Here is a 66961-nt window from a genome sequence, read left to right as displayed (position 1 = left end):
CGGTCGTTTTGCATATGAATGGCGCAGTCCGCTCCTAAATTCGACCGACACCCGAAACGAAAACCGTATCATAACTCCGTGTTTGCGTAACCGGGTAAGTCCAAATACATTATTCAGAAGGGCCTGGATGCATTCATCTAGGCAGGACGCGGCCAGTTCCTATGTTAGACCATGTAACACATAGACAGGCCCTTTGGTCAGAACGCTGTAGCTAACATAAATTATGGTTTGACGTCACTTTAGGGCAATGTTGACGACATTTGTTTTAATTTCAAATTATGGACTCCTAGACTTTTGCATTGTACGTTATTTTGCATTTACAGAGTGTTTCAAAAAACATGTGCCTCGTGGGAAGATTCTCCATGACAAAATAAGATTTATTTTTTATATCAATATATATCCGATTCTGCTTTGTTTCTTAGTTACTGGGGTATAAAATCTTATTTTTTTTTCGATTTATAGTCCAAGAAAATAGGCCCTCAAATACGAATGTTTGGAAAAAACTTGAATTTTTGATATAAGTTACTTTGACAGATCTAAAAACGAACTGAAAAAGATTTTTTTAAATTCACCCACAAGAAGGGAGTGAAAATAGTTCTTTTTGTATCTAGTGCGCGAAGTGCCATTTTGATCGATACTTGAATTTTTTATCGAGGTGTAGCCGAGTTGAAAAATCGAGATCACCAAAGTAGTTCGCGCACGAGTTGCAAACAACATTTTTTCTACAAACATTAAAATCGGGATATTCCTAAAAATTATAATTATCTATCAACAATAAAATTCAAATATCAAATAAAATTTTAGAGTGCCAAATACCGGGATCAAGTACCTCTACATCAAAATTGGATAGTGTCTCAAGTCCCAAAACCCCCATATCTCAATCAAGCAAAATCAGAACTATCTAGTTTGGGATTAAATGTTGGTTTGTGTACTGGTTTGAGGTGTAGTGTTAAATAATTAGTTATGATTTAGTCTTCATTTTCCAAAAATCAAACTTCCAAAAACCCATATAATTTACATGCAGTGTGCGAAATAGGCATTTCGCGCACTGTCTCATGGTAACGTAGGAATATGAAAACAAGTGTCACTTCGTACATTGCTATCAATTCGCGAACCTTGTCATTTTTTGACGTTTGTAGAAAAAAGTATTTTTTTTCGCAATTTCGGAGAAACGGTAAGGACTAGAAAAAAAAGTTCAAATTAAAGTTGTAGAGCGTCAGATTTTACATAAAAATGATCTCTATACTTTTTTGCTCAAATCAAAATTAACCGAGATAGGGTGGCTAGAAGCTAGAGGATCATAGTAGAAATTTAAAAGTCATAAGTTGCTGAAAAATTCAGATGTTTAACATTTTCTTTCAATTTGCTGGAAAATTATAAACTTCAATTCAGATTGTTTTAAATTCACCACAGGGAAGGGGTAAAAAATTATGGAAAAAAGGAATGAAGACATTCTCAGAAGAGCTGGTCTAGAAGACCGTGAACTCTTCGAAATCATCAACGAGAGAAAAATAGCCGATTTGGGACACATACTACGTCGAGAACGCTATCACTTTCAGCGGCTGATTCTCCTGAGTAAAATAGAGGGGGGCAAAAGGGGTATAGGTCGAATCCTGGCTGAGAAATATTCGTCATTGGACAGGCACTCCAAGTCGCTGCATTTAATAGAACCATCTGATGAGGAAGAAAAATATGAACGCCTACGCAGGAATCTGCACGGCACCTTAAGAAGAAGAAGACTAGGATTAGTAAGAAAAAATCAAATAAAAGTTATAGAGCGTCAAATTCTCAATTCAGATACTTTTACATTCACCCTCGGGAAGGGGTGAAAAATGGCTTTTTTTTAAATTTTGGGAAAGTGACCAGGATTAGAAAGAAAAAAATCAAATAAAAGTTGTAGAGCGTCAAATTCTCCATTAAAATATCTATACTTTTTTTGCTAAAATCAGAATTAACCGAGGTAGGGAGATTAGAATATAATCGATAATAGCAGAAATTTCTAAAGATCTAATTTATAAAATAAGTTGGCAGAAACATTAATATATATAATATTTTTTATTTAATTAAAAGAACATTATAAACTTTAATTGTAGCGATAAATTGGTGGGGGGCGGATGTTAATTGTTTATAACACAGGTATAATAACTTAAAAATTTAATTTTAAAACTGAAACAGGTTTGGTCGATAAAATTATTTTTTTACGAACTCTGTAATTATTTCAAAGGAGTTTGTTTACATGTCATTTCCAAATAGGGGTATAAAATAATGGAAAATATTTTTTGAGGGGACAAGGTTGCAATTAATTTTAAGTAAGGTACCTTTCGGACATGCGCCAATCTGTCCAATGGGCTTCTTTTTTTACACAATTTTTGTAAAAAGAGAAAAGACTGCCAGAGAGGTGCACATGTATTTTTTAGAAAAATATTCCAATGATAACCCATATAAACGTACTTGTTTATATGGGTTATCATTGGAATATTTTTAAAATATGTAGCACTTATAGTAACTTTTACTCTCCAAATTTCATTCGAATCACTAAAATCACTATGAAAAAAATTATAATAAATCTAAAAAAATGAAGAAAAAAAAAGAGATTAACCTCCTGTAGCTACGAAACAAAGCAGAATCAGACCTATGTTATTATAAAAATTAAATCTTATCTTTAAGTGAGGAATCGCCCCATCCTCTATTATGCATTTGATAGCATATGCATCGCAAGAGCTTCAAAATTTTCAAAAAGTTGTTTATTTATTGAATATACCTCATTATTTTTATAATTTAGTTTTCATTTTGGTGGAAATAATATTTGAGTATTTAAACTACAAATTTAAGACTCCATAGATGTACTATTTTTCAGTTCTTTTAAAGTCAGTGTCTAGCTAATATAATATACATGGTCTAAATATTCTTACTACCACTATTGAAACGACTACTGACAGACAAGTGACAGTCGACAGCTGCCGGTCGGCAGTCGAGTGTTTTCTCTGCTTAAGTCCGGCCCACTTTGATAGAAATGCATTTTTGATGGTGCGCTTAGACGCCGTAATGAGTTCATTGTGAGGGGAATGTTCGGGCTGGCTGTCGATTGCGGCGCAGCTGTTGTTGTCATTGTGGTGCAAGAGTCGCGGTTTCGTTCAATTCGGTTAAGAAGGATGGGCCTCTCAAGTGCCTATTAAATGTGAAGTGAATTAAAAATTATAACGATGATTTTTTTGGGGACAAGTTGTTGTTGGTAGGTTTATGAAATACCCGTATATTAATAAGTTAGATATTACCAATTTGTGTGGCGAAGATTGTTATTAGTGATAGATAAGATTAGATTTTACGAGCTGGTAATATCCTATTCCACTTCGAGCTTTAGATATGGTGGTTCTCTTCTTATTTCTAAAGTCAGATACAAAAAAAAACGCAACCGATATACTTTTTATATTTTTATATTGTGCAAGTGTTATACTTTTTAAATTTTTAGCCCTATTTTCATTATTTTTTTAGGTATTATTATCACTAACTAAATCAGCATCATCAGCAGGTGATTAAGTAAAGCAATCTAATAATCAAATCTAATCATTTGCTGATGACGCTAACTTAGTTAGCTAAATATGTCTCGATGGTTTAAAATTAAATGTTTTGGTGTATTGTGGTAAATTAGACTTGAGTCTAGGATTAGAAGAAAATATTAATAATAATATTATTTTATTATTATTAATTAGACAAAGAAAATAAAGTCCTCCTATTCTGGATCCCCGCTCACCCAGGGATAGAAAACAATGGAAAAGCAAACGATCTGGCTAGAAAAGGAGCTAACACTCCACTATCTGGACCAGAACCGTTTTGCTTTCCAAGCGGAAACAAGCTTGAAGCGGAAATGAAGAACCTGGAGGACTCCATCCGTAACCTCGAATGGGAATTCTTCAAGGTCTAAGACACTCGAAAAAGTTCCTCAAAACTTACGACCGAGAAAAATCAAAGATTTGCCTTTATTTGAGTAAGAACAATCCTCGGACTGTCACGGGGTTTCCAACAGGAGACTCTCCACAACGGACACCTCAGTAGATTGAAACTGAGAAACAACGGCGAATTCAGATTCTGTGGGGAAAATGGATAAACACCAGAACACCTTATCACTGAGGCGTGCCGAGACAAAACCGTTCGTGCCATAAAATTTGGTACGGCTGATGTCGAAGATGGAGAGCTGGCTTCTGTGAAGCCGTCTCAGATACTGGCTTTTGTCAAAGGCCTGAGATTGTATGATGAGTTATACATTCTACATTCTAGAAAAAAATAGGTATATACAACCTACAAATTTATTCGGTATATAAATATATGAACTTTAATTCGTAAACTCCGTTTTTTTATATAAATTTTAGTATTTTGCTTATTATGCCGGGTTAATAGAAGGGTTGTTTTTTACCTTAACTTTAAAACATCCTGTGCAATAATTTCGCTAGTAAATTTTCCTAAAACATTATGTTTCGGTCAGAACCATGTCTTCTGAGCATTTTGTTTTTTGGCTCGCATGTTAGCATATTAGGTAACTGAGGTGACTAATGTCGTAATTGATAGTTACATTTTGCATACCTACGATTGAATATGGTCCATAGTGTCGAAGATTGTGCAAAAGCCGTTGCTCTTGTACAAGATGGGCGGAATTATGAATATATCGCTAGGTAATACGCTCTGCGATAAAACGTGGATTAGAATTTAGAATCTAGAATGAGTGGGAGGGGGGTTAATCACTGCGACCTTACAGATCTATGGTGTCCCCCTTTCTTGAGTTATAATTCATCACACAGTCCCATTGCTTTGACAAAATCCAGTATCTGGGACGGTTTTACAGAGGGTAGTTCTCCATCTCCAATATCAATCGTATCAAAGTTCATGGCACGAATGGTTGTCGTCTCGGCGCACTCAGTGATGAGGTGTTCTGGTGTTTCCCCATTTTTCCCACAGAATCTGCATTCGCCGTTTCTTCTTAGTTTCAATTTACTGAGGTGTTCATTGAGGAGACAGTGTCCTGTTAAAAACCCCGTGACAATCCGAATATTGTTCTTACTTAAATCCAGAAGATATTTGATTTTTCTTGGTCGTAGGCCGTCAGAAACTTCTTCGAGTGTCTTAGATTCCCATTCTAGGTTGCGGATGGAGTCCTCCAAGTTCTTGAGTTCCGCCTTTAGTTGGTTACCACTTGGGAAACAAAACGGTTCTGGTCCAGTTAGTAGAGTGTTCGCTCCTTTTCTAGCTAGATCATTTGCTTTTTCATTGTCTTTTATCCCTTGGTGAACAGGCACCCAGAGTAGGCGGACTTTGTTTTGTTTGCCTAATTTATTCAGCTTCTCTGTGCATTCTTTGACGAATTTCGAATTGATTGATACTGAGTTGGTCGCTTTTAACGTTGCTTGACTATCAGATAAGATGGCTATTTCTTGTTCCCGATAGTTCTTATCTAAGATAAGTTGTAAGGATCTATCGATAGCGTAGATTTCTGCTTGTAGAATGCTAAGATAGGTGCCTATTGGTTCGTGGATAGTGGAGCGTTTTACACAAACTCGTCGCAATAAGCCTAAATAAGCATAAAGATGGTAGTGGTATGAACCGCTAAACTACTGGTCTAGACCATCGGTATATCAGAATCAACCCTTTGCAGGACCGTCATTTAAGAACGGGTCGAACAAGACGTTGGTATCAGGTGGGCATCAGGAGGTTCGGATGTGAGGCAGGAGGCAAGAATGTGAGTGTATTAACTGTTTGTCGTTAGGTACATCAGGTGTAATTGTATAGGTACATCAGATGTAAACTGGCGATATGACATTATGACAATAGTCACCAATGCCACCTCGTCATATTAAAAAATAACATAAAAATGTAACAATAAATTGAAAATTGTTGGTGGCAAGTTCATTTTACGCTTAAAAATTAACCAACGTATGTGTTGACATAAATTAAAATTCAATATACTCAGGAATCATGGTTTTGACCGAATTAAAGTTGATATACATTCACCGGTATGTATTCAAAATTTTTATATATTCTGTTATAGTGGACCGATTTTGATGATTTTTTAAGCAATTTGTAGCTAAATTAATTGACTTTTTAATATCTCTTTCTAAATTAAAAATGAAAGTGGTCATCTGTCGATTATACGAGGAAAAACAAAATGTTGATATTTTGGTGAAAGTTTGAAACACCCTGCGAAGTACGATAACAAAGCAAGGAATTTAAAGATAATTTTGTCATATATGTGTATATTTTCTTGATAGTTGTTTTTTGATTCATCTTAATAGTTTTATTTTTTTTTGAGATATTCGCTTTTAAACAACACATCTCTACTAGAGTGAACGTCAATAAACAATAATAATATGATTTTTCAATGACAGTAGCATTACAAAAATAATAAACACTTTTTTGTGTATGATGTAAGTAAAGTAAGTAAAAAATATAACACTTTTTTCACAAATTTGACGAAAAATTTCCATTGCGTTTTTTTCATTTGATTGCATATTACTTCAGGAGATATAGATAAAACAAGGGTTGAAAAACAGGGAAGGTTCAAATCAGGGTGTAAAAGAATCAGCCAATAGGTTGCTACTTTGTTTCTCCAATGGGGAAATACTGGGGGAACGTAGGTAGACAAAAGGGTGCGGCGATTGATGGCTTGATAAGATCAGGCTGTCATTTTTAATTTCACTTTTCAGAAGACTAGCTAGGGTGAACTCAGTGTCCTGTATAATTACGTCTGTGAGGCTTTTTTAGTTGTGTTTCATGGTTGGATGATTCGAATAATTTTGAGATTAAATAATATATTTAATGGAAAAGTTTATTAAACTTAGGAGGATTAAGCATGAATCATGATTAAATATATTTCTTTTAATTACTGCGAATTTAGCAAACCATAGCATTTGTTGATACAGGTACAATGACACATTTATTTCATGTATGCTTTAAGTTTAAGGCATTAAAAATACTTAAAACTTATGCTATATACTTTTTAGGTTAGTTTATTTTTCATTAACTCGTCATTATAAAAATACAATAATGCCATATTCTATTCCGGGTAGTTTTTGAAATATGACGCTTTTTAGACTAAATCTTCTGTACATTTAACGTTCTCCCCAAATTATAAAAATGTCAAATGGGTAATGATAAAATTTTAGTTGCAAATATGGTTATAATAGGAGTAGGCTCATTTTATGTGTCTTTGCCACGGAAACAGAAATCTAAAAAATAGTTTTTTTTTAGAAAATACGAAAGTGTAGAGCAATAAATTAATACTTCTCCTGTCAATTTCTATCTCAGTGCGTAACCCTGCTAATGGATCCATCGCTTTTACATAAAGAATATCCAGAAACTAGTACTATAAAAGGAAAAACAGTACGAATAACCAGTGTGTACGCGATGACTCGCAATCCTTATTGCTGTCAATCGCTTGAAGTTGTAACAAAGTTAGAAACATCCGAACAGCAATTTACCAAAGATGACATAAATATATCAGAAAATTCAATTCTTTTCTGTTGTGACAGTTAACTGTTCCTGAGAACCACTAATACAAAAATTTGGGTACTTCAAATGATTTATTCTCTTCAAATACACACTCTCAAACATGCACCATTTAATATTAAAGGAGGAAAGATAAACATATTGTAACACTACTAAGAAAATTAAAAAAGGAAAAACCTACTGAAGTTTATGTAAATCTCAGAATTCCATTCTTGATTTTTTTTAGAACATCACTTATACCGTATCCTTATAAACTACCACCTCTTAATAGATAACCGAAAACTCACAATGATGGCGTGCTACTCAGATCTTAGAAATAGATCTTGGGTAGATCAGAGATTGAGTTCAAGAGATTCGGCAACTACTAGTTTAAGTAGCTTTCTACGTCAATTTTAGACAACTTTAGACTCCAAACAATTATTTATTTATTTTACAAATTATTTATAATTATTTGTTATAAGAAAAACATTTTCGTTGGTTATATCTACATATTCATGTATAGCTAGATTTAGGCCATTCAAACAAGTTTGTTTGATTTAAAGTACATTCCTTTGTGCTTCAACAGAGAGTAATAGAGCTCTTTTGATGCTGTCTGTATAAATTTTAATTTTAAGTAAAAAGTTCACTCCTGTGATATATGTAGGTACCGGAAAATCTGGCATCGATATGCTGAGGATATCGTAATGTAAAATTGATCCGATTGACAGTTGGTTGATAATTTACGCAAAGGCAGATTGATTTACTTGACATTGTCTCAACTGGAATATTAAAATAAAAAAAAAATATCTCAGTTTAGAGAAAAAAATGATTATATTAATTACTTATGCTGCTGTAATTTTATTATTTTGCCAATTTTTGCTAACCCTGGTTAGATTAGTACTGCACACCACTGCAAACCTATTTTTTACACCATTTTTCTTTTACCTATTCTATTTGTATAGCACAAAATCAAATTAATTATAACTAGAAAACAAGAAATACAACCTGAAAACTTATCAGAAATACTCCCCAAAAGCTATAAATTATAAACGATATCGATCGCGCGCGCCCTTTTGCGTACCTGCCTTCCCCCCAATGTTTCCCCATTGGAGAAACAAAGAGGCGACCGATTGGCTGGTCCTTCGAGACGCCCGAATTACAGATCGCCCGTTTTGGCAGCACATCGCGGCGCGGTATTTAGCTGAACCACCCCCACGATGCCGGGTGTTTGATCTCGGGAGATCGTGTAATATCTAGACGTACCTTTTCGTCAAAGTGTTGTAGCCAACATTAATTATCGTCTGCTCCTAGTGAGAGTGAGGCGAATTACATTATAATTGTATATTTGAGATAAAAGCGATTTTTCAAAATTTGTTTAAGGTTTTGTGACTTTTTAAGCGCGTGGTAGTTTTGAAAAAAAAATAGAGTAAAGTAACAAAAAGAATTTTAAGTTACCGTCTCTTATTTGCTACTAAGGCTAATCTGGACGGGGTCTACTTTTTTTACGCGGAATCCGAACTGCGGTCCTCGGCCATATCATTGTCAATAGCCTATTAACTTGGCGAGTGTCTAAATCAACTCTTACTTATGATTTATCCGATCGCATCCGGCCTCGAACCGATATTTTCAGTTTATATAGAAGTAATATTTATAACAATCAATAAAAAAAAAAATATTAGTTAGAGGCTTGATACATAAATGCCTATATTCTATTCGAGTCCAATTTTTTTTTAAATCGTTTATCTTTTCGTGTAACTGATTTCTTGATTCAAAATCGATTCAAACTAAAGTTATCCATATGGTTGCCTTCATAATTTATACTTTTTAATAAAATTTGTATACCTTTTGGGGAGTAGTTTTAGGGGAAAAAATTGTAACACCCTGCTCAGCAAGCTTTAGCCGAAAAAATGGCCCCACATGGCCGAAAAATAAGTTTTTCGCAAATATCTGCCAAAATATGCAACGTACAAAAATTTTCTTTGAATAAAAAGGAAACTTAGGTAATTGTCTACAAAAATGGTCCTTAACATTTTTTATGTAGAATTAGTCATTTTCGAGATATTACGCCTCGAAGATTCCTGAATTTTCTCTCCAAGTTTTAACGGCTCCGGAGATTTTATAAGCGTATCTTGACTGATAGGAGAAATCGTTTAATAACTTGGCTAAAATTTAATAATTTTTGATGATTTAAAGTTTATTTCAAAGGTAGAATCAACAGCTATCACATTTTAGAATTTGTTCGAATTTTGTCATATTTTATGATAATAAAAAAACCACTGAAACATTCCTTGACCCAAAAATTTTCACATTTTTACAAATTTATTCATATTTTCACTAATAATAGCTTAATTATCAAGATTTGTTTTGTGCTGGTGCCAGATATAAGCACTGTCATGTGTAACATAACTTTTATAAGTCATGTTCCACAAGTAGTTTGGGGTCGCACCACTCTGGCCCTTTGTGCCATTGTATCGGTTTTTTAATCACGGTGCGTATATTATTCTGTAAAGTACTTAATGGGGTCTAATAAAGAAATTTGAATTTGAATTTGAATTTGAATTTGAATGTTCCACAGCGTAGGACATCCCTTGCATGCTGATATTTCAGACCAAATGGTCAAGGTAGAACATTATATCCGGGTAAATGGAGAAGAACAATATACCCTGAAAGAGTTGCAAGATATTGTAGGTAATTTTGAACTTTTACCATTGATTGCCAACTCCTCATTGATGTTTATTACTTATAAAGTTATTATGCAATTTTCCTTTGTTTATGACACTTTTCGAAAATTCCAAAAAAGCCACTCATGAATAGTTGTTCTTTTTATTAATATGTGATTAAACAAATACTTCAAACTTTCTGAGTTGCTAAAAGAGACTCTAAGAACAACTCTTGACAAATAAGCTATTATTAGTGAAAATGTGAATAAGTTTGTAAAAATCTGAAAATTTTTGGGTTAAAGGATGTTTGCCCGGTTTTTTTATTACTATAAAATATGACAAAATTCAAACAAATTCGAAAATGTGATAGCTGTTGGTTCCATCTGTGGCGATTGACCACCGTCATATGAAGCATGAAGTTAGCAGCGTCAAGGTACACCAGGGTTCATCGGTGCCAATAAAAAAAAAAGAAGAATAGCGGCATCGGCTGACAAATTAAATGAAACATTAGACAGACCAGTAAACCAAAAAACAAGTGAGTATGTCTAGTGTGGAAAATCTAAACAGTAAACCCAGATGATTTCAGATTATCTCTCATTTTCACACCCAAAAATGGACGACGTGATCCTAGAAACTTGAAATTACTCACAATCAATACCAATTAACCAAACATGCAAACAAATAATCCAGAAGCTAGCACTACTGAAACAAACAATTCCAATCAATCAACAAACAATCAACCAATAAATAAACCGTGCAGGGTCAGTTTCAAACCTCCTGAATTCTGGAAGGCTGAGCCAGAGCTGTGGTTTTACAGAATTGAATGCCAGTTCCGAACTGCTGGTATTTCAACTGATGATTGCAAGTTCGACTATACAGTTGCCAGCCTAAACTACGAAACACTTGCGGAAGTAGCCGACCTTATACGCAGTCCACTAGCAACAGACAAGTATTCAGCACTCAAAAATCGTTTAATTAGCAGATTTGCAGACAACGATATAGTCAGAATCCAAAAACTGCTTGCAGGAGTTGCACTGGGAGATCAGAAACCTTCACAGCTCCTACACAAAATGCAGGGCCTAAATATCAATAAATTTCTCTCTAACTCTCTGGTTAGAGCAGTTACTATCTACAATGAAGGCCATATTAATGGTAAGTGGCGAAGATTTAACAAAACTAGTTAAAATAGCTGACAAAATAAATGAAACATTAGACAGACCAGCAAACCTCTATGGTATGTCTAGTGTGGAAAATCTAAACAGTAAACCCAGAACCCAGCTGATTTCAGATTATTATATTCACACCCCAAACCTACCCATACATCTTTTAAATGAACTTTGAATCATCAAAAATATTAAATTTTGGCCGAGTTATTAAACAATTTGTCCTATCAATCAATGAAACCTATCTCGAGATTAAATCTATCTCCGGAGGAATCATGGAGCCGGATCTTAGACTATTAAGAAAATATGAAATGTTAAATTTAAGGGTACTTTTACAATTTGCTTTAATTTAGAGATGAAATTTAGTAGCTGGCAAACACTTTTTATATTATTAAATGGAGTTTGATGTGGATTGAGTCTTTTCATTTCCTTTTTTTTATTTATTTGTAAGTGTGTATTATGTTTTTTTCTCTTTATTCATTTGAGTCGGTGTTTTTAAAAATAATACCAAGCAAGTCGAAAGTAAATAGAAAAATATTTTAAGTTAACGTCTCCTTTTTGCTATCCGGGCTAATCTGGACGGTCAATAAAATAAGAAATCGTTCATTCATATACCAGAACACTGTGTGATAAATATAAGAAGAAACCAAAACTTTTATAATTAAACGTTTAATTACCATCCGCAACAGAAACCATCATAGCAAGAAAAACAACAAGAACAAAGGTTTACAAAAGGCAAAAAACTTTTCTTGTCGGATGTATTATACAGATTTTCCTGACAAAGAACAAGGATACTACAGCGACAAATAAAGGCTCGTTGCCGAACTCAAGAACAAAGCATTAAATTATCTTTCTAGGCCGAAAAGGGCCCACGCTGCTGGTAATTAATTCTTATCTTGGAAGCAAAAAGAGGGAGGCCGTGTTAAAACTTCAGGCCTTTCATATTACAACCTAGACACCTCTACCAATTTAATATTAAAACAATATATCTTTGGAAATATCATCCTAAGGCTAAGATAAAAAAAGAAATCAGGAGTCAATCTTTATTTTAAAACAAATATGTTAGGCCCAGTGTTCCAAAAAGTTTTCCTTTTACTGTTTTTTTACCAATCTTTGTAATTAATTTTTTCGCCTAGTTCTCAGTTTAGTCCAGTAAGTTTTTTTAACAACATGTTTGTCTTCTTGTGTAGTTTCGTCATGAATTTATCACAAAAAGTGTAAATTTGTGTTTTGGGAAGGTATATTTATGTTGGCGACAAGACGCCCAAAAATAGCTGTAGGTATCTAGGTAGTTCATAGTCTAACAATACGACAAAACATTTCATAAAATCATAAATGTTACTTGCATTTTGAGACTGTATATTTATTTTGGCTACAGGATGACTACAATAGGTATATGTATCTAAGTAGTTCACAGTCTAACAATATTACAAAAACATATAAAAAGTTGTAATTTGCCTTTTAGGTATCTCATAATAACCGTTTGCGATTATTAATTATAGTCATACGAAGTTACTTAATAATTAATCATATTATATAGTTCTCTTGTTTTATCCCATGGGATATTAATCATTATTGGCAAATACTAGTTTATTTATTATAGTAACATGGACGTCAACCCTCTGATATAGACTTATTTATGATCTGATCTTGTTTTTACCAGTATTTTTTTGAACTTCATTTCAATTTATTGTTAATTTAGAGTGAATTTTATAATTATGTACACTGAAAATAAACATTAAAAAGAATGGAGTTATTCGGTATATAATATATATAAAATTCACTTCAAATCTTCAATGTATATAACTGATGAAATATGCTAAAGTATGCTAGATGTTGACTATAGACTACTATGCTAGACTAAAGATTTCTTTAGTTTTAAAAATAATAATAATAATGGTGTACCTTTTTACCTGAAAGTAGCAAGGTACAGTCTACTATATAGTCGGTATTCTACGAAGGTATATCTTGTGGCTAGCACTATAACCTTAAAAGTGAGTTACAAATGCCCAAGTGCTCATTTGCGTTAATTGAGTTAATCTAATCTAAGTATTTAAACTATTTTAATAGTATTAATGATAGTGGGCTGATAAGTAGGTTTACCTTTAGATTGGTACACGAGACTTGTACCTCTAAGCACCGGGGCTCTAGCCTTTGCTTATACTAGAGTAAAATTACGTTTTATATATACCATGTGGTTATAAAAATAAGAAATCCCTTGCAAATTTTGAACTGTCCAAATATTGGCTCTCCTATTAATTTTACAGCAAAGTCGTAAGGAGAGTTTTTAAAGGTCTACCTATGCTGAATGCCAAATTTGAATAATTTTGGACAAGCCGATTTTAAGTAGTTTAAGAAAAATCGCATCAATTTTTAAATTAAAACTGTCAACATACTATTAGTTTGCTATACTACATACTATTTTTATCAACCTATGATTTAATCATTGTCAAATGTAATTTGTTGTGCTGTCTACACTACTACATTACCGTAGGTTAGAGTTACCAACATTCAAAAAAAATAGAGGACGAGAGTGTAAAACAGGCAAAACAATGTTTAAACATCGTTCAAATGTAAAGAATTTACCCAAAAGTTATGTAAACACTATACGGATAATGGTCTTTTTTACTTTCTTGACGCATTCACAAATATTACTTGTACGTACATATTTCTTTTCTGTGTGAACGAGTGGAGCTAGCAGCTAGCGGAAGCAGACATGCTGTTGCCAGATTAGCAATTTTATTAATCACTGTTCCGATAGACGATAGTTTGTTAGATTTTGGTGTGTAACAACAGGATTTTTTCCATATGCGGGAGACAAGAGAACAGTACGATCAGAAAGAGGACTGTCCTCTGTAATACAGAACGGTTGGTAACCTTGTAGTAGGTACCTACGCTTAATGTTCCCGAACTGTAGTTTTGCTGTTCAGTTTTAATTTAAAAACAGATGCAGTTTTTCTTAAATTACTTAAAATCGGTTTGTCCAAAATTGTTCAAATTTGGCATATGTATTCAGCATACACAGACCTTTAAAAAGCCTATATTTACAACTTCGCTGCAAAATTAACCGGGGAGCTATAAGATCCAGAAAGTTCAAAATTAGCATGCGATTTCCTATGTTTCCAACGACGATGCACCACCCGGTAGAGCCAAAGCGTGTTTTTGAAAATATCTAGTTACCAACATGTCTTAAGTTACTTTTAAATTCTTAACTTAATTAGCATCAGAAATTGCAGAACTCACCGAGTCTTTTCGAAATTTCCGAATTGTGCATTTTCGGATTCTCCTGTGCTATCTTTCTGCGCTGAAGACGTGACCACACCATAAACGCGTTCATGGGCCTTTTGATGTGGTCCTCTTGCTTTTTGACAGCTTGAGGTGTTTGTAAACCTTGCGGCATACCGATGGGCGTCCCGCCCAGGGACGCCATCCTGGAGAATCCTTCTGCGGCATTGAAGCCACTTTCGCACATCTGGCTCACAGACCTGTAAAAATAAATACAATTAATAATATTTACTCGTTGAGTAATAGCCGTAATTGATTTTTTTAGTAGACATCGGCTATTGAAACGATGAATATGTTTTATACAAAACGGTCTGCGAGAAAATACGTGCTGTATACTAAAGTGTGATGTTCCTAAACAAATAAAATAATAGTTTTAATATGCGTTATTGTGTGTTTGTCCAGTTTTTTACAATTTTGATTCTGTAGGAATCTACGTTCAAGAGACTTGAAAAAGACATATACTGTCGAGACGTCGCCGTCGTCGATAAAAATAAAATAATAAATAAAATCCAGTAACATCTTTACGACCCCAACCACCTAAAGCCAGGAATAAAAGAAAAAATATAAACTAATTTAGAGTCAATATATTTTATGATAAAAATTTTGACATCATGAAATTAATTTAAAGCATGCATTGCATGTAGAACTTAGCATATTTGACATTGTTATATGGGGGCAATCTTGAAATTACGGTCTAAAACTCCTACATATAATAATCAATTTTCTGAAGGAATTAGCCAATTTTTCTAACCCACTTATATTATTTGCTAAAATTTTCTTGTCAACTTTAAATTAGTTGAGAATTATTTAAGCGGTCAGTATTACCTTTATTTATTTATCTATAAGGGAAAAAAACATAAATCGTTTTGTTAACTTAATGAAAACAAATTTTGCCATGATGCAAAAATTGCTGATTGGAAGGAATCATTTAACTGACATTGTTAAACGGTAATCTTGTACGATTTCAAGCTTTCATTACCAATCTTCACCTATAATCACTTGGTTATTTCAAGGCAGTTAAAATGTGACTGATTTTTTTATAATTGCAAGTATGGCATATACATATTGACTGATTGATTGATTGTATAAAAGGGGGGAAGTTACTCATGGTAACCTAATAAATCTATTGTGTCCCCCTTTCTAGAGTTATAAATCACCATGCAGTTTCAGGGCTTTGACAAAAGCCAGTATCTGAGACGGTTTTACAGAGGTTGGTTCTCAATCTTCGATATCCGTCGTTCCCAAGTTTATGGCACAAATGGTTGTCGTCTCGGCGCACTCAGTGATAAGGTGTTCTGGCATATACATTATAATATTTAATACTGATCGGAACTAAAACTTTAACTGTTCTATTAGCATATTTCACATTGTTACACTGCAGTCCTGCAATAAACTAAAGTCTCAATCTCTCACGCTTAACAATCGGTAACCTCTATTCGTTGCGATTTTTGACTCTATACTGTTCAAAATCTCCTTGACGCTTTATTTGTTCAGGTTTGTTCCTTTCACGCTCATTATTGTTCATTTCCCGCGTAATGCGCTCGGAATATTCTCGCTACAACTCTAATTACCATATGGGCTGTTATTGTTTTGAGAGGCGTAAGTTTTGTGTTTGTTCTGTCGTCGACCGTTCTTCACTTTCGTATTCCAATAATTTTGAATATTTTAGAATCGGAGCTGGTACGGATTGTTGTTTGAAGATAACGCCGCATAATATTAGTGAGGAGTAAAGAAATTTGGTGGAGAATTATAGAAAATGTGATCACTGCTATAATGGAAGAAAAACATAAAGGGAATATAAGGAAAAATTCGGAAGAACAGGTACAAAATTAGAGCCTAATGTTTTTGTTTCTGAATAACATTCTTTTTCTTCTTCCAATACCGTCTTATATCTGAAATTAGACCACCAGTGCAATTTTTACTTTATTGATTGTAGCTCTAAATAAATCCTCTTGAAGTCGCAGTCGCACTCTCTTACATTACTTAACTAAGTATACATTCTTGTGTCTCTTAGACTTTTTCTGATTTTCCTTTTGCATTAGCCTTAAGAGTCTATTACGCTGTACTGTTCAGGTCGCTCTAAGGGGTCGGATAAAGCGGGTGTGTGGCCGAAGGAAATATATATTATATTTTAGAAATCTGCCTAAGGCTTAGCCCGATCCTGTTGTGTTAAGCCACACCCAAAATTCCAAACACACGTGCTTTGATTAAGGCTTGATTAAGGTTTGCAGGACTTTAGCATTTGTCATAAAATAGCGAGCAATTGATTACAAAAACATATAAATTATATATCACTGTAATCACAACATTAAATGTCGAACGCCTATTTTGCTATTTTTTCGGACTAGTGAAATGGAGTCTTAATAGTTCACCATTTACCTCTCTTTTTCTAATAAGCGCAGATTGCAATTTTTCTTTTTTAATATTACCTATTTTTCCTCTATCTCCTATTTTTTCACATTTTATCCTTATTCTATGTAGTACTTCCACAAATTAACTATAGCAGATGCGAAAGAACACCGAATTCCGCGTTTCAGTTTCTGTGACCTTCAGAAAGAGTTCATAGACAATCCGCATCAATGTATAGTTTGCGTTATTATTTGTTTGGGTTAAAATAATCTGCACCAATATGTGATCGAGGCATATAATCTCACAGTAATTTAATAGATTGCTCGTCATATATCAGTTCGTAGGAAATTAGGGAAAAAAAGATATTTATAGTATAAAAACATTAATTTATTTAACAAAATTTAATTAAAGATGTGACAAAATAGTTACTTTTCTATTGGTTCTATCGGACTTTTTTGACTATATAAATCTTTATTTGTAAACTTTAATGCATAAAATATTTTCAATCTAATAAATAATTTAATGATGTAAATAAGAGGAAATTTCTCACATGGGTGGTCAAATTCTATAGTTTTCATTATATCAAACAGCCTCTGAGAAATGTTTTCTTCAGTGCAAAACTCATCAAAATTTAATGTAAATAATTTTTCCAGCCTGCAAATAAAATGAACAAATTTTTCATTTGGCGATTTTAAACTCCCATAAGTGCCACTTTCATGATTAAAGGCTTTTAAATAGGTAAATAATTTCGAGTTATCCAGAGATTCGGATTCTTTGCAAATTTTAGACAAATATCACATTGATGTATTTGAAGACCCTTTTAATGATGTAGCCACAGACATAGTTAAAGGCATTTTGAGTTGTTATACTTTCATGCCTATAATTATAATCTGGTAAAGTTATTGCCTGATGTTTTTTTAATGGTGCCACATTTTTTAATAAAATTCTGGACTTTTTGACGGACTTTAATTGGGTTAATAAAATACCCAAGTCATCGAAACAATTCATAATGCAAAAAAGTTTGACAAAATAGTTTCCTAAATGCCCTTTGGAATTCTATAGGTGTTGGATTTACAGAATTACCTTGTTGCTGTCTAACGCTGCCAAAATAATTTTCTAAGCAATCTTGGTTAATTCTCCTTGTTTTTAAATAGGTAAATCCAATAGAAGAAAGTCGATGTCAGAGAATTTGAATGGACTTTATTGTGATCATCCAGCACGTACGAAACTTGCATTTTAAAGTTATATCTATATTATTGTTATTAAAAATTTTTAAGTTTGCTAGAAATAAACCCATTTCATTTAAATATTCATTTTGAAAATCTAAGCCTTTAAAGACAGTTTTGTACGGATTAGGGTGATTAAAATCCACTGCATTTAGTAAATCAAACATTTTATCAAAATTTTCAACTACCTCAAGAGTGGCTTGTGCTTCAGCAGGAAGTACACCCAGAGTCATATGCGTCTGTAACCTAATGGCTACCGTTCTGCTAATTACTTGCGTAGCAAGCTTAACTTTCATTTTTTGAAAGTTGTTTGGATAGATGTGAGCATCCGTGAGCTTGGGTGCACATCTATATTGTTGCTTTTTATCATTATTATAAAAAGTTTCTATAAACTTCCAAGATGTCTTTTTATTGTCGAAACAGAATACATTTTGCATAAGATTATTTTTTGTGGCCTTAATAAGATGAGGAGTGTCAAAAAAATATGTCAGTTTATAATCACCAACATTAAATTCTGGATTGTCAGTAGTGACATTTAACAATTTTGAAATTTGTATAAAATTTGACCCCATATCAGTTACAATACCTTGAACATAGAAATAACAGTTCAAAAGTTCAACAAAAATCCTACACGCGTTTTTAAAAAGAAACATATAACAGCTAAACGACTGGTGTATTTACACCACTCAATAGGCGTGTCGGGTTTGCCGAGCGGTTTCCGATGCAGTTAATAGGTAATTTGTGGTAATTCTTTATTGGCTATTCTCTGTCCATGAAATTTTTCACATTTTCCTGCAACACATTTCAAAAGCTTTATCGTTTTCAGTTACTGTCTATAGTGGAAACTGACTATGAAGGAAACATATCATCGTAACATCATCATTCCTAGATCTGCTTTATCTGGAGAACAATGATATAAAACATAAACTTTTCAGTTTTCTTCCATTCATTGGTTTGCTCACTTTTTCTGTGATCCATTCTTTTGCTGCGATCCATGTTTTTGAACGATCAATAATATTAGCCGAGTGTTATTTGAGGATTTCCATATATCTTGAAAAACTTCATATTTCTTCTTAACACACACCTCTTTTCTATTACTCAATCCTTATCCTACACACGGTGTCTGAGAGATAAGTGCAGATAATTTAACTAGTATATTTCTACCCTAGAAATATGCCTTTTAATTTTTTATGCGAAAAAAATTGTGGAAAATTTTCTTGACATTTTCCGGGAAATTTAAAAAAACTTTTTAGTGTCACTTATTTATTCACCTGAGATTTCTCTACGGTGTATCTAAACCTTGCAGTGTTGCCACCTCCTAACGTTATCCATGAACGTATATCCTACATATTTCTATACTTATAAATTCACAGCAATTTCAAATTTCTACACAAAAAATTAGGAATGATAATTTTAATCTTTTGAGATCAGTACCCGTTACTAATAGTTCTACAAAAAACTATTATAAACAGAAAATTTCAATAAAAAATTATGATCAAATTATGATGAAGCTTATTTGAAAATAATGTCTTAGAAATGGGGACTGTTATTTAGTAGTTATTATAATAGCATTTACAAGTAAAGCAGCACAGTGAAGTTTGTATCGAAAAAGAGAACTGTCGCAGTCACATCGATCTGCCATAAATATATTTTTTTAATATTGTGGGGAAGTTTTTTCCTTTAATTTATTTTGTGTAATAATAACACCATCTTAAAAATGTAATGCATCTATGCAAAATGGATGGTATTTTTTGCGATATCTGCCGGCGCGGCGGTTCTCCAAATGTTGCCTTTATTTTTTTAAATTTTCAAAGTTAAATAACTTATTTTCAATTTGTTTTTAAAATGGTAAAGAGAAAGATGTTTCTTTTGGCCAGATCTACCACCCGTTAAAATATCTGTACTTATTTCTGGGACACCCTGTAAAAGGCAATAATTTACACAAATTATAAAATTGAATCTTACAAATATATCGAATTGACTTACTTAAAAATTAACTTCACCCTTAATTTAACTTTTTGTTATCTACCTTAATATTTTTTAATTTTGTTTGGATATTTTGATTATGAAATATTATTTCTTAAACAATGTTGATTTTTCTCTATTCTCATTATCATTTATTTCGTTCAAGATAAATTAAGTTTTTAATTGCATTTTTACAATATTTTTTTGTAAAAAGAATGTACTTAAATCTTTATTATCTTAATACGGACTAAATCTTTGACGTCAGGAATTTTTTTCTTCATCATATCATGTCGTTTTAAGTAGTAGTGGGAACTATCGAATGAATACTATCGAAACATTCGATAGTTGCAATTCATTCGAATAATTCGATAGCTAATAAGAAAACATTCGTCGAAAACTATTCGAATAAAAATATCGAATAGATGCGTCATCTGCCTTGAAATAAGTATATTAATTCGGCAGCAAAAACCATTCATTTATAAAATTCATTCATTTGTAAAATTCATTTATTCGTCAGGATCGATTATAATAAAATATAAACTGATTTTAGTTGTCGCCCGGCGACGTAGGTTTCTTTTCCTAGAAACCCGACAGCGGTCGGCGGTCGGTGGCAATGGTATGAAAAAGCCGGCATCTTTGATTTTGAGTCAGATAAAGATAAGGACACATTATTTTTTTTATTGAGGTGCTAGTATTTACACAGAAAATACATTATGAACGGCGCTGTTGCCGTATATTCGTATTAGTTGGTATTAGCAAAGAATATTATTCTTTGGTATTATAGTTAGTTAGGGATAGTATGACCTGTGGTATGACTATATATTTTGCATTTTTTTTATTAATATTCTGTTGTTACACTGCAATAATACTTTTTATTTTGGATGTAGGAAAATGATTTTTAATGTTTTTAGGCAAAACTGGTTTAATAAATAATAATAACAGTAATAATTTGTTATACCTATTAACACCAAAATTGAAAATCATTTAATATAAACATTTTTTTAAGCAGTAGCAAAATGTAAACAACAAATTAGAAGTCAAAATTATTTATATTAGATCTATTACCTATTTAAAAATAATATAGTCTCTAAATTTTTTGGCAACGTTGGTTTATTAAATAATAATAATTACAGAACTAATTTGTTATATTAACAACAAATTTTAACATCATGAAATATAAACATTTATTAATTTTCTAAGCATGCAGTGTAATAAAAGAAAAATATAAATAAAAAATTAGAAATCAAAATTATATACGTTTATTACTTTTTATTACTTTGTATTAGTATTTAAAAATAATATTTGGTTTTACTGGCATTTACTTTAAAAAATAAATGAAATATTTCTTCGCAAAAATCTACATGTAAGAGAATTAGCATAAACAAAATACAAATATCGTTAACTTTTTTTTTAAATTGGCAAGTGTAAAACTTTAGTCAATCAATTTAATTTTCTCATCCCAAAATTTGAGTTCGATAACCATTTACTTAACCACATTACCACATCTAAAACATCTAAAATACAAATACATATGTATTTTTAAAATTAATTGTAAGTTCACCTCATCTCTCTTAAAAATTGTTACTTCTCAAAATTTCCCATTAAAAAAATAGACCATATACCGTATAAAATTAAATAATTGAAAGATCGGAAAATCACACAAATTTTCGGAAAAATTTTGACCACCTGCACACGTACACAATCGTCAATTTAAAAAAAACACTACTACTTTAGTATTTTAAATATTTTAATAAACGCAAAAATAGCACAGTATTTAGAAGGCAAGTTATAAAAATTTGGAAGAACTAATAATGCACCGACGCAGACAAAAATCAAACGAATACTAAATTTCATTTATCTAAAGCATTCGATAGTCGTGGCTTAACGATAACCATTTAGTCGCACGGCGAAGTTGTCACATATGCTTTAGTATACAAATGAATGAATGATTTTATTCGAATGAAACCATTCGATAGTTGAAATCATTCATTCAGTAACCATTCGATAGTCTAATTCATTCGATAGTTCCCATCGCTAGTTTTAAGTGTATGCTACTCAACGATGTCAGAGAACAAGGAGACGGTAATCGATACTATCGAGTGTATGTATGCAGAAGTGACTACAGGTCGTCATTAAAGATGGTGAGTTAGAGAAAAAATCCTGATTTGAAATTTAAATTTCTTCACTTGAGTAAACTTCAATATTTGTTTAATTGTTTTAGAGATGGTGTTGTAAGATGTTGCTGGTAATATTTTATTAAGGTGATACATAAATTACTTGCGCTATTAACAACTCTAACATCTATTCTGCTTATTTTTTTTAATGGATAAAGTATTTATAGAGATTTATGTAGGTTAGTCACTGTTACACAATAATTAGTATTGTAATTGACTGCAGAAAAGAATGAAAATAGCAAGATATAAACTATAAAAAATAATTTGAAAAAAGTGAAATCAATTTTAACCAAATGTTACCTTATCTCTAACTTGGTAATACATATAAATGTGTAACAAAAAATAAGTAAAATGAGAAAATTAGATACATTTCTGTCTACGAGCTATTTTTCCATTTTTTTTTCATGACGTTATCTTTTTAAAATCTCATCTAAACCTTTTTTAACAATTAAATTATATACAAGAAGAGTTTTTTTTGAAGTGTGCACAGAATTTCTCTGAAAGAATCTCATTTAAATTTTAAATTTTCCTCAGTTAAACGAAATGTTTATTTACTAGTTTATTTTCACAGTAGTTTATGCAATGTACTACTGTTATGATTTAATTAATTTAACGAAGAACCAGTGGCGCATTTAGAGATTTAGTCTGGGAGGGGTAGGGGGTAGTGGCAATATTTAAGTAAAGTATACAAGATGTCCCAGAAATAGGTACAAGTATTTTAACTGGTAGTATAGTTCAACCCCAGAAACACGCCTATGAGGTTTTTTCCGCGAAACATTTTTTTTTGAAAATTCGGAATTTTTTGAAAAATTTTTGGATTTTTTTTAGTTTTTACTTAAAAGAAAATAATTTCTTGATAATATGGCAAAATAGATAGTAGATTAAATTTACAAGAAACAAAATCCAGAAAAGATCCAGTGGTTCTCAAAATTTGAGCAAAAAATATTTTTTTTTGGAAATTTTCAAAGGATTTTGGAAAAACGATTAAGAAAAAATATATTTCTTTTATCGATAGTTACCACACCCCTTAAAATATTTGCACTTATTTCTGGGACACCCTGTATACTAGATTTAAATTAAATTTTGAGCTGAAAGGTATTGTGACTGTGGAAAAGAATTTGGATTGACGTGGATTTTATTTTTTTGAATGCTATTATAAATTCCTTTCATTACAATTTCATTTTATGCCATATTTTATCTTATTTATAATATATGAGCCCCTCAATGCGCCCCTGAAAAGAACATATTTTACTTTTTATATAACTCAGTTTTGTTTTAATCTACACTTTAATTTCAATACCTATTTGTCTCAAAAAATAATATTTAAAGACCAATGTGTGCAATATAGTTAAAACAAATACGGTTGACAAAATAAAAAAAAGTAAATATGAATGCTTTTTTTCTTAACTTATGTTTGGTTTGGTTTGATTTATGGTTTATGGTAATAGAGCAGTCAAAGCTAAGCGATGTAATGGTACAATTACAAAAAAAAAAGAAATTGGCTTAATAACAGCCTTGCTACAAGTTGGTATTGGCTTCATATCATATCAGGTGTTCGTACTGGCCATATTTTGGTAGACATCGTTTATTATCAATTTATTTTAAAAATGACACAGAGAAGATATGGCTGATCTACCACCTCTTAATATACTTCACTTATTTCTGAGACACCCTATATAGGAGTTAATGATTAACTAATGATTTTATTTTACTTCTTTTGTTTCACTCATATAGAGACATAAACATGGATTTTAGTAATTGACCTATATTTATAAATCTGTAGTTGGCTATTATACAACAATTTTAATTAAATATAAGTAAATTTCTTTAAATATATTGAATTAAGGATAATTAATTACGTTAATAAAATTATTATTTATAAATAACTTTATACAGTCATACAAACGTTATAAAATATGTTTATAAGTAATTAATGACATGTTGCAAAAAATATACAGTTAATGGTATATTTAATTGGCGTATAATAAATTATTATCAATATGATAATATATTTTATGAAATGGTTATTGTGGACAATTACTATTAATATAACTTAATATCTATACTTTGCAGCAAGATCATACCTTTAAAAAAATCATGGGTATTTTAGAACTGACTATTAAAGTAGGTCTCAAAATGAATTTAGCAGAAACTAAAGTTATGACAACTAACAAACTAGTAGACCGAAAAGACATAGTAGCAGATTATATATTTAGGACAACTAATACACAGGTCGGGATCTCTACTACCAGAAATCAACAGAAGAATTAATGATCATGGAATACTTATCTAAGAAACTCAATCATATTCAAATCTAGAATGCCACTTTATCTAAAAAAGAAAACATTCGAACAATGTGTACTGCCAGTCATGACCTATGCATGTGAAACTATAATAATTATCAGAAAACTGCAGGTCACACAACGCTCAATGGAACGAAATATGCTGGGAATAACCAAGATAGAGCGTAAAAGAATAGAGTGGATACGACAAAAAGCTCAGGTAGTAGATGTCATCCACAGAATCAAATCCCTTAAGTGACAATGTGCAGGATACCTGGCAAGAAGGACGGACAACAGATGAACCACAAGAATTACAGCATGGTACTCACGAGGAATTAAAAGACCTAGAAGAAGACCAAACTTGAGATGGGATCATGGTATTAGAAAATTAGCAAGGATAACTTGGGCGCGCATAGCCAACAATAGACAACAATGAGCCAAATTACAAAGAGAGCATCTAAATATGTGAAGGAAGTTACATCAGAATTGGAAATGGTTGAATGAGCTGAAAATGATTATGATGATGATGATTTCAGAATTAAAACAGAAATCGAGAAATCTATAAAATAAAAAGATATTTTTATCGTAAAATACGATTGTCTTAGAATCTAAAGGGATATCAGATTAGGTGGTATACCTATAGGTGGCTTTTTATTCATAAACAAACTTGCCTAATCAACAAAAACGCTCAACGTTTTAGGTAGTCTGTATCCTCCCGTCTTCAAGGCAAACACTAAATTTATCAAACACCTGTGATCTTAATAGTATATCTTTGTGAAAAATCCTCTCATAAAAAGTATTCTCTAAGTAGTTTAGACTATATAATTTGTCTTTATTATTTTTGTTAATTTGATTGTGCAGATGGTGATATACATATGGACATATGGATCCTAAAACCCCATACTTATTATGCGCTGATGCGGTTCATCAAAGTGTCAATTTAATGCGTCGATGCGATGGGTTGTGCGATGGTGGTTTGGCGGAATGTCTATTTTTGGGTGAACTACCAAAAGAAATATCACGAACGCAATGTACGAATTTCCAAACGAACTAACGAATCGCATTGACGAACCGCATCATACTCACCACGTGCATATAGATGTATGGATGCATATAGCGAGTATGGGGCTTAAAGCAGTGGCTTTTTGCAAAAGATAAAGTTCAAAAGTCTTTTTTATTTTTTAGATTTCTGTTTCAGTGGCAAAATACCGTCTTTCTTAAGATACTATATTAACATATTTAAAAATGTAATTGTAATTATTAATACAGAAAATATCCAGCTAATATTATCTTCAAAAGTACTCATTTGTTTATTTAGAATATTCAAAGATTCTGAAATTTCTACAAAATAGAAATTATTATTACTAAGGTAAACAAGACCCCAATAAATAGTCGCTGTCCCGGCTTTTAAAACTGATTTATGGTTTATGGTCAATCTCAGCGAACCCTCACAAAAGTTTACAGAAAAATTCTCTAAACTTTGCCTTTACTAACTTGCCATGAAGGTATTATCTTTTTAAGGATAGTATATAATCTGAAATATTTATTACACCGTCGCGTCGGCAATATTTGTAGCTAGGAAAGTAAAATTTTAGGTTTGATTTTTATTGATTCAGGTAGCTTAACAGAGTAGTTTAAAGTAAATACAGAAAGAAAATTTTCAACTTCTAAAGATCCGCTAAAAATAAAATAAAAAATGTTTAAGATGTTTCAGTTATTCTACTCATCGACAATCTTTCTTTACATTTTTTTTGATTTATAAATTATTATTTTTTAAATCTAGGGGATTTATATTATAATGGTTCATGCATAACCAAATTGGGATAAATGTTTATAACATTAAAGAAAAAAATATTGAGATGTGGATCAATGAAAGGCTAAAACTATGGAATGTACACTATGCCCACTATCCAATATCAAATACCAAATGAATATCTACTTCATAAAAATGTTTGCTTGTTCCAGAATGGTTAATCCTGTATATAGCTATTCAAATTTCCATACAGTTTAAGAGCAAATTTAAAAAAAAACATGAAAATATGGTTGATTTTTTTCTAAAATCGAAAGGCGTTTATAAATTAATTTTGATTAACGTCATATTTTTTGTTGTTTCAAAATGTTAAAGAAGCACAAAATTTAGTTAGTTCAATGCTACGGACAGGGTGATAATATTTATCAGAAAATGTGATACTTTAACAACATTAAGTTTTAATCATCTGCTGATAATGCTATGTAAAAGTGTTTTTGTTGTATTCTGGTGAATTATTATGTAGTGTTTTATTTTGCTGTTGTAACACCAAAGGTTCTAACCCCCAATTATAACTTTTACAACAGCAAAAAATATAACTGTATAGAGAGGGTAATTCACGTTCGATGATAATCGTTTGATAGCCGTTTATGGAGAATTTGAAAGTTTGGATGAAACCGAAGATAAAACTATGTTTCTCCATATCTTAGAAAGATGTTCAAAAAATCAAAAGGACTAATATGTAGTGTGCTTTTTAAATTAGTATTTTATAAATAAATAAAATTGAAAAAAATGTGCTATTGAAACTTTCATATTTGGAGAAATATGGAACATATAAAAATGGTCAGGTGGGACATAGTTAAACCACGTTAAGAATTTCTTACATATTATCCTTGTAGCAATAATTTTTATTCCCCCAATTTTTGTTATATAATTTCAAATTTAATCATTTTCCTACTTGACCGACAATAAACGGACAAACCGACAATAAACGGACAAACAGATCCTAAGTAAGATAGATAAAACGGCAACGCTCAATTATCGCCACAAATTGACTTATAAGAATCTTAACAATGTTGTGAATGTCCGTGGGCAGTCGAAAGGACAAAATAGCCTCGCAGGACGTCCGAAGAAAGGGACGAAAGGTTGATAGAGTGGAAGAGAAATGGGAAATCGAATGACCAGGAAGGAATTGGGTTGTTGCAATCCGTAATGAAAATTCTTTAATATTATATTCAGTGAAATATGTTTTATGAATTTGAATTATTTAAAGCCTCATTTTTTTATTTCTTGTGTGTAAATATTATGTGTGTACTTATAATATAGAGTTCTCTAATATCTAGTATAATATGTTTCATGAAATTTGAGTACCTATAGCATTTCTTGATATTTTTAATTTTATTGAATCTTTAAATAAATTAAACTATTCTGTTCTCTTCAACTGGAGGATATACGACAGTCATTGTCTGATCATTTTAAGTCACCGATAAATTGTATTTTATGTAATTTTTTGTTTGCCCTGTATATGAATATAATTTTATATGAATTAAAGTAAAAATGAAATATTTTTACTTAAGTGGAATTGATAAACCAATCCAACACATTGGTAATGTTATTTGTTGGGCAATGTTAAAAGTTCAGTTTTCGAAATGCGCGCGGTTCCTAATCGATCATCAAAAGCGACGTTAGAGAATAGAGGTATATGGACGGGTTAACGTATGGAAAGACGCCGTATATTTATTATATCGTTTAAAATGTCTATTAAAATATGGAGTATAAAAAACCTCTATACAAGGTGAGTCAGAAATAAATTCAAATATTTTCAGGATTGATAGATCTCGATAAAAGGAACATATTTTCTCTTTTTTTTTCTCTTTTTTTTCAAAAAAAAAGTCCGAGTAATAACTCCGAAAAATAACGAGTTAATTTAATTTGAAAACTAAAAAAACATTTGTTGCTTAAATTTTGCTTCTCTGGATGCTACAATAATTGTGAATATGTTTAAGAATAGACTAGATGTGGAAATGAAGAGCTGGAATAATCTTTTTATTCACTACATGTTATTGTAAACTGTAATGTTAATTTTAATTTTAATTTTAATTTAAATTTATATTTTTTTGATTTGAATGTCGGTAGTGCAATGTTTATTTATTTTTTCAACTGTGATAGACAAATGTGATTATGCGATTCAATAGTCTCATCGCTCTCGGGTTTTACCCGCCTACTGTTGATTTTTGTAATAATAATCTATGTTGCCATATTACCAGTATATTATGTTTTTTAAATAAAAAATAAAAAAATACAAATTTTCAAAAAAAAAATAGCGAAAAAAACTCAGACGTATTCATGAGGTCGAAATATATAATAGATCCCTATATTTATACTTATTTAAAACTCACCCTGTATATATTTTAGTTAAAAAATATATACATACTATTTTTTAATATCTCTAAAACTATCGAAATATATTTACTCATATCTAAGGATTATGTAAAGTAATCTGAAAGGAAGCAAACATATTATAGCTTATATCGCTGAAAAGCTTAAAAAATGGCACTTTTTATAAAGTCATGGCCAACTATGGTTTCCATTTAAAAAAACATATGTTTCTGTCAAATGTCAAAAATGACAGGCTTTAGAAAAAAAACGGAGGACACAGTCTCATTAAGGATGTGATTAAAAATGCAATAATAATTCCATTAAAAAAAAAACATATAGATCCACTCACACGTTTTTGAGCTACCCTATAGAAGTCAAAATATTTTCCTGAAATACATCCTCGTAGGTACTTTAGGTCTACATTTGAACAAAATTCTCAAGTTTTTTATTCCAGAAACTACAGATGCCCGACGCACTATTGCCGAACCCTGTATTTATTAAAAAAATATTTAAAAATAATAACCTACAGTAATTATTATTCGAAATGAAACCCATCGCAAATATATTATGATAAAGCATACAATATAAATTATTATAATATGATTCTAAAAGAATTTTTACAAATGTTCTAGTATTTTAGTAATTTTTAAATAATTACTATCTGGAAAGATACTAAAATACACTAAAAGATTCTAATAAAAATTTAAAAATCTTTCCTTACCCGAAATTGTGATAACAGTTTGGAACAGACTCGTGTGAAATATGACAGTTTGGAATATACTCGTAGCGTTGAGGGACCATCATTCTAACTGACTTTAAAATTGTTTCTATACAGATAAAACAATGTACCTAGTACTCTTTATAGACATTATTTTTTGTCTACACACGTTTATTTATTATCCCTTTTTTGCAATAAGACAGAACCGGTTTTAAAACATTTCCAGATGACGTCTTGATATAATATAGGGTGTTTCTTTTCGTTAGACTTAAAATAATAATTAATTAACTAATAGTTATTTTTTATACAAGACGATAAAATAATGGTATTTTATCGTCGACCGAAAAGATTAATTCACGAACGATGAAATCGCGAGTGAATTAATTTCGGGATTATTACGATAATGCAATTTTGTCGTCGTGTATAAAACAATATCTTTTTCAATGGCGAGTTACGTTTTAAAACATATTCAGAAATTATTATTTCAAGGAATTTATTACGAGTAGAAAATATATTGTGCTGGATTGGCGTTGGTTTCTATGTAATTTGACAAATAAATAAACCTGTCTCTTTAGTTGTCAGTTTTGAGTCAATATTTTTAATTCTCTTTCGTGTCGATTGCGGATTGAATTGGAGCCAGAAATGGCTCAAAACGAAATAAGTAAATTACCAACAGATATTCAGGCTGAGGCGATAAACGTCCTATCCAAACTACTTCCATTTAAATCCCGAATAACTTATGAAAAGGAATACAAATATTTTCAAAAATGGAAGCAATTAAAAAACGTGCGAGAAGAAATAAAGTTTTTAACCCTATCCTCGCTGTTAAAGTATCATTTAATCTGCCCTTGCGGTTAAAGTACAATTTTATCTACTAATTTTGATAGATATAAGGCAATTTTAACAGTTGCTATGAAAAAAAATAAAATTATTAATAATCCAAAAAAGAATTACTCGCAATTAATGGATTTACAAAATGAACAACATAAAACAATTATAAAAATTAATTTAAAGCCCCATACTCATCGCAGATGCGGTTTGTCAACGCGGTTCGTCAATGCGTTGTTGCGCGGTGTTGTGCGGCGGTTCGGCGAATGTCGGTTTTTGGGCGAACCATCAATAGAAATACCACGAACACAATAGACGAATTTCGAACTAACAAATTGATACTTACTATTTTATATTATTTATATTTTCACTTTACCGTTTTTCAAATAACTCCAAAATAACTGAGTTATTTTACTTTAAAAATTTCCAAAAAAAATATTTTTTGCTTAAATTTTGAGAACCACTGCAGCTTTTCGGGTTTTTCTGTCTTGTAAATTCTACCTATCTATGTAGCCATATTATCAAGAAATTATGGGTTTTAACTAAAAACTAAAAAAAATCCAAAAGGTTTTTCAAAATATTCCAAATTCCCAAAAAAAATTTCGCGAAAAAACTCATAATCGTGTTTCTGGGGTTAAATATACCTACAACCGCTAAGAATAATTGCACTTATTTAAGACTCGCTCGACAAAAAATCGATATTGTTATTTTTGACTTTACATATTACATGATTACATATTTTTTACTTAAAATTTATAAAAAGCCGTCAATATTCCAATTTCAAGAGCATTTTTATTCTCTTTAAATATTATTATGTACTTAACACTAGTACTTAACACCGCTAGATGTTATAGTAATGCATTTTCGTACAGCAAACTTTCATTCCCTATTCTACTCCCTAAGATCATAGATTTCATAAAATCGCTTTATCCAAATAATTAACTCATGTCTTTTAAATGATCCTTTGCGCCAATTTTTATGTGTATAATCCAGAGGTCACCAAGTTTTATATAAATTTTTTCTAACTTTACCCATTTGGTTGATGAATTTCAAAAATCTCTTGTAATTCTTTTTGTAGGATTTCATTCTTCTAGACCACATAGTAAGGAATTTTCATACAACAAATTGTTCCGACATAATTTTACTCTCTAAGAGGATGAATTTCCTAAAATCGCTTTGTGTAGCTAATCCACTAATGTCGTTTAAACGAACCTTTCTAATATTTATGTATCTAAAGCTGGCTGTATGAACTGATCCCTAAATTATCTAAAAACTTGATATATAATCTAACTGACAAACCACTGACAATGACAAATAATTTATTTCTGGAGGTATTGTGTGTAGGTGATTTTCAGGTATGTTTTAATATTTAGTCGATTTACACAAAGAAATAGCCATTCAACAATTTAAAAATACTTCATAACAAATCTAGACATATATTCTATTAAACCTTTCATTTAAAAAAACGCGTTTCGCTAGCTACTGTAATTTTGGAGTTACGATTTTTTAAAATTTTTAACCCCCTCCCATACCCCCTTACCAACCCCCACCCCCACCAAAAACTAATGGCCAGATTCTCGGGTGCCACAGTATTTTTGTGTCAAATTTGGTTAAAATCGGTTCAGCGGTTTTTGAGTGATCGTGTTACAGATGGCAGACAGACAGACAGACACCACGAAAATATTTTGTATTTAGGTCATTTATGACCCAAATAACTCATTTTGAGTGAAATTAAAAAAACTTACACATGGACGCATTAGCGTATAGTGAATATGGGGCTTAATTGTATAAAATATACATTTGAAAGTAATATACAATATCAAAGCAAAACCTTTGAAGGCAGGTAAAAGGACAAATAACTCGCAATCTTAGTAGATATACTTTTAAGATTGTGAGTTATTTGTCCTTTTACCCGCCTTCAAAGATTTTGCTTTGATAATATGTACCCACACTAGGTTAGAGAACGTTTAATATACAATAACTATAAAAAAAATGATGTGAGAAGTCTATTAATATTTATTGAATCACTGTCTAGTTATGGAATTGATGGAATAGAAATCAACTCAATTATACCAATCGGCTTAGAAATAGCCACTACATTTGACATTTGGTGGAAAATAATTTTATGTTTTATATGGCTGCGCGTGCATTAAGTTCCTAGAGAACTATATAATATCTAGATCGGAGATTTTTTGTACGTCATTGTTTCACAATGAGATCTGTCGATTAAAAATATTTTGAATATGACGGCACTTCTGGAAATACCGCAAATTGACAACAACTTTCATATTTTAAATGGGTACCCCCATTTTTTATTAAATGCTTGAATTATCTGTAAAATTTTATAAATTGTGATATTATACATGGCTTGATATCATTAGCGTTACCGGACGTCCGAATTAATCCGGACATATCCGGATTTTCACTACGTCCGGTTGAGTCCGGGCGGATTTTTCATAAGCGTCCGGATTTTAAGAAATGGTCACAATAACGCAAAATAATATATTAGTTTTAATAAATTTATTTGCTTAAAAAATCCTCGATAAATTCAGCAGTGTAAATTCATTGTTTTACTTCGTATGTTTTGAAAGTTGTAAATGTATTTTTTTTCAAACATCACAAAATATTTAAATTTTGGGACATGATTGACAACATAAAAAGTAATTATAACGCCTAGGCATAAAAGTAAATCACTTTTGCCTAACGTCCACTCCACAACCTCGTCACAAAAAGTATCATTTTTACTCCTAATAAAACAATATACTATTTTTGCTCTTATATCGCTAAAAAATTGTGACGTCCGGATTTTGTCCGGATTTTTCGGAAGGCTTGCCCGGGGTGGATAAGTTTTCACCTGGTAACCCTAGATATCATAGATGGCTATACACATTTTTTTTGAGAGGCAGTTTGTTTCGTCCAAAAATTTTAAATATATTTTTTTCAAAAACGGTTAACGTTAGGTATAAAGTATTTTATATCACGTCGCAAAAATTAATGTTATTGTGTCGTTTGAAAAAACATATTATTATTATTATTATTTTGAGTTTGGTGTGTAAAAAAGCAGCAAAAAAGAGATTATTTTCAATACGCGAGAAAAAAGAGAACAATACGATCAAAAAAGAGGACTGTTTTTTGGAATTATAGGACCGTTGGAAACTCTACTTAAAATTCAGACGAATTTTCAGAGAAATGTCAAATAAAGAAAAGCCTGATCAAAGTTTGATTTTCTATAAGATTTTCTAAAATATACTTACTATTACTTTTTTGTAATTTAGTGATAATTCATATGGAGTTTTTTACCTATACAGGTATTATTAGGCTTTAATTCCATGAATATAGAATGTATTATTTGCATATATAACACAATAATATAACCGCAATAATTTCTGCTACTACAATTATTGTAGTAGTAAGGAATTATTTATAGTAAGGTATATGTCAAGATAATTGGTTGAGGTTTATCAATAGCACATGCCAATTGATATATTTAGAGATTATGTATGTAAATATGTAAAGTACCGTATATTGTCATAGATATTATGCAAAAAGGAAATCGAGGGGATATTTTTAATTGAAATAATAGGTATACCGCATACATAAAAAACAATGTGGCGCTAATTTTTTTAGGTATTGAATGTTGTTGATTTACAGAAAACTAATATTTAGTTTTCGTACTCGTTTCAGTATCCTTCAGTGGCGTGCAGTGCAAATCAAAGTAGGATAGTCAAAATTTAACAAAATAAAATAAGAATAGTATAGACAATAATTAATTAGTCAATTAATATAATCACATAATATCTTTTATTGTAAATTGAGAGAAAAATTTTCAGATTTGGCATCACTGCAAAGGACGACGGGCGATGAAATTAAATCACGCTTTCCATCCTTATTTTATCTCTTTCTTACACATTTGCCTTCCAGTCCTTGTGGTCTGCAGGGTACATGGAAGATTCGTAAAAAAGTAATATCGTTGATTGAAAGATTTGGGAAGATACGCAACCTAATGGGCGAATTCGTGACAAGGCTGATTTGATTTCCCTTTAAGTGCTGTACTGTGGCCACTCGTTTTGCAACCAACGCATAAAGCACTAATTTTCTCTAATTCGGCCAGCGAAGGCATATCGAAGACGGTGTGGAACTGAAAGCGACAGTGTTGCCAGATTAAAATGTGTAATATCTGTAATACTTTATACAAAAATATCATTGAATGAAAAATCTGCGTTTATTTATTGAAAATTTATTGGTGTTAAACATAGAATAAACAACGAAAATATATATTCTAAATATAACAAAATATTTCTATCCTCGTTTCTGTCCTGGAGTATCTTAATTTCATGTAAAAGAATAGATGAAACAAAAGGCAATGTACATATTTTGATTAAAATTAAGTTTAATCATATTTCTTTATTATTATAATAAAATAGGTAAATCTATATGTACACAAATAAAAAAATATATACACAAAATAGGTAAATCTACAGATTAATCCATTGTTCTGGCAACACTGTCTTCGGTAACCATCCACTCTGTCGACTGAAAGCAGAACTAAGGTACAGTATTGTTTATCCGCTGCGCTGTAAACTACCAGCGCGCAGCGACGGCGGCGCAGAGCTAAACTAAATCTCGAATATGTTGACGGTAACGCCAGCTACATCTCGAACATATTTTGTGCCACGAAATCGCCCATAAGATTGCGCATCTTATTTTTTCAATCTACGGTAATATAGTAAAAAGTAATATAAAGTAAATCAAATCGACTTGGCGTAAATCATATGGTGCGCCTGTATGGTATACATTAAGATTTTATATGTGAATTGAGGCGATAACGCCTCAGTCAAAAATTATTTCAATAAATTTTAGGTAGTCTCTAGGATAAAAATAAGATAAAAAATGCGTATTGTGAATATTTGTGGATTAGTAATGAACTATAATGTAATCGTATAAAAAGAATATGATATAGTTTGGGATAGGTATATAGTTTGGTATACACGTTTTTGGTGCTATATGATATTTTTTGGTATATTAAATAATTTTTGTTAGAGTAAAGTTTAGATACTGTTTTAGGTAAATTAAATAGTTGAACAAATTTACCATATAAAACAGACAATTAGAGAAATTCTAGTCATTTCTAATTACCTACTCTGATAACTTCAGGGGATAATGCTTCCATAAAAAATATTAGTAAGTTATTTATTATCTGTTAGGTTCACAAATTTTAGATATTATGGTATAAAATACTTATCAGAAATAATTATTTTATTGTTTAGAGCAATAAATTTATAATAAATGCAGAAATTATTTTTCTGTAGGTACACATTTTCGGACCAATCGTTTGAAGTGATCATGAGAAATTTGCCATCCAGGTAAATTTTTACACTTACTACAATAGAGGGAGTGGTCTCTGAAATTGTCGTGATGTTTCTATTGAAGCTCTAAATAATCATTTTTCAATCTTATTTGTTAAAAATAAACAAACATATAAATAGAGATTATAGCAGTCAGATATTTATCTAAACAACATTCCTAAAAGTTAGAGTGCTATATCTATACAGGATGTCCCAGAAATAAATGCAAGGATTTTAACTGGTAGTATATTTCGGCCTCAGAAACACGCTTATGAGTTTTTTTGCAAAAAAAATAAAAATTTGGAATTTTTGTAAAAAAAATTGGATTTTTTTTCGTTTTAAGTTAAAAAAACATAATTTCTTGATAATATGGCAACATAGGTAGTAGATTAAATTTACATGGAAGAAAATCCAGAAAAGGTCCAGTGGTTCTCAAAATTTAAAAAAAAAGCCTTTTTTGTTTAAATTTTCAAAGTAAAATAACTCGGTTATTTTGGACATACTTATAGATTCATTCGGGTTAATTTTTATACATTTTGTTCCGTAGGTACAATAAAAGGAGTGAGCTCAAAAATCGGACTATGTTGTGATATTTTTTTGGAATATATAAAGTTGGATATTGATTTTAATCTTTTCCACCCCCAAAGCATGATATAACTCTGCTCTGACTGTAATTTTTTTTTGACAAAAGATCTGCTTTATGTCATACAATCGAAAAAAAAAACAGCGTCGAAGACAGCTGGGGTTGACAATGGATGATAATTTTTGAAGTCAAGCCCTTCCTTAATTTTATGACGCTTACTGCATGATACTGTTTTAAGAAGGTTGTAATTTATTTCCATATTGAATAAAACGATTTTTAAATGGTGTAGTTCAAAATTCGAGGAAATAGGTATAATTTTTTGGAAATAGATTTCTGTCTGGAAACCTCCTATGGTGGCCATATCCTTTTTTAATCCTTTTATAATTAGTGTTAATTTCTGTTTTATGTCAATTATCAGATTTACCTCTGTAAAATTATCATCGATTGTCACTCTTCAGCCGTTTTTGACGCCTTTTTTTTGATCATACGGTATATTCTCAGAAGATTACACTTATTAGTCAAAAATTATATCCGAAATTATATATTTGGTGTGGACAATCAGTAGGTATCTAATGATTCATAAATTCAGATTCGATATATATAGGGATGTCATGCAAAAAAATGATGAGAAGTCTTGTTAAATCATTTTTATGAAAAATAATATTAAATTTTGTTTCACTGTAGATATCAACGTCCAAATCCATCCTGAACGTATATTTCTTGATCTTACCGTAGGTATTTGTTTTGATTTTTGTATGCAGAAAAACAGACGTTTATAGCTCTTTGATTGATGTTTGTAACTATTACAATTACGAATAGATGTTTTGTATTAAGTGTAGTAGAATCTGCGAGTGTACTTATGTCATTAAACAATCACACCAATCAAGATATTAAAGACTATGAGTGACATTGAGTCAGTAAACAAGTTAAATTAACAACAGCTCCTCAACTAATATACCTAAAGAGAGTAGAGATTAATATAGTCTGTGATTATAAATGCTTGATTAATTCCTAACAATAATTAAGTAATTACTTAATTATCGATATATGATTATTCATAATTAGAGATAATATGATTATTCTGATTATGAAGGGTACCTAAGTAAAATATAATTAAATTTTCCCAAAGATATGCTGGAAAAGATATCATAGGTACTTCATCTCTACCTGTCATATTTAGGATATAATATGGACAAATGCTGAAATGATAATACTATTTTATAATAATAACATAGGTAGGATATAACAATGCATGTCTGTAAATGAGTATGTTCTCGCTCTAGTTGTTAATGTATGTTGTTGAACATACCTAATAAAGTGGCCGTTAGAGGCCTGCCGTTGTAAGTCCAGATCAATTTTGAGGCCTTGTAACGTCACTTTGTCACTAAATATATCAGCGCGCCGGGCGCTCTCAAGTCCGACGAAGTCGCGACGCTCTTTATGAGCCCGTCGATAAAAACGCTGAGCGGTCCAATTCACAGTTCACACTGTGTGTTAATATTGTGTATCCGGCACAAAAACGAAAGACGTGCAAATCCGTTCGGATCGCGGCACTTTGTGCGTGAAGCGACGGCGATTGAAGGCGCGTCCACACTGGGCATGCGCGCGTGCCGCCGCGACGCGACGCGCCAATCCGCGTAGGGGGCGGGGCCAGCGCGGCTCTCCGCACGTTGCCGTTTCGAAAAACAGAATGGGTCCGCCTCGCTTTTGTCATGTTAATTTTTTTGTCTCTTGTCCTTTTGTACAGGTGTTTCGGAATTGTGTTTGCTTTTGGAGGTTTTTTTTCTTATATCGATTAGGACGATTGTGCGGGGTGAGGGGTAGAGGGGGTGCCGCGGAGCGAAGAGGCGTATGAGGCGGCGCGCTTTTGGAGCTAGTTTCCTGCGCCCGGGATGAAATACTCTGTTCTCTACGAAGAGAATCCGGGAAAGTTCAAAATACAATGCGCGAAGCTGTAAACAGATTTAGTAAGGGATTTGATTTGGTTAATCCGGCGTAACAGCAATTCTCCTAATTGGAAGAAAAGCTCTGTATATGAATATAGCATATAATGCTGAATTTATATGGAACGTAATGGTTTCCTGTTTAACACACAGACACAGAAATAGTATAAATATATAGAATTGTGTGGGGTTTTGATTAAACAGTGAATTAGATTTTAGCTTACCCTAAAAACTGAATATGGTTTCATATTTCGCTTAATTTTTTGACCCATTTTTTTCAAATTTAATTAATGGAGTAAGAATTAAAGAAAACAATATCGAAGAAGAATAAATATTTCAAATCAAGAAAAAATATTTAAATTTTCTCCATATATTTTTTATTCCTTTTCTTGGGTACCTATGAGGTTTTTTTAAATAAATTGAAAGATGGAAACTTTTTTTTATGCGACGTTTCGCTCCAACATAGTGGGCTTTTTCAGGCACTTTATTTTTGAAGTCGCCATGCTAGCACAAGTCTTAAAAAACCTCATACCCAAGAAAAGGAAAAAAAATATATGGATATCTAAAGGTTTATGAAAAAAAAAACAATTAAACTATTATTTAAATTTTCTATTTTTGTTGCGATATGTCAAAAGGTATTGAGAATCGGTTCAACGAATAAAGGAAGATTTAGGCAGGCGACATCCAAAAAAATAACAGAAGATACAATTTACCCGTGAATTAACCTAAAATCTATTAAGTTTTACTGTGCCACGGCCCAGCTACGTCGAAGTACCGGTTTCCGATAATTCACCAAATTAAGCGACTTAGACGACGCGCGTGGATGGACGGATGCCCATCTGGAAATACTGTTAGGTATACTGTTATTCTATGGCAAGAGTGTAAAATATATTCATACACACTGTTCATTCACGCCGCGCACCCGTTCGAGGCCGGATGTGATTGAAGAAAGAATCTCGTGAGTAAGAGTCGATTTAGGCACTGGCCATGTCAGTATGCCATTGACAATGATATGGCCGAGCACCGCGGTTCGGATTTCACGGAAACAAAGTAGGCCCCGTTCAGATTAGCCTTAACAGCAAAAAGAAAACATTAACTCGTTAACTTAAAACGAGTTACCTAAGTAGGTACTTGTATTTTGTTAATTAAAACTTGGTAAAATTAGTACTCCTATAAGATTTATATCTACCAAAGGATATTCCGTATATTGTGTTGGAAAATGTTTCAGTTGTCATTCAGTATTCTAACATAAAGTTTGTTTACCTATAATTTTTAGAATTTAAACCCTACATGACAAGAAATATTTTCTGTGTGTTCAATAGAAAATTGAAATATAAAGTTGAAGTAGGGGAAGGACACTATTATTACCACTTTAATGAAATACTTCATATAAACGAAAGGCCCATATAAGAAAAATTAGAATAGTTAAAATGATAAGAAATAAATACGAGCAAGTCCAATTATGTTTTATCTATATATTTTTCATTCTTATCTTAATTATTAGAACATATTAGACTATTAATGAGAATGTATTTTTTTATTATTACTTATATTGTGTTTCAACAAAAGGTTTATCATAAATGGACATATTATGTAACGTTTAATTTTGAAATATAACACGAATCATAAGCTTCATCACTTACTATTCGCTGATGCGGTTTCTTCGATGAGGTTCGTTGATGGAATTCGTTGGTTCGTTTGAAAAATGTTTTTTGTTTTGTGTTTCTGAGATTTCCTTCGATGGGTCGTCCAAAAACCCACTTCGCACAACAAATTCAGAACGAATATCATCAGCTAATAGCGAAAATGAAGCTTTAATGCTTTGGCCTAAATTAGTGTTTAATTTAAAAAAAGTAATCACTTTCCTGACACCAAAACTATTTTCAAAAATTGCTTTTACTAAACAGGTCTGCGTATGTATGATTAATATGAAATTATGTATGATTAAGCTACCTTCTACTTTTTTCGATTTAGGTATTAATGTTTGATAATTTTTTTGTCAATTTTTAATAAATTTCCTAAAGGGTTTGATCCGACAGAACTTGTCATTTGTCTCATGGCTTGTAACTTCAATAGCTACCTACCATGACACCGTTTTATTTTCCATCGTATGTTATTTTTATTTTGAGATAAGGTTCTTTGCAAATATATCGAATAATAAAATGAAGAAAATTGTAAACAAAAGGGAAGTATTTGAAATGTTCACCTTAAACTAACAATGACAAAGGTCCCAGCATAGTTTTCTTCAGCTATTTCTATAATGCAACGTGAAGTATTGACAAATCACTTGAGACAAGAACAGCAGTGAAAAGGAAGTGACAAGCAAACACCTTAAATTCCATTTCAGGATTTAAGGTGGTAGACTGTAGCGCGAGGATGTTAACAACTCAATTGTGCCTTAATTGTTAACGCTAAGAAAATAAAGACCAAGGTTAAAAAAATAGGTGTACTGCTTGTTTGTGTTTTTTATGTAATGGGATGAGGTCAGACTTTCTTAACACTAGATTTTTTGTTTAGTAGTACCGATCAGCTAAATCCGATTATTTTCTAATTTTTAAATAGTCATACTTTTAGTAATTGTATAAGATACTTGTAAATTTTATTGCTGGGTTACTGGCTGAAGAATAAAGAAATATAATTATATTTCAATTTTCTGTATACAACTTTCACTCGTTAATTTGAAAATTAGTTTGGAAAATATAAATAATTGTTTCTTATTGTTTTCCATTCATAAATTCTCATATCGTGTTACATAAAATGTTATTATAATTTTTCATAATTTAGTATTTTATGATATAAAAATTATATTTATATCATAGCATATAGTAAAGCAAATGAAAAATAATAAATATATAATTAATAATTCTAAGGAATTTAGAAGAATAATTAAACTATTATCAAAGTTTACAGAATATACCGGATGTTGCATCGTTGAGCGGGACATAGGAAATCCCATAAATAGGCCGATAGCTGGAAAATCTACAATCGTAAGGAATATCCAGAGATTTGAGACCAAAGGTACCCTAATAATTAACTGCAGATGTGAAGCAAGGCAGGAACAAAGAGAAGATGCAAGAAATGATACCAACTTGGAAGTTTTATTGTGCGTGGAAGAGAACGATGGAAGAAAACAAGGAAACTTGAGAATGAAATAGGAATAGATCACACTACAGCGTTTCGAATTTTGAAACGACATAAATACTATTCTTTCAAATATGAAAAGCACCAAGAGCTTTTAAAAAACATATGTTTCACTGACGAATGCACGTTTACCTTAAATAATGAATCCAATGTTCAAAATTATCGATATTGGAACAATACCCACAGAAAGTAAATGTTTGGACAGGGATATTCGGACACAATATTATCGGGCCATTATTTCTTACGCGAAATTTAAATACAGAATATTATTTGGAACTTATCGAAAATCATATTTTACCTGTTTTACATGATGCCGCTAGTGAAAATCAGGAAGTTTGGTACCAAATGGATGGCTGCCCGGCACATAGTACCCTGGCTGTTCGGGAATATTTAGACAATAGTTTTAACGGAAACGTTATTGGCCTAAATCATACAGTAAATTGGCCAGCAAGGTCTCCTGATATTTCGCCAAATGATTTCTTTCTCTGTGGCCATTTAAAAAACAGGATATACAAGGATAAAAAATACCCAATTCTAGACGAGTTAAAAATCCTATTTCTGCCGAATGCAATAGAATTTCAGTTTACCAACTAGCGAATGTAAGAAGAGAATTTTATGATCGCCTGGGTTATTGTCTAACATTCGATGGAGGAATATTTGAACATCTTCTTAAATCCTAAAGTTCTAACAATTTAATAGTACCTAAATTAATAAGTTAATGAATATTGTAATAATACTATAATTAACCTTGTAATTGATTACTTTATTTTACTTTAATTCATATTAATTTGTATTTATAAATACATCTTTAAGATTTCCAATGTAGGAATGAGTTTTCAATAATAATAAAGCACTAAATAGGTAAATTTCTGAAATTACAACTTCATTTGACAGTTATCTTTTACTTTGACTGGTGCTCATAAGTAAATACAGGGCCATAAGAAAGGAGAAATATTTAAAAAGAAATCGGCGATAATTTATAAACGAGCTAATCAAAAATATCTAAAGTTATTCTTTTGAATGTGGGTTTTAGTGCTCTTCAATAAACCTAAATAGAATTATTCTCTAAAATAATTAGGGAAGTCAATAATTGACCCCATTAAAATTTACATGGGGTTTCCTATGTCCCGTCCGACGATGCAATACCCGGTATACTCTGTAAAGTATATATTTTGTAAACTTTGCTATTATAGAGTGAGCATAGTTTGTTGGTATTCTATCTCTTTAATTTTTATTTCTTTTGTATTCCTTTTTATGCTAAAATAGCATAATTAATCTGTGTTATTAGTAACTAAAATTATAATACAGAATATTAATATTTAATGCACGAGTGCCTACTACTGTCTACATGCTTGTAAAAGAGTTATTTATGAATCATTTGCAATTCTTATTCATTACAAAATTAAAATTATTATGAATATGTAGGTTTGTAATTCTCTACTATACTTCATACCATATTAAATACTTAAATACTTCATACATAATTAAACTTTTAGTCGTGTGATTAAGTTTGATCGGCACAGCGTTGCCCACTTTCACATATTATCATATATAAATTAATTATAAGTATACACTTAAAATACATAAAGGGCTGTTACTACTGCTTTCCCGTTCAAAATATTTTAATAAGGTTGGAATGAGTTTTTTGCATTGGCTAGTAAGCTATCTTGTACACTCTGCACAAAAAGGTTCTAAAAAGAACAATGTTTGACCGCAAGCTCTGCTAGTAAAATGTTTAAGCTTAAAGTATCACAACACAATTAATTTAAACCAAAAACTCAGAAAACAAGACTAAAATGTTAAAACAGGAAATAAATAAATAAGTGTGGTAACTTGACATATTTTACAGCAGAGCTACCACCTGAATCCCCGGAATTATTTTTACCTCTCATTTTAGTCAATATTATAATTTTAGAAAAACGTAAAAACCTTGCCATCGTTATATTTTTTTCGTTCTTCTAAAACATTTTTTGTTTTTATTTTCTGAACTTGTTTCAATGAGAGATAAAAATAATTTCCACTTTGCCATTGCGTTTCTTTGTCAACAAAATTGCAACTTGAATTTTACAATCCGACGTTTTGGACTCGAGGCACCATCATCAGCTTTCTTAATTTAAGAACGGACCTGTATTTTTTTCATTTTAGCAAAAGTTATTCATTAATCTTCAACTACAATGTTCTATAAAAGTTATTATTTGTACACCATTCAATTTTTTTGGAGAAAATTAGGAATCACTACTTAACTGACCGGATAGTTCTTGTATATCTGCAGGTTTAACTGATGAGAAGAAGAAGAAGAAGCATTATTTGGAGAAAACTCTGGTTTTACTTAGGCCCTAAAACCAATCAAGAAAGAAAACGTCAGCTGGTGACCACTGACAAGGACATTATAACAGATACGTCAGTTCTTGGCTCCGCGAGTAGTGCAAATAGAGTGATTTTTTACGACACGCAGAGCCGATGATTATAATGGGTTTATCACAGTTTTGAGAACCAACCCAATCCAAATCAAAAGACTTCTTTTACTAAATCATTGTTATAGGTCCCTCAAACTCTAAAATATTATGTTGGTTTAGTCCATTTTATAACGAATTATATGTTACCTACAATTATATGTGTTAATAGTACGGCATTCTTCATAAAATTTTTTTGCTTGTTGTAAAATGGTTAATCCCGTTTGTGCTTTTTTCATATTTCCATACCGTTTTAGAGAAATATAAGAAAAACATGACAATATGGTTGAATATTTTCAAAGTCCTAAAATCAGAAAGCTATTTTTTCTGATAACTATTATCACCCTTTCCCTAGCATTGAACTAAATAAATTTTGTACTTCTTTAACATTTTAAAACAGCAAAAAATATGACGTTAATTAAAATTCTATAAATAACAGTCTATCAAAGAATGAAAACGAAATTATAGTACCATAGAAACGCGATTTCATTTTTAGGATTTGAAATTCAGCTACCTATATTTTTATGTTTTTTTTTATTTTCTCTAAAACGTTATGAAAATTGGAAAAAGTATAAACGGAATTACTCATGTTAGAACAAGCAACAGTTTTTACGAAGAATGCTTTGTCCGGAATTAAAACCCGGGGACGTACTGTAGAGTTATTGAGAATATTGTTTGCTCCAGTTAAATTTTGATATTTTTAAAGAAAATATTTTGTGCTGGTTATTTGTCGTAATTATGGTATAAGTTAGAACAGATCTACAGTTGAGCTAATTTTAGCGAGAATTAAAACACTGACGCTGATGAATATCGAATGTGCACCAAAAGGTGATTTATAACTCTTCACATAGAGCACGCACAATAAAAAACACTTCACAATAAAAACGATTGTACTAGAAACCCGATTAGCTACTTGAATACCATCGAAATTACCATCACAAAAAGCCATTATCAGACCGAGTAATTATTTAATATAAGCTGCAGTATGCTAATATTAAAACCGGTAATGTTCCCTTGGTCGCGCTGAAAGGGATTATCGAAATTTTATTGCCCTTGCACTTTTATTCGCTTTTATTCTTGTTGTTATTATTATTATTTTTTATTTGAAGATGCGTCTGCTTTGACCGTGATTTATACCGGCCGCTGCCGCCGGCGACATGAATAATATGAATGATTAAATGGCGTTAATGGTGGTGCGGATGGGGTGTGCGATGTGGATTATCGGTTTGCGAGATAATGGGAGCATAATGCAGTGATAATGTTGACAAATTAGCGGTGCGCGTGCAAATATTAAAATGAAATATGTGATTGCTTTATGCCCCATCGAATGAGCTATAGATAAAGAGTGTTCAGCCATCCTGCACCGTTACGTCATCATTATTTGTCAAATATGTGCTTTAGAGTGTATCTGAGATCAGTTCATATTGTTTAGAAAATTTTAAGTACTTTCCTATATTATTTATTGATAGTTTTTTCGGCATTTATTAATTTTTTCTTGAATTCTTCATCAATTACGATCCCCATTAATTCCCCTCCTTTGGAATGGGAATTTTCCAACGCTCTAAAACACTTGAAAAAGTTCCTCAGAACTTACGACCGAGAAAAATCAAATTTTTTTTCTTGATTTAAGTAAAAACAATCTTTGGATTGTCACGGGGTTTATAACAGGACACTGTCTCCAATACAAACAGTAGATTGAAGCTGAGAAACAACGGCAAATGCAGAATTTGTGGGGAGAATGGGGAAACACCAGAACACCTTATCACTGAGTGTGCCTAGACGACAACTGTTCGTGTCATAAACTTTGGTACGACTGATGTCGAAGATGGAGAGCTTGCCTCTGTGGCGCCATCTCAGATACTGGCTTTTGTCAAAGCCGTGAGACTGTACACACAATAGATCTGTAAGGTCGCCGTGATTAACCCCCCTCCTAAACATTCTACATTCTACATTCCCATCCTATGAACTGTTGAAATTCCTATTTCTAAAGCATCAGCAACTCGCTATATTATTTAAAAACGTAATTTACGAAATGCCCTAATAACGTCACCAGTCCCTTTCATTTTGTTAGCAAGTGATTGAGAGAGTTCGACAATATTTGACGTGACGCTGAACGTTCTATAGGTTATATGGACCGTTATGGTGATTATACTGTTTATAATGGGTTATTTAAAAGAAAAATTGATATCTCTATTTTACAAGCACAGTATTTTCAGAGATATTTAGTGCAATATCGTCATGTCTAGTTATTGGAGGCAGTAACCATTCTTTACTTTCAGATGTGACCAATGTTTAATATTTATTTTATCTCACCCTATATAACTTTCCTGTATAACTTTAATTTGAGTTAACGTACAATGGTTATTTTAACGCCGTTTTACGACTCAGGGAAGAATTTCACAGACGGTGAAGAAAAAAAAAACAGATGACGTCCACCAATAATTTATTTCACTAAAAAGTGTTTATATTAAATCGGGCGTTGCATCATCGAGCGGAACATAGGAAACCCCATGTAAATTTTAATGGGGTTAATTATTGGAATCCCTAATTATTTTAGAGAATAATTCTATTTAGGTTTATTGAAGAGCACTAAAACTCACATTCAAAAGAATAACTTTAGATATTTTTGATTAGCCCATTTACGAGTTATCGCCGATTTCTTTTTAAATATTTCTCCTTTCTTATGGCCCTGTATTTACTTGTGAGCACCAGTCAAGGTAAAAGATAACTGTCAAATGAAGTTGTCATTTCAGAAATTTATATATTTAGTGCTTTATTATTATTATTAAAAACTCATACCTACATCGAAAATATTAGAAATGAATTACACTACCGAAGAAAAAGTATTGATGATTAAATGGTATTATCAAGGAAATAGTTATCAAAAGGTGTCGGACATGTTTGCTGCTCTGTATCCGAATAGACCGATGCCTGGAAAACCTACAATCGCAAGGAATATCCACAGTTTTGCGACCAGATGTACCCTAATAAATAACTGCAGATGTGAATCAAGACAGGAATAAAGAGAAGATGCAAGAAATGATACCGATTTGGAAGTTTTATTGAACGATGGAAAGATCAGCACAAGGAAACTTGAGGATGAAATAGGAATAGATCACACCACAGCGTTTCGAATTTTGAAACGACATAAATACTATTCCTTCAAATATGAAAAGCACCAACAGCTACGAGATGGGGACGAAATACGGCGGCAGGCGTTTTGTTTTGATATGATGGAAAGAGCAAACACGGATAGGGAATTTTTAAAAAACATATGTTTCACTGACGAATGCACGTTTACCTTAAATAATGAACCCGATGTTCAAAATTATCGATATTGGAACAAAGAAAACCAACACAGGTTTGTCGAAACAAGGACGCAATATCCACAGAAAGTAAATGTTTGGGCAGGGATATTCGGACACAATATTATCGGGCCATTATTTCTTACGCGAAATTTAAATGCAGAATATTATTTGGAACTACTCGAAAATCATATTTTACCTGCTTTACATGATGCCGCTGGGGAAAATCAGGAAGTTTGGTACCAAATGGATGGCTGCCTTAGATATCTAGATATAGCTTGACTGCACCTTTTTTAATAGAAATTGATAACAAATGCTAAATAAATTTATATAAAAAACTTAATGTGATATGTATTAAAAAAATTGGGCCCAGTTCGTGTGATTTGCATTTTAAGTTCTAACTATTCGGAAAGGTATACAGATTATGTTTGCACATATGTACATGTTTTTTCATATTGAAGAGGTCAAATTTATTTTAAATGTTGAAAAAATAAAAAAGACAGTTGTTTCATTTTATAAATACAATTTTATTGTCAAGTGAAATACAGTGTGTCCACGAAATAAGTTGACACGAAGAGGAAAAATAAGTTACTTTTATTTTAAGACAAAAAGTCAATCTATAACCACCCGGTATAAGAACCGGCGGCAATTCGCGTCAGCCAGTGGCAATTAATTTATATGCAATATGCTTTAAGCAACAAGTATTATCATGCTGTTTAAGAGGATTTGAAAGGGAAAGTAGTTAAAAGTCTTAAAGAGTAACAAGCAAAAATGTAAAAATACTATTTATGTTGCCTTCAAACAAATTGCCATAAACTAATATTACTTAGGTTTAATTAAGTGCAAAAAAGAAAAATAAGTAATAAGTAATTAATTGGCGTTATCTAAAAACTGTTTATTTCAGCTTGATACCAGTAGCAAAGAGGTGACATTTCTAATAAAAAAAAGCGCTACACTAGGCTTACTTGATTTTGTTATTTATTATGTATCGTTTACAGGGGGAATATAAGAAAAGTATTAGCAACAGTTTCATGCAAACATTTCGAAATTAACATTTCTAAGTAATGACCTATCTGTGAACCACTGTGCAATGGGATCTAAGTGTTGCAGTCCCATTATGTTGCACTTTATCCATTAAACAGAATGTAGGTAGGGGTAACCCTTCCATTTGAATATCGAACTACTTTGATTGTGATTTATATTTACTAGAAGCGATTATGAATAATTTTGAAGATTGAATGGCTTTATGGGTGGTTGGAATAGGGTGTGCAATGTAGATTACCCAGAGGCAATGAGAACACAATGCAATGATAATGTTAACAAATTACACTGTATTGGTGCGCGTGCAAATATTAAAATGATATATGGAATGAACTATTGGATGCTGTAGTTGAGGTTTGTACCGCTCATAATGAATAATTTATAATTATATTTGATGCCTTTATTTTAGTTTTAAAATTTTTTGCTGTAAAATGCTATATTCAAGGAAGCATTTCTTAATTTCGAGTCAAATAATAGGTAATAGATCCATAGATATAGGTACATGTTAAAAAAGAACTTACGTTTAAATGTTTTAATTATATTTTGAGAACCGCCCCCCCATTCTTTGACAGTACTTTCTATTCCACCACCCATCGTTTATTTAGCCTCTACATCTAGCCTCACTCTCACTAATACCAAAAATTAAAGATTTTTGCACGTGTTTTGCATGCAGCAAATGTCTTTTTCAAATTCCAGTACGTAAATAAACTGTTTAAGTTTGATCGATGTGTGTCGAGGTATATACGAAATTCTTCCTATATTAAGAATTACATTTCATTGGATTTCACGTACAATCGTTTTAAACCAAAACTAATTATAGTTGCAAATTGAGTAAATCATTATTTAATCGCCTGCTTTGAAACTTATAATCTCACCAAACTAAAATTAACTTAAAATAAAGATGTTATGAAGAATTTTTAGTATCATAAAATGAGCTTTGATTATCTGCGGTTAGTCTTTATTATGTTCGTTACAAATTATAGATATTTGTATGCAGCGTTCTTTTGATTTTCCTTTAGTTATTAATAGTAATTTTTGATTAGCTTTATAAACTAAATAGTGATTTCCTTAAATCATATGCTTAATTTAAAATATTTATGCAGCGTTATAGAGCATAATATAATGTGTAGGTAGCTTTTAGATTTTCTTAACAACAAAATTACTTGATATGTTTTTTATAAGATACATTAATTCTATAAGTATACATTTATTTTAAGTACACATCCCCCTAGATCACCCTGTAGTAGTACTTTTGAGCACAAGTTTAAATAAAATTAATGATCTCCGCTTCACCGGAATGTATGCTTATCATTATACCGCATGATCGAAAAAACGACATCAAAAATGGCTGGGAATAAATATTGTTAATAATTTTGGCGAGGTTGACCCCAAATACGTCATTTACGAGAAATTGACATAAACTTACAAAAATGAATACAGAAAGACTATAAACAGTCATAATAGATATGCAAAATATATTTAAAATCGAGTTTTAGTCATTTGCTGATGATGATAACATGCATGGTTAGCGAAACGCGCTTTCAAGTAAAAAGTAAAGTTTTTTAGTATATTGTGGCAATTTAATATTTTATTTCGCTGTTGTAACACGTACTAAACGTTTCCACCACAAATGTATTGATATTACATTTCGCTACTATTTCTCATATTCATATTCTAGTAGGGTGATTACCGAATAAGCTGCATTTCACAATGAAAATATAGTCCTACTTTTTGGAAGTAGAAAAAAGGAAAATATTGTACTAGCTACACATTCATATGGTTTTATCCGTTAGGTACTGTTATTTTAATCCGATTATTTCCTAAAGGGTTTAAGCACGCAGGTTCCTTTTTGCCCAACTGCACGCCTTTCTTCGCTCCCAATAGAGAATCCTTTCATACGCAATTGGACATAAATGCCAGCTTCCGCGAATATCGAAAACGGCATCGAACGTCTCATTCAAACCGTGGCCGATAAGCCCAGTGTGTAGCCAACAGAAAAAGGACAAAGGCGTACTTACACGCCGGTTCAGTTTGAGCTGGCGGCCCATTGTACCCACAAAATAGGTCGGCATTATCATAAATATGATGGAAAAAAGAGAGAAGAGCCATAGAAATAGCATAAAATACCTGGGCAGACAGCTTGGCACCATCCGAACCATGTTTCTCGGAACCCGAAACTAACGACGGTGCACAACATCGTCGTGTAACGGGCGTAGTTGGTACCTATTTTATTGGGCATAACTTCGAAGATTAACGCTATAAAGCTGGCAAGCTGGACCATCTGGGTTTACTACGGTCCGTTCTTTTCTCATTTAAATTGTTTTTTACAGTCGGCGGAATGTATATTGGTTGTAAATTTGTGTTATTTCTGGAACCTTTTTTGGGTTTCTCGTATTTAGAGTGTTTGACGATAATCCTTTAATCTTTTAATTTAAAGCGTTAGATAATCGTGGGATGGAGCGTTCTGAACGTTCGGTTTATCTTAAAGGTTTTGGTTTTTAATTTAAAATTGGGTTTATTAGTACCCCTTTGTGATATCAAGATTTCATCACACCGGTTTCAGTTAGAAAATTAAAAATTATAAAAATTTTTAAAATTTAATAATCATTCAGGTATGGCATTTAAGGGTAAACTGATATAAATGTTTTCTTGAATCATGAGTAGGCTCGAATCATGACTCTCGTCCCAAGACTATAATATATAGGTATATGACATTCAAATATGTCGATGCTCTGATATTTTGAATCAAGTAATTAATTTCTCTAACAAAGATATGGAGGATTTAAAAAACGAAAATTTTTCTTTCAACTTCATGGAATAGTCTCAAACTCTTGAATTTCAATGAACCTTTCTATACATGTACGAGCCCTAACAACTATATGTTGGGACAAGGTCATATTTTGGAATTATTGCCCTGGTTTTTCAAAATGAAAAATATATGTTTAATTTTTTAAATATAAACATAGCCATATATCCTAAACAACTTGACAATAACGTTTAGTAACTTGACAATATTTTTATGAATTTGTAAATCAATCCATATTTACAGTAGCGGATTTTGTTCATAAAAGGACAAATTTGCCTGAAACCACGGTCTTTAATATAATAAAAAAATACGGCGAATCTGTCAATGTAGGCGTTAGAGGTAAAAGTTCGGGAAGGCCAAAAGTTGTATCTCAGAGAGATTTACGAAATTTAGTAAAAATTTGCAAGTCTGCGAGAAGAAGTACTCTTCACGAAGTAACAGTTAAATGGAATACTGTAACTGGATTAAATATATCAAGAGAATGTTCCGTGAAAATATATCCATAAATGCGGTCTGAGTTTTACAAGGTAAACTTTATTTTGTGTGGATAATCAATTACCTGAAGATTATTGATAAAATTCTTATTTAGGCCAAAGAAAACCGCTACTGACAGAAATTCAAAAGAAAAATCGCTACAATTGGGCAAAATCTAAATTATCGTGGATACCAAATGATTGGAATAAGGTCATATTTAGCGATTTACAGAAATTTACTAAAATTTTACAGAGTCCTGCGAGGAAAGTACTCTTCACAAAAGTAACAGTTAAATGGAATACTGTAACTGGATTAAATATATCAAAGAATGTTCCCTGAAAAATATATCCATAAATGCGGTCTAGGGTTTTAAAGGTAAACTTTATTTTGTGTGGATAATCAATTACCACAAGAAGATTATTGGTATAAAATTCTTATTTAGGCCAAGAAAAACCGCTACTGACAGAATTTAAAAAGAAAAATCGCTACAATTGGGCAAAATCTAAATTATCGTGGATACAAAATGATTGGAATAAGGTCATATTTAGCGATGAGTCTAAATTTGATGTTTGCTTTGGAGATCATCGAAAAAGAATAATACGAAATAAAGTAGAAGCCTTTCATAAAGATTGCTTAAAGAGCGTTGTTAAATTTCCTAAGGGGATTATGGTTTGGGGTTGCATGTCAGCAAGAGGTTTGGGCAAATTAAATTTTATAGATGACACTGTTAACGCCCAAAAATAGCAACATATACTTGAGACCTCACTTTTGCCTAGTGCTCAAGAATTGTTTCCAAACGAAGATTATATTTTTCAACAAGATGGAGCATCGTGCCATTCAACAAAATCAACTAAAAATTGGTTCGGTAATAATAATATAAAAGGTCTATCCCATCCTGCAAGTTAGACCGGTCAGCAAATTTGGCTTGATTTTGGCAAAATAAGCTATTATCAAAAGTGATTTGTTTGCAAAATTATAAAAATATAGTAAAATTGTCTAGATCATATTGTAATGTTTGAATTTAGAATAATATACAATTGACTGCAATATATTTTGTTGGTATTGAGACAAAATTAGTAAGAAGCTTTAAACAGGACTCCCGAAAAATATCAAAAATTGGGTACGCGACTTAATATTGACGACGATATTATAGTAGTGCTTATGCTACTATAATATAACTAAATAACTACTAAAGCTTTGTAATCGAATGTGAAACTTCTGGTTTTGTATTTACTAAGACGTTGAAGAAAGTTTATATGATATGTTGTTTTCAGGGTATATTATTTTCTAGCTTTTTATGTAAAATATGTATAAATTTTACAAATCTTCAGAAGTTTTGTTTAGGTTTTCATGAGATCCTGTAAGTCCATGTAATTGTTTTATTAATGTAATTTTCTGTAGCTATTCAAAACCATGTAGTAGTTTGTACCTGTCATGTAACTTGTATAAAATAATATCGTTATATTACTGTTGATTCAAGAAATATCGTTATGATATTAATTCTTGAAAAATTTATTTGTGGGTCGCTCTCAAGGATTTGCAGCAACTTTTGTTTAATAGTGAGATTACATTTAATATTTGGTCCAATATTTAATGTACTTATTACAAACTTATTAAATTTTTAACTTTATTTCTAGTCCTGTGGAATTCATTTGCCGTTTTTGTAGGATTTTCTGTTAAATATAGTCTTAAATTGCTTATCTATTATTTCTTATTGTGCACAACCTTAATGAGTATCTAATAAAATTGCCCAATTTTAACTAGACATATTTAAAAATGTGTTAATTTTATTGTAATGCACACGATGACTCTATAGTTATAACAAACTTATTATCGGTTATAATGGAAAAGAACTGTTTATACTTAAAGTACTAAATTCTTTTTACTTCAAGAATCGAGTTATTCATTACATAATAACCGTTTATGGTAACAGAACGAGTAAAACCACAAATGGTTCAATTATTGTCGAAAGATTGTTCATTTTATACACGGTTTAAATAACAATTCTGGCCACCCATCTGGTTTAGACTGTCAATTAGCCTTTAGAAAGCTTAACAACCGGAAAATTAGACATCAGAAAGTGAGAGAATTTTTATCGTCAATCTCGTGTCTTCTCTATAGTTTAACAGGATTGACCAGATCGGCTGAAAAAGTTCTGTTAAAGATATGACAACAATGTTCAACAACATTAGAGAAAAATGTTATTAAAAAACATTATTATTTAGAAACATTTAAACCAAATACCAATGGGATTTGAATTTATTTAAATAGATGTGCTTAATGTGATTTGAGTTTCAGAATGGTGCTTGTATTAAATTTAATGCATTAGAAAAAGATGCGCAACCTTATGGGCGATTTCGCGGCACAAAACCTGTCCGACATGTAGTTGGCGTTACTGTTACATGTCCGAGATTTAGTTTAGCACTGCCCCGTTGCGCGCTGATAGTCGTTTACAGAGCAGCGGATAAAGAAGAATACTGTACTGTAGTTCTTCTTTTAGTAGACAGAGTGAATGGTTGCCAGAGTGAATGGTTAAAAGATAAAGACTTTTTATTTTATTTGTTATTTTATTTGGCTGTATGAACGCATGTACGGTATTCCATATAACCAACTTTCTTATTTTATTTTATTTTATTCTTATTTTATTTTATTTGGCTGTATGAACCCACCATAATACGCTGTACTGTTCGGGTCGCTCTCAGGGGTCGGGTAAAGCGTGTCTGTGGCCGAAAAAAATATATATTATATTTCAGAAATCTGCCTAAGGCCCTGTCGTGTTAACCACACCCAAAATTCCAAAGACACGTGCTTGGATTAAAGCTTGATAAGGTTTGCAGAGCTTCAGCGTTTGCCATAAAATAGCGAGCAATTTGTTAAAAAACCATATAAGTTATATATCACTGTAATCACAAAACTTCAATCTATTTCCGTATTGTAACTGAATTTTAAATTATATCTTTATTTTCGAGAAAATTTAGTCCAAACATAAGGAATATTTTGTTGATTTTTGACCATCAAAATCTTAAAAATTAAGAAGTTGTCTAAAAATGTGCTACAATACGGATATAGTGTAATACTTTATCTTTAATTTCCTTCTTCATTTGTGTAAAAATATCTAGGCAGTTTTACATAAAACGTTAAATGCCCAACGCTTATTTTGCTACTTTTTCGGGCTAGTGAAATGGACTCTTAAGATTTTTTGATAACATTTCAAGTAATGAGTAATGAGGTGCAAAATATAACTAATGACATCGCATGCATACTCCGAATACTAAAAAATGTATATTTTCTAAACTCCATTTTCAAAAAACGATTTCAAAAAATAATAATTATGCCCACCCATCTAGTTGGAGCTGTCAATTAAGCCCTAAAGCGCTTAACATCCGAAAAATTATACATCAAAAAACTTGTAACAACAATCTCATTCTTTTATCTCGGACAAAACGCTCACACAAAGCCTAAATAAAGCAATTTACTAAACCAGAACGGACGAGGCATCTCTCTCGCTCGTTGTTATTAATGACGCGGGCCGAAGGGAGCAACAATTTAGTTAGGAATTTTTCGTTTTAGAGCCTCGAATAGAGAAGATAGCAATCCCTGGTGCCCAGGTGGCATTTCGATACGATAAAGACAGTTGACATCCGAGGCGTTCCCAACGTCCCATTTCAAACAAAAAACGCACAATTACATAACAATAGATCATCTACGCCTACTAACAGGGCATAGTGATGTCCCTAACACGGACCGAGACGATACCATCGAGGTTATCAGCTCGGATCTCTCGCTTTTGAACGCCGAAAGGAACACCTGAACGGTCGGAGATCAGTGACGGAGCGGTCCGGCCTGATATTATAGCCTTTCGATATTTTTATCATAACTATAGGAGAGAAAGTAATGTAGAGGCTAATAATGTTAAATTAAACATGCTTCGAGAAAAGGAAAACATACAATAAGGAAAAACAGTTCCTGTTAACTGAAATTGGATTAAAACACAATATGCGGAGCGATCAACAATAATTTTAATAGTTGGCTATGATTGATTTTGGTGGTGTAGTCGGAGTATCAGTTTAAAGCTTGATATGAACGGCCTATTTAAAAATAGACATATTTCTTTAAATTCGAAATATCCAGTTTTTAGACACTCTGTATATATAAATAAAATGATTGGTTTTTAAAATATCATTCACAAACTGGGGAGAGGAAAATCAGGCGATGACCAGAAAAAATTGATGTTATTTTTGGTTCGTAAGTTTTGTGACAAAGAATGTTATTAAAGGTAAAGTAAATATTTTCTCATGAATTAACTAGTGTTAACTAAAGAATATATTTCATTTTTCCTGTTGTGCTTCTATTCTAAAGCTTTTCTTATTTATTTGATCTGGCAAAGATAATATATAACATGTGTGTGCCTTTAATGGAATCGATTATGCTGTCAATAATTTCAGTCTAAAAATAATTACAATCGTTTACTGTCCATTTGTGCCGATGTTTGTGTTTCAGTGTGAGAATAAGGGCCTTGGTGAGTGTACTAACATTTTTCGATCGTGCATGGACTTTATAGACATGGCATCTAACAAACGGCAACAGTGGAATGAGGAGGACATGCGACGGGCTATTATTAACGTACAAAGCCACAATATGGGCTATAAATTAGCTGCAAAGACCTTTAATGTTCCCAAGACAACATTGCGAAGATGCTTAGAGAAACAAGACAGCTCCAAGGGTTATTTGGAAGGGCGAAAGGCCACTTTCTCCAAAGCCATAGAAGACGAGATTGCAGGTCATAATATAATCGAAATGGAGACAAGATTTCTTGGACTAACGTATTTGAAGTAGCCGAGAAAAATAAAATAAAACATTGTTTCAATCGGGAAGTCAAACTGGCAGGTTAGAAGTGGGTTAGGGGATTCCTAAAACGCAATCCACGAATATCTTTGAGAAGCACAGAAAGTACGTCATTAGCTAGAGCCCAGACATTTAACAAACCTAATATAAAAGCGTATTTTAACGCACTAATCAATATTCTGGAGCAGTACAACTTTTTGCCCGCAAATATATACAATATGGATGAATCAGGTTTGACTACGGTGCAAAAAAAAATGCCAAAAATTTACGCTGCAAAAGGTCGGAAGAAAGTTTTTTTTTATTTTTTTTTTAATTTGCTCTTAGTAGTGCCTAGCGTGGACAGCATGTAACTGTAGTATGCGCAATGAATGCCATAGGCACTGACGTCGCTCCTGCTCTTATTTATCCTCGTTAAAGGATGAATGAGGAACTAATGAACGGTGCTCCCGCTGATAGCATAGCTTTCGCGCAAGAAAAAGGTTGGATGACCAGTGAATTTTTTTTTGGAAATGGCTAAAGCATTTCGTAAGATATACGAAAGCGTCTAATGGGAATAAAACTCTTTTACTTCTTGATGGTCACTGTAGTCATAAAAGTCTTGGATATCTACAAATTGCAAAAGAAAATGGTGTTATTGTGTTTTGTTTTCCCGCACACTGTTCTCATCACGTTCAACCTTTGGATGTTGGATTTTTTCGTCCACTTCATACCTATTTGGATCAAGAAATCCAATTATGGCTGCGTCAAATGGCCCGGGAAAACCAATGACCCAATTCAAAATAGCAGGTCTTCTAAACCAAGCCTATTTAAAAAATGCAGTCCCATCAAATGCTATAAATTCGTTCAAGAAGACGGGCATCCATCCTTTTAACCCCCATTCTTTTGAGGACTGGCAGTTTGAACCAGCTCTAGCAACAGATAAGCAGATTTCCGAACCTTGAGGCGATATTAACGAAAACCAAATGGAATTAGACATTCAAGACCAACCAAGTACATCTAAATTTGGAAATAAATAATCGATTTTCAAAAAAAATAAATTTGATAACTACAAAAATTAAAGAGTTATAATGGAATTTCCTTAAGGGGCCCATCAAGGGCACATTTCCCCTATGTGCCGCCACTGGAAGCAGATGCTCTATCGGCAAGGAAAAAAGTACCAGGAATCAGATAAATCCGAAATCAATCTGCCATAATGGGCGAAAAGGATTGATAGGCGGCCGATCTCGGACCATTGGACACATTCGCCGCCCGTCAAGACGAGATCCACCACTTAAAGAGTCGACTTAAGTGGGCATGATGAATCGCTTTCTGACGCTGTTTTGTTTTTGTGCGGTTCGGGATAGTTTTAATTGAATCATTTTGGCCAAACCAAAAAAAAATTAAATAAGGAGCTATGTTATCTGATTATTTTCCATGCTTCAGAGATACACTTTCTTAGAAGTAAGTACTTGCAAGATAAAAACAATATTGTAAGTACTTTAAGACAAAATTGTTCTGTTATATTATTGTCCAGAAGATTTGCAGTTCTTCTTGAATCGAATTAAGCTTGATTTTCATGCATCCGTTGTCCGACGATACGTTGATATGATATTAATTTTATTGGTAGAATTTAAAGACTTTGATTGGTTAGAAAATAACGCAGTTTTTAAATTTATTGCATTTTCATGCCTCTGTTTATCGGATATACGTTAATGTCATTTTATATTTTCGTTTCCATAACGATTTTACTATTTTACTTATATTTTTATTAAGGTTAGATTAAATTTGTCAAAGGTGCCCGGTGGTGTAGAGGTACAGGCTCTCGTCTACCAATCTCAAGGTAGTGGGTTCGAATCCCACATCCGGCATTTCATCTATCGACTATTTTTATTTAAAATAAAAATAGTTTGGGTACCTAGGTCGACTCAGCCTTAAATGAGTACTTGGGATTCACAATCCTGAGGTAATAATAAGCGGTTGAAGCGTAGTGCTAGCCACATTACATTCCTTGTATACCGAACGGCTCTAGTATAATAGCAAGCTGTTCCTTGCTACTATAATATTATTAAATTTGTCAAAAAAGTGTCAAAACGTCCGTTATCGTATGAACGGGTCCCTTGACGGGCTGAAGCAAAAGTAAGCAATTTACGGATGAAAAGTGGCGCGAAAACGCTATGACCGATCAGAGCACCGTCGGACCAACAACGTATCAACGTATAACGGATGCATGAAAATCAAGCTTTACACGGATAATAATATTCTTCTGAATCAAGAGCATACTTTTGTACCAAGAGCTATATGACTTTAATATAGTATTTAATGTATTGATGTGATATCCAATTTGAGCGGTGGGTAATATATATTTTAAGAACCTTAGATTTTTGATTCAAAGCAGGGGTTTTGATTGAAAAATTTTAATTGTGCATCGGACAAACTCGAAATTGTACATATTCAGTTGAAAATGTGCATCTGTGGCAATTTTACAAGTAGTATCCGAACAAAATTCTGCGGAAATGTCTATACCTCTGTGGCGGATTCATCTCTTCAAAAAAGTCCTATTGGTATTTCGCCACTCTAAGAAAATCTACAAAATAAAATAGTTTTTTTTAAACCCTGCTGCGTTAATCCAACGGAGACTAATTGTCAGCAGTGGTTTACTAATTAAGAAGTTTGCCTAACGGATAAAAAATGCTCAACGTTTCGGAAAGTAAATCTCTTTCCTTCGTCGGAAGTAAAAAAAACACAAAGAACAAAGAAAAAATTATTTAAAATGTCTATATAAAACTATTCGAGAACACTTTATTTTTTTTTTAAACAGATACGTCTACGAAAACCATTGACGTTCTCTTAAAATGACATTATATCAAGTTAAACTTCAAAAATTAACAAATACTACTTGATAACAATAACTTAATAACGTAAAACCAAAGATAAACTAAACGTTGTCCTTTTATCCGCCTTCAAAGGTTTTGCTTTGATAAAACCAAAGAGCTTGAAACTTTGTGTATGATTATTTTTAATTTGTTTTTTATTTTTAAGTATGTTATGTTCTTTAAAATCAAACAGCGATTGCCATACATTACTAACATCTACAGATGCATGAGCATGAGCAATACATTTATTTTTATTAGATTGTATTAAAAAAGCCTCTTTTATTTTTCTTTTAGAGACTATCGCTTCTTTCATTATAATTTTTGCATTTTTAAAATCTACCCTGTGTCGTATGTCCCATGAATGCTGACAAATCTTAGATTTGTGGAAGTCGCACTTTCTTAAATAATATTTATGTTCTTTAATTCGAACATTTAAGGGTCTAGATATTTCACCAATATAAAATTTATCACATTCACATGGTATTTTGTATATTACATTTTTTGTTTGTTGTCCAGTGTTCATTGGTTTAGCATGTGTTAAAATGGATCTAAATGTATTTTGTGTTTTGTTCGTATGTTATATTGTTTTCCTATCCTTATTTTTTTCGAAACGTCTCGCATGTACGGAATTGTAAGTTGTATATATTGTGTATTGTTATCGTTGCGTGTATTCTGTCTGTAATATGGGCTTTGTATTTCGTTTAATGTTTTGTCAATAAAAATGGTGGATAGTTGTTTTTTATTAATGTATTTGTATGTGGTTTATATCTCTGTTTAGTGAATTGTTATCTGAACATTTTTGCCCTATCATATAAACTTTTTATAATATCTTTTTTACACCTATACTGTGATTAGATGTGAAATTTAAGTATCTGTCTGTATTTGTAAGTTTTTTGTAGACATCCAAAATTAGTTTATTTTGAAACTTTGACACCAAAACATCAAGAAATGGCCAAACCATTACTCTCTCTACTTCTAAAGTCAGTTTTATGGTTGGTTCGGGAGAATTTATATAATCCGAAAAAAAATCTATTTCAGAAACGTTATGTTGCCATATTGCAAAATTATCATCAACATAACGCAGCCATATTACAGGCTTTTTTTAAAAGCTATTTATTGTATCATTTTTTAAAAAAAATCCTGATGATTTCGTCCATTTAGAGGCTAGAAACGAGATCGGACATCAACTTTTCAAGTTTATTACGTCAAAACTAACTGTCATATTGACACGGGTCGTACACGGTCAAATTTGTCTTGGTCCAATCTAACGATATACCAAGTTTCATTAAAATGGGGCTATTTTTTCTGAGCCGTAGGTTGTAATTGCCACTTATCCTCTCGTGTGTCGTGTTGCGGCCTTGAATTTTTACTCCCAGAGCACGTTATAAAGTTTCACTTCAAAATTAATGAGAAATTGCTCAAAATTATATATTTTTCTTTTTGATAGCCTATTATTATTCCTTATTATAGTCTCTATATTACATGATACACTTACTTTAGTAGGTAAACTTTATAATATGGATATTTAAGAATCTTGAAGAGTGATACAATTACCTACAGATCTACTGATAAAATTATTTTGATTGATTCTTAGTAAGAACAAGAATCAACAGAAATTCATTTGACACTTGTAAAATAAGCTCCTCTATTCAGTTTATGTTAAGCCTAAAAATTAGCTTTTTAAACACATGGTTTATTTTATGCGAAAACCTGTTTTAAACAACAACGCTGATATTTATAGACGGCTTCAGCACACTTACTCGCCGATTCATTCGTGTTTCATTCACGGCTTAAGCCAAGACACCGCTCATTACCCGTTTTTCCAAACATGTCCCCTTTATAAAGCTTTCATTTAATCCGACTTTAATCCTTTTCCACATAAAAAAGTACCATGAATGACAGGGATGGGTATATGTCACAGTTTTTAATTTAACTACTGCCACGTCCTATATTTTTATTAGTTACTACGTGTAAAAACATGCGCTAGATTTGCTCAAGATGTGTTTTTATTCTTTTTTGGCTTTGTTTTTGACGATGGAGGATTACCGGAATTTAGAATTTTTTTTGACGGCGGAGATGTACCCTCTGAAATTTAAAAAAGCATTTTATCTTGGTTAGATAAAAATGTGTTTAGAAGCAAAAATACACTAATAAGCTAATGCCCAAAAAGACATTTTACAAAAAATAGCTATCATATTTATAAAATTTCTGTTGTAGTTTGTAGTGACGAAACAGAAATGAATCCCACTACATAGGAATAGACATTATTATATTATATCAAGTAAAACTTAAAAATTAACAATTACTACTTAATAACATTTTTTTTAACCTTTACTCCTACGTGAAGGATAGGGCTTCAATAAACGCTCTCCAGCGGGTTCGGTTGTTGGCAATTGATTTGACAACTCGCCATAATCGGTTTACTGCTTCGATATCCTTTTTAATTGTCCTTTGCAATGTTTTGGACGACCAGTTCTTCTACTGCCTTGTGGATTCCACTAAATACCTCTGCCAGCGATATTGTTGCCGCTTTAATGCGTTGCCGCTGGTTAATTTTCCAGGTCTCTGCACCATACAGCAATACTGATTTGAGATTCGAATTGAAAATTTTAAGTTTAGTAACTTGAGAGTACTGTCTAGATCTTCAAGTATTGTTGAGCATTCCAAATGTTATTCTGGCTTTTTTTATACTATTTATGATATCTTACTGTGTGTCTCCGTTGCGTTGGTAGAGAGTATACTTCCTAAGTAAGTAAAATTATTTACCTCTCTATAGGTGTTGTTCCAATGATAAAGGGAGTGACGTTGTTGGTACAAGCTCTCATCGATTTAGTTTTTTTAATATTGATCTTAAGACCTGCAATTCGAGCTTCGTTTGTCAAGTCAAGTAATTTTGATGCCATATCCGAGTGATTCTGAGAAAGGAGGCAGATGTCATCAGCATAACAGATCTACTGACATGCTAAAAGGAGTCTACCATATTCCGATGATTCCTGTAAGTTGTTGTCTTTAGAATATTTAAAAAAATGGCGACAGAATGCAAGCCTGAAGCCTGCATCACACCATTCCGAATGTTGATGGATTCACTCCGTTGACCCTTATGCAAGACTGCACATTGAGCCTCACAATAGAGCGTGAAGCAGCAATACAGTTATTTTTATTAGATTGTATTAAAAAAACCTTTTTTATTTTTTTAGAGGCTATCGTTTCCTTCTTTATAATTTTTGCGTTGTTAAAATCGACTCTGTGTCCTGTGTCCCATGAATGCTGACAAATCTTAAGTTTGTGAAAATCGCCCTTTCTAAATAATCTTTATGTTCTTTAATTTGAACATTTAAGGGTCTAGATATTTCACCAATATAAAATTTATCACATGGTATTTGGTTGCTTGCAATAAACTTTTGGGTTGGAGAACTAACCTCTGTAAAACCGTTTGATACTGGCTTTTGTTAAAGCCCTGACAAGGTCGCGGTGATTAAATTCCCTCGTCCCATACAATTCTATTAATTATAACTAGAAAAAACTAAATATCCTAACAAATTATTCATATACAGTAAATATCCAACCCTGATGAGTACCTACCCTCGAAATCGTCCTAAAATAAATAGGGCATTATTCGCGCACCGCAGTGATGTAACAAAGGTAGACAGCGGCGGCGACAATGGAATAAAACACGCTCAATAGACGCCATTAATCCGACCAACAAACATCCGACACTTTGCCGAATGGAAAAACGGACCTTAAGGGCGGACTAAGTAAGGGCTGGTCCTAGGGTGGGTAAGGGTTTCAATGGAGCGACGTAATTTGGATCGCGACGCAGTTACCATAAAGACCTTAATTCGTATGGACACTGATATTACGCCGGGCTTTGTAAATGTACTCGTGTGGAGTTGTTGGACAGGGAGGTAGCCGCCCACTGAATATGTAAATACAAAAAAATTGAGGTATCTTTTAAAAAAAAGAACGCTAGCAAGGTAGAATGTTTCTAATAGAAGAAGGATTTTTTGAACCTTTGAATGTAGTAGAGGGGGCAACATTACAAATCTATTGAACTCTTGTAATAAGCAATTCTTGAAACCTTGTAAAAAGCAAAATTAAATTTTCTATTCTTCTAATAAGCTATTATTACTGGATATATATATACAGCTGACAAATTTTTTTTTGAAGTGAAACTTCTAGGCGCGATGAGAGTAAAAATTTGCGGCCGTCACACGACGCGGCCTTGACGTATGATCTAGCGAGAACAAAAAGTGTTCCTCATTGAGTTACAATGAGGAAGTTGAGATGGATCTTTGGAGCGTCGTAACTCGGGCCCTATGTGAGCTAGGAGGCTGAAACTCGTAATGTAGATGGGGCTCGAAGTGCTCCATCTTTTCATGATATTTTGACGTTTCGTGCACTACGAAACCCGATCATTAATGAACCAAGTAAAAAAATCGTCCAATTTAAATGGAATTTGGTATGTCGATTGATTGGACCAATGCCAATTTGACCGTGTACGACACGTGTCACTGTTGCAGTAAGGTTTGACGTAAGAAACGTCAAAAGTTGATGTCGTCTGATCGCATATGTTACAAAGAAAACAAGGTATGATCGATAGCGGCTCCAATTTCGTTCAGTTTGCGCATATCACCTGTGACGTCATATGCCATACAAAAAAAATCCATATTGTTCAATTGCCACTAATAAAAAAAAGACCTAAAATAGGAAGGAATTAGGGCATAACCTTAAAAGTTATGTCAAATCATCGAGCTTGACATTTGAAAAGTTATGACACATTTATTATGTGTCATATGTTTGACAATTTAAAACTGGCGCGCGAAGCTTGCCGACCAATGGTGCCGTTTATGACCTGTGACGTAGTGACCAACCTGCGCAATATCATACCTTGTTTTCTTTGTATCATGGTCCGATCGCGACTAAATTTGGTGGATATGCTATGTGAGGGACGGTGCACTGTTCCATCCTGCAAAGGTGGAAGTTTCCTTTACATCTTCATCAGGGTGGGACTAAAGATTTGACATTAAAGAAAAATGTGGGCCGATTTCGCCACAATTGGGGACGGGCTACAGGATGACGCCCTCGAAGTTTCGAACCGACGGACTACGGACTCTAAACGGACGAAATCATTAGAATTTTTCTAAATTATGGGTCTATTGGAACCAAACTGCGCACGTGGATAGAGGTACCCAAATAGAGTTCTCAAATGGACAGAGGGACAGACGGACAGATACACAGAGAGACAGACGCGCAGACGGCCAATTCAAATATGCGCAAATAGTTCATATACACTTTTTTTATTAATTAAGATAATAACAAAGGAAATCTTTAGTACAATCATAAATATGTTGCATAATTTGTCGAGGTATTTCTAATTGTGTAATATATAATCTCTAAATATGTATTTGAATAACGTATTTTTATTTTATCCGAGATTGAGATCTACTGTGGCCTAGCAGATAAATATTGATTTTTTTAGTTTTTTATCCCAAACTACATTTAAATACATATTATCAAAATTAACGAAGTTTTAATAAAATAAATAAAATATCATTTACATGCTTCAGCTAAAAATTGTTTACTACAAAAAATTGGGAGGGTCTTTAATTTTAGTTCAAATCAGTACCTAACAGCTTATACATAAACATACTTACTCTTGGATAACAGTTTTCTACTTTGCCCACGTTCCTGAATGCTTCTGAAATAAAATTAACATAATTATATAACGATTAAGAACAGAAAATTTAAAACTTTTATTTTTCTACTTTTTCATTATACGATAAACCATTATGCAGGATAAATCTTAAATAAGTGCAAATATTTTCAGGGCTGGTAGATCTCGATATTTTCTCTTTACCATTTTTCAAATAAGTCCAAAATAACCGATTTATTTTGGACTTTTTTTATTTTTGCTTAAATTTTGAGAACCACTGGGTCTTTTCTGGGTTTTCTTTCTTGTAAATTTAATTTACTATCTATGTTGCCATATTATGAAGATATTATGTTATTAACTAATAATTAAAAAAAATCTCCAACAAATTTTTCAAAAAATTACAAATTAAAAAAAAACGTGAAAAAAAACATAGACGTTTTTCTGGGGTCGAAATATGCTACCCCTAAAAATATTTGTTCTTATTTAAGACTCACATTGTATATAGGTTTATTTCTTTAATAGGAGTTCTAAATATAAACTGTTTATTCAATAGTTCTGGTATATTGCCAAAAGTTTTGAGTTGTGGTATGTATATAAATACAATAAGTTGTATGTATTAAAAAACAAGGACTTTGTTGTTCAATACTACTACAAATGAGCTACTACAGTAAGCTAAGCATAATATTAACATGTTATTGACAGGTGGAAATTTTATAAAACTGTTTTCCAAGTGCCACTACGATGCCACAAAATATATTTATTATTTATTTATTATATATCTTTCTCTTTGTCCATTTTGTCTTCACATTTGGTTATAGTAGATGTGCTAAATATACAACATTTGGTACTAGTACTTTAAAGTAAATATAATAAATATTTTTGGTAATTAATAATAACTATGGAAATTTTTACTTGTTTATAATTTTGCCCTTTAAAATATCTACTGTAATATTGGCTTGAAAAACTGTAAATACGCCTACTGTTATATTACTATAATAATTACATTGTATTAACACTTAAACGTGACATTTTTATAACATCATTCAGATAAACACGGTTCAATATTTAAAAACAAATTTGACTAAACTATAACGCCTAAATTAATACAGTACATAAAATACTAAACCACATAAACATAATATATTAATTATATCTAAAATAGTAAAATTTCTGGTTTCTTAATATTATTTTTGTTCTAAATGTAGAAATAGCAAATAAAGAGGTTGCTTTTCGAATTTTTATCAAAACACTCAAATTACTTATATTATATAAAATTTCTATTTTAAATTAAAGTACAAATATGGAGGTTGATAATGAAAAAAATATCGGACAAGTGACCTCTTCTTGACCTTTAGCAAGAAATAATTTTCCCGCCAAAATTTTCTACAATTTTCTCGCATAACTGCCGTCATATTCAACCAATTGCAATGGTAGTAATTTTGTTTTCCATAAAGTGCTTTATGGTTTCAAGATTACTAACATAGACTTTTTCCTTTATAAAACCCTACAGAAGAAAGTATAAAGGTATCAAATTTCAGCACCTAAGTAGCCAGTGGTTAATGTTTGGGTTTGGTTATGTTTTTGGTTGCTTTGTTTTGTGTTATTCTCGAGATTAACCGGGTAATGTCATCATTAACTGGATATCGGACCTTAACCCTAACATATACACATATGGCAGCATCTTGTAACTATTTATAAATCATATCGCAGCATCCATGTACTTGGTCGGTGTCAACCCGCCTTTAGGGATAACATTATCACTGCTGTTGGTGAAATATCGCCCGCAGTCATGCAAAAAATTTAAAAAAAAAATATTGCAGGAGAATGATATTCCGCCAAAGGTCAAGAGGGAGTCACTTTTCCGATATTGTTTTCCATCAATTACCGCCATATTTGTAGATTAATTTAAAATATAATTTTATATAATATAAGTAATTTTCAACAAAAAGCAAAACAATCCAAAACCAAACTCAGATTAGAGCATTTTATAAAAGAAAATTTCAAAATTTTTAACTAAAATTGTGGTTAAATAACATAAACAGTTCATATTACTTATTCATATATATTTAACAAATTAATTATAATATGAATGAATGCAGTATCAACAGATCCTGTTATTTTATGCAACAATTTTTTTTTGTTTCAAAAATAAATTAAAAAGTTATTTTTTAACAAAACAATTAATTCACTTTTTTTTTATAAAATATTTGTGATTTCAGCCTAGATGCGTCCCTGTACCATTGGCGACCGATTCTTTCTAGGGTAGTTTTT

General features: G+C 31.9%; 1 protein-coding gene across 1 annotated transcript; it reads right to left on the bottom strand.

Moving 5' to 3' along the window:
- Positions 1-11584: 11584 nt before the first annotated feature.
- Positions 11585-29542, bottom strand: LOC115889665 (SOX domain-containing protein dichaete-like). The gene is made up of 3 exons (XM_030909725.1): positions 29425-29542; positions 14540-14781; positions 11585-11589 (listed from the first exon to the last, which is right to left on the bottom strand). Exons 1-3 carry the CDS (start codon positions 29505-29507, stop codon positions 11585-11587), a joined length of 330 nt encoding a protein of 109 aa, XP_030765585.1. The 5' UTR covers positions 29508-29542.
- Between the last annotated feature and the right edge of the window lie 37419 nt (positions 29543-66961).

The sequence above is a fragment of the Sitophilus oryzae genome, unplaced genomic scaffold (assembly GCF_002938485.1).
Source record: "Sitophilus oryzae breed Bouriz unplaced genomic scaffold, Soryzae_2.0 scaffold_818_pilon_pilon, whole genome shotgun sequence".
NCBI lineage: Eukaryota > Metazoa > Arthropoda > Insecta > Coleoptera > Curculionidae > Sitophilus > Sitophilus oryzae.
The sequence above is the reverse complement of the archived record's forward strand: the minus strand, read 5'-3'. Positions and strand labels throughout refer to the sequence as shown.

What these genes read in the sequence shown, in the direction of transcription:
- LOC115889665 (XM_030909725.1), bottom strand. Translation starts at nt 29,507, where the DNA reads ATGATGGTCCCTCAACGCTACGAGTATATTCCAAACTGTCATATTTCA. An exon ending in AACTGTTATCACAATTTCGG is followed by an intron (nt 14,782 to 29,424) that starts GTAAGGAAAGAT and finishes TTATTTTTACAG; the next exon opens with GTCTGTGAGCCAGATGTGCG.